At 41.0% G+C, this 69,785-nt stretch overlaps 4 protein-coding genes across 4 annotated transcripts; 2 read left to right on the top strand and 2 right to left on the bottom strand.

Annotated features, from left to right (window-relative positions):
• Nucleotides 1-14,078: 14,078 nt before the first annotated feature.
• Nucleotides 14,079-24,032, top strand: LOC145433428 (growth hormone secretagogue receptor type 1-like). The gene is made up of 7 exons (XM_080310526.1): nucleotides 14,079-16,181; nucleotides 17,617-17,745; nucleotides 17,814-17,943; nucleotides 19,434-19,562; nucleotides 20,470-20,618; nucleotides 22,116-22,351; nucleotides 22,416-24,032. The coding sequence occupies exons 1-7, from the start codon at nucleotides 16,006-16,008 to the stop codon at nucleotides 22,673-22,675; spliced, it is 1,209 nt and encodes a 402-aa protein (XP_080166652.1). The 5' UTR covers nucleotides 14,079-16,005; the 3' UTR covers nucleotides 22,676-24,032.
• An 11,782-nt stretch (nucleotides 24,033-35,814) lies between these two features.
• Nucleotides 35,815-43,344, bottom strand: LOC145433427 (uncharacterized). Its single transcript, XM_080310525.1, has 3 exons — nucleotides 42,567-43,344; nucleotides 41,579-41,805; nucleotides 35,815-37,065 (listed from the first exon to the last, which is right to left on the bottom strand). The coding sequence occupies exons 1-3, from the start codon at nucleotides 42,692-42,694 to the stop codon at nucleotides 36,956-36,958; spliced, it is 465 nt and encodes a 154-aa protein (XP_080166651.1). The 5' UTR covers nucleotides 42,695-43,344; the 3' UTR covers nucleotides 35,815-36,955.
• Nucleotides 43,345-54,066: 10,722 nt separating this feature from the next.
• Nucleotides 54,067-57,874, top strand: LOC145432906 (uncharacterized). The gene is made up of 2 exons (XM_080309740.1): nucleotides 54,067-55,450; nucleotides 55,506-57,874. The coding sequence occupies exons 1-2, from the start codon at nucleotides 54,067-54,069 to the stop codon at nucleotides 57,872-57,874; spliced, it is 3,753 nt and encodes a 1,250-aa protein (XP_080165866.1).
• Nucleotides 57,875-58,704: 830 nt separating this feature from the next.
• Nucleotides 58,705-62,686, bottom strand: LOC145433425 (chemokine XC receptor 1-like). Its single transcript, XM_080310524.1, has 4 exons — nucleotides 62,178-62,686; nucleotides 60,114-60,242; nucleotides 59,918-60,047; nucleotides 58,705-59,848 (listed from the first exon to the last, which is right to left on the bottom strand). Exons 1-4 carry the CDS (start codon nucleotides 62,258-62,260, stop codon nucleotides 59,708-59,710), a joined length of 483 nt encoding a protein of 160 aa, XP_080166650.1. The 5' UTR covers nucleotides 62,261-62,686; the 3' UTR covers nucleotides 58,705-59,707.
• Between the last annotated feature and the right edge of the window lie 7,099 nt (nucleotides 62,687-69,785).

Raw genomic sequence — 69,785 nt, 5'->3', positions numbered from 1 at the left:
GCATAACTTATAATAACCTGGGTGCATTTTGTCAGAGTGGACACATTTGCAGACTAAATGATGGCAGAGATAACGTGATGAGGGAAAAGTTGTTCTGCAATGACGATATTTTTATCGAAGACCAGCCAAAAAACATCAACCTGACCAGCACCGTAACTGCCGCACCCCAAACCCCCCAATTGGGGGGGCGAGCTCGACGGGGGCCTAAAATTATTTCGTGAATTAGCATAAATCATAGAGTATTTTTTAAAAAATTTATGCAATTTTTCAAAATTTTTCGCGCTGCGCGCTAATTCAAGATGCCATTTATCTTTATGATTGGGTATTGGGCCATTATCGCGCCACGACCCACCAAGACATACAATCAAAGTTTTAAGCCATATAACATGAGACTCCATGAAGTGTGCCAGAACGATCGGCAGCGAGAAAACCTTTGCCGAAAAGGACTATGCCGTTATGCTGATCAAAGACCGAAGACAAAATACATACAGATTTAATTGTCCATAGGCGCCTAAATGACTGGTGCCGAATGTTCCCGTCATGGCAATCTGAACCTCACAAGACAAATACCATCCCGCTGAGAAAATTTTTACGCCAGTGAAGAAATACCAATTTGAAATCGTGTGCGTCTTTCAGTTTAGTACGTTCATGCGATTCTATATTTTTTGATTTAGCAGACTGGAAGTAACGAAATAACATCATGTAACGAAGTCATATCAACGGGTTCGCCCGCCCGAAGATGTTTAATTATTATTTACGGCCCCTCCCGTCTTCAAGACACTTCACTCAGCTCTACCGGTAAATCTAATTACGTGAGTAGAGACGACAAGAAAGTGATAGCAATATATATGCAATTGCCGATCTGATTGACCGATTTTATCATAACTTACCGAAAATTTTCGCGCTTCGCGCTGGCTCGCTATACAGTACAGCTGATTGCGTGACAACGCGAACAACGTGATTGGGGGGGGGGTCGTTTTATCATCCTATGGGAGCCCAAGACCCAAGTTTTTGGGTTCCCTGACGAGGTGCTGTTTCGTTCCTGCCAACGGATATCCGCCCGAAGATGTTTAATTATTATTGAGTGGTCCTACCTTTTCGAACACACATCACTCAGCTCTACCGGCCAATCTGATTACGTGAGCAGAGATAAGATAAAAATTGATAACAATATATATGCAATTCCCGATCATACTGACCGATTCAATCAAGAATTCTATAAATGTTTCGCGCTTCGCGCGCTTGGGCGACAAAAGCTGACTCACTAAACAACCCCCTAATGTAGATGATATAAGTAGCCACAAACAGGGTAAAGCCTGAGGGGGGTCTGGGGGGCTTGTTAGGTTTATCACCCTACGGGGGGCCCACGACCAACGTTTTGGGGAAGGGCTGACGAAGTGCTGTTACGGCCCAGAACTTGACAAAACTGACTGCAATTATTGATGGGGCTCCCGCCATGATACGATGATAGAAAACCAAAAATGGTTGATTGGTTTGCTCAAAAGAGATACCGAAACCTCAGACTTCTTTTCCTATCAACGTATTTAGCATGACAAGTGGAGAGAGATCAAAATGGCAATGTTCGGCGATCAATCAACGTATTGTGCCAAACTGAATTCAGCCTTCAAGGCACGCGTTATGTCGGGTAAAGCAAATTCGCGGGGGATATTGATTGCGAGCATAACATCAATTTTGTTTTGTCAAATGTACAAACTTCACAACAAGCTCGATTTAGATTATTGATCGTTGGCTATAGACTAGAATTAGTTTGAGCATAATTTCAAAATTTCGAAGAATTCGCTCGCGGCACACTTGCGAGACGTAAATAGCACACCGGTTGAGAACCACTGGGTTAGGGGTTGAAATTTCTGGTTGCTTCGTAAAGTAATGCTGATGTTATTGCGTACGATACGAGTGCAAATTTTATTAAAAATGGTCCTTAACGAAAGCTACTGTTGCACTGATCCTGAAAATATATAAGATAGTCTGGCCAAGGCGCTTCAACTATCTCCAAAAGCCGTTAAAGTCGGAAATCGGCATTGTTCCGGACAATCAGAACCAGTGATGGGATCAAGTCACTACCTTCGAGTCACGAGTCATCTCGAGTCATTGCACATTTTGACTCGGGTCAAGTCAAGTCAATCGATTTTCGAAGGTGACTCGAGTCAAGTCAAGTCACTCGTATTTTGGAGGTGACTCGAGTCAAGTCGAGTCAAGTCAAGTCAAGTCACGAGTCAAGTCACAATTCAAGTCAAATTGAATTTTCAAAGTATGAGTGATGATTCAAAGTCATTAAATTTTGCTAGATATGTGGAAGACAGATTGATTAGTCGTATATCTTGAATAACATAACGAGTTTAAGTTAAATATACGCACACTTAGAGCCGCTAATAAAATACGTGAGCCAGAATAGAGGATCGAATACGAAGCGCCGAGAAGTTGAACAAATTGATATGGTACAATACACTACCCATCTACAGATCCGTGAGATTATAAACGCATAAACTATATTCGTTCTATTCAAATCATACAAGAGGGTTGGCTAAGGTGAGCACTCGCGATGTAAGCACTGAGCCGTCTAACAAACAAAGAAACGTTGCTAATCTATACTGCTAGTACATAAACGTAAGCTGTGATCCTGTCGTTTACGGTCAATTTATTTGTGATGTAGCAATGGAGGAACAGTGAAAGTTACAATCAGTGAATGACTGGTTGCTCTTACAAGTCACACCGTCATATCACGAATAATCCGGACATCAACAAGAGGCAGAGATTTAATCAACAGCGTTTACTAGATGACTTGAAATTGACTCGTAAATTTTGCTCCGAGTCACGAGTCAATCCACGTTTTTGAAGCGCCGAGTCAAGTCAAGTCAAGTCATTTTTGAAAAGTGACTCGAGGCAAGTCAAGTCATGTGAAAAAGTTGACTCGAGTCATCCCAACACTGATCAGAACGCTGTAATAGGTCAGTGTTATGGTCATCGTTACAGTGGTCGGGAACCTTTTTCGACTGTCAATCAACTGTTACGTCACGATTGAACATCCGAGACGCATTGGTAGCACTAATATATGGGATTCGTAGTGTTCGCCATATTTTTCTGCCCACATGCGTAGGTGGAGCCAAACATAGTCCCAACAGCAGTACATACCCACCGTGTGATACTTCAGTGACGTGGGGTTAGGGGAGGCAAGTGAGGCAGTGCCTCAGATGTCGTCAGGGATTAGTGAAGGAGTATTGTGAACCCGTCAATGGTTATTGTAATCTTCTATCGATGTTTATGAACGACTAGATTCTGTATATCAGGAAGACATTGTGTATATGAAAACTGCATTGTCCTACAAGTATTGCTATGTCTGTTATTCTTTTTGGTCAATCAAGGTATCATGCAATCAAAGATTGCTAGGCGCGCGATGGTTGGTAGATCGAATTCGTGAGTGGTGGTAGTCGCCGGTGCGACAACAACTTAAATTTTGGATTTTTGAAAAGAGGGCGGTGCGAGCCCCAATCCCTGCACACCCCACTGTCATGATATCTCAAAGACAAGTGTGTGCTGCCACGAGAATAATTATTATTCACGCCGCCATGAAAATTTACTAACAAGTTGCTGCAATGTTGATAAATTACGTACATAATTAAAAATTTCTCAAAGACTCATATTAGGCTCGCGAGCTATAGGTTACCGTCCACTATTACATTGCTCCGATTGTTCCGAAGATGTTTATTTTTGACCTTTGAGGGCAATTTTGGTGTAGCTACCATATCTGCTTACGAAGCGACCAGAAATTGCTAGATGTTTCCGGTTGTCCAATCGTGCAGTCGCGTGTTTCCTCTCAATCTCTACGTTGGTTATCTATAGTCGAAGCATGCAGAATGCCATTAAATGTGGATCAGTTATCTAATGCCAGGCTGTCATTGGTGTTCCGACATCATTGACCATTTGGCAGTAGGCCGACATTGTTAATTGTAAATATTCCGGACTTGTCTAAGCAACATACAGCTAGTATGACCCACTATCGCTTTAGGCTATAGTAGAACACGGTCGACGTGGATCAACTGACGATGAGGAAACTATGGATAAACTTAAGACACTTACTAGCGGTTTAGAATGTATAGAATCGCTCATCGTCAGTCTCGAACACACTGGTTTCGCAGCGGTGGAACAAGCCGTATTCGCTACTCTCGCTATTGGTACGTTAGTCTAGGGATGGTGCGAACTCCTAAAAGGTTTAGGTTCGTGTGAACGCGAACGTGAACCTTATGACGTCACATGACGTCATATTGCTAATTCCAACCCATCACTTCAGTGAAGTGATATATTAATGCACACGATACCTAGCAATGACTCAGGTCACATTACGCCACAATGCCGAAGTATATGCTCGATTTTTAAACGTCACCAAATGTATCAACTGAAGCAATCAAATGCTATAATAATCCCATAAAATCAATATCTTCCGTCGCCTTGCCAGCGATTCCGACGTGGACCTTACGCCTTAACGGTTTAGGCCAGACCGGACAATGTATTCGGCGTCTTGGCATCAGACATGGGGTAATCGTGATTAGTAATCGTAATCGATTACGACGATTACAGCATTTCCAAGTAATCGTAATCGCAATCGATTACATTCGAACAAATTCCGAAGTAATAGTAATCGACTACTTTACATATCTAATCGATTTCTTTGTGAAAGAACGATTACTTTTCATTTGTGCAACGCCCATGGCATAAACTGAACATTCGTGAACAATGAAGAGTGCGATAACAGGTTTTGGATAGCACAGGGGTTCTCAAAGGGTGGGCCATGGCCCACTGGTGGGCCACAGAGCATTTTGAGGTGGGCCACAGAGCCATTTAGAAAATTTTAGAATTAATGTAAGTTTAGTTATATTTCTTATGTTATTCGCTTATATTCGTATTATCTAATTATACGTAGGCTACATAAAGCTTTTCATCCGACTCTGATTAGACGTAGTGGCATGCATGAAGTCAGCATGTACAAATCGAAAACGTTAGGGAGAAACGGTGGCTTTTTCTACTGGCTATGACAACCTACGGCTAACAGAAACTAAAATAATTTCAAGTCTATAATAACTGGAAGATAATGCTGAAGTAACCGAGTATTCTGGCAGGGTCATATGTCGTATCCCGTTGGAAGGGGTATGCAATGAACTCGCAATGAAGTGCAATTGATGTATAGATTTACTGTAGTTCGGCAGGCCGTATTATTGCAAGCTAAACATAACCATAATTGCAAATTATTAGCAACTTCTGGCGGAGGTATACTGCACCACCGCAACAACGAATCTTAATGGATTGAGGATTTATCGGAGCGCATTAATATTTGAAGTCGGTTTAAAATGTCCTGCCTGGAAATCATTGTACATACTGAAAGAGTCACGGGAATTGATTGCATCATTGGATTGAATATTCTGACATCGCAACGTCAGTTGTTTTGCTACAAGACATGCAAAGTACATCATGCATATTGAAAAATCTTTCTCCACTTCTCTGTAGTACCCCATTCACCAATGACTTGTTCGATGCTGGCCCAGAATGAATATAATATTCCCCACTATAGTATCACTAAAGTCACAATCACATAGTGCGGGGATCTGATCATTGTGTTTCGCGACGCGAATGGAGCAGCGGACGAAATTAATCTACTTAGGAGTTTTAGCTTATGATCTACCAGGGCCGTAACTGCGGCACCCACATCCCCAATTGAGGGAGCTCGAAGGGGCCCAAGATTATTTCGTTGATCGTTTGTTGAACGATATTTATTCATCTTGATTTTTTTTTTCGCGCTTCGCGCGATTTCATATCCCGAGAGATCGAGATTTAAATATCATCAGTTAGAGCAAAATGCGCATATATTAGAGAAATAGGCATATCGGCGCTGTCCGTGACGACGAATTAAACAGGATTATGACTCCAAGATATCAGGTGGGCCACAGCACATTTTTAAATCGGAAAATGGGCCATGGCCAAGAAAGGGCTGAGAACCCCTGGGATAGCAGAAATGTCGGATTGTCAAATGCCTCGGCTCATTATTGCGTCACAAGCATTAGCTTGGTTCTTCATTGCGTAACGAATTATCCGCACGTAGTAAATGTACAAATGTACATCAGGGTTGTTCAAAATTTGGAAAATGTTTGGAATACTGCATATCCGTGGCTTATTCTGTAGATTATTGGTAAAAAAACAATGACGAGCCTGAAAGAATCTCGCAGGGAAGCCGGTAAGATTTGTCTAAATGCGTTTGAAAGTAGCCGTCCGCGAGTGGGCGGGGAATCGATGAAGTGAGAAGCCAATCGAGAAGCCAATAATCTTGTTTGGTTGAAGCCGGTAATATTAAGCTACTGATTGGCGGAAAGACCGACTTTGTGAACACTGCTGGTACCGATTTCTGTCTGCTGTTTTGCAATCGTTTCTGTTGGTAGCATTGCAGACATGATATATTGCCTTTGCTATGTTGTCATCGAGAGTCCATAGTACAACTATAGAAATTAAAATTTCTATAGTACAACATTGCAGCCCCCAAGTTATTATCTACCTGCAAAACATGTATAATAGTGTTGCTATGTATTGCACAGGTGCTCTCGCCAGTTGAGATACGATTAAACTAGATGCATGCATCTAACTACCTTCGACCTTTCGACCTTTCCAAAACTTACTGACAGTGAGTGAAACTCAAAAATTTCCCATTAGTAGTCAACAACTCAGTAGTAATTGTTATGACTAGTCGACGTCTCACCCGTAAACAAACTCATATTACACTTTTTATTCACGATTGAATGAAGGCAAAAACACTATTTACAAAAGACAATAAAAAAAAGTACGTTGCAGGATAAGTGTTGCACTGTCAGGCACAAGTTGCAGACTACAGGCTTTTGATTAAAGTTGACTTCCTGCTGTCTCTAACTGTCTTAGTTACTATGCTGTTTCACAGCTTGAAGCAGACTGTATCTTTGTTGTTCATTGTCAGTCAAGATGGCAGGATAGTCTGTGCTTAGCTTTACACCTCGTTCTGTGGCATCATTGACGACTTTGACAGAACTGATGTAAGGAGCTCATTCTGGTGTAGGAATCTGATAAGTGATAAACATCAACCAGTTGAGTTATAGCCACGCCCCAAAGCATTTAAAAACATCAAATATGTACCACAACTACGGGACAATAAAATCAGACAAAGCAGTGTTGGGATGACTCGAGTCATGACTTGACTCGAGTCAGACTCGAGTCACCTTTTTCGTATGACTTGACTTGACCCGAGTCACTTTGCTAAATGACTTGACTTGACTTGACTCGGCCTATCAGAAATGTGGATTGACTCGTGACTCGGAGCAAAATTCACGAGTCAATTTCAAGTCATCAAATAATCGGCTTTGATCAAAATCACTGCATCTTGCGTATGTTCGGATTGTTCGCCAAACGCTGGTGTGATCTGTGAGAGTGATCAATCATTTAATGATCGTGCGTTTTACTGAGCCTTCATTGTTCTCTCACAAATGAATTGGCCGCAAACGAATTGATCGAAGCTTACAGCTTACGTTGTCGTAAACTAGTATAGTAAAGTAAATTCTGTTCTCAGTTTTAACCTTAACCAAACCTATTGTTTTATTGAAACTGAATTCGAATATAGTTTATATATTCCTCAACCATTGGCGCTGGCTCGAATTGTATCATGTCGATTTGTAAATGCACAATGCATTGCATCTTATCAATTCGTATCTATTCTCTATCATTGCTGGTAACTATAAACTGAGATTTAGCAGTTCTACTTACATGTGATCGATACAGCGCATTCTTGCGTGTATATTTAACTCTATATGCGTTCATCGGTTCAAAATCAATGACCACTCAGTCTGTATTTCAGACAGCTAGCAAAATGCAATGACGTTATCATGCCTCATACTTCGAAAAGGCAACTTGACTTGAATTGTGACTTGACTCGTGACTTGACTTGACTTGACTCGACTTGACTCGAGTCACCTCCAAAAATCGAGTGACTTGACTTGACTCGAGTCACCTTTGAAAATCGATTGACTTGACTTGACTCGAGTCGAAATGTGCAATGACTCGAAATGACTCGTGACTCGAAGGTAGTGACTTGATCCCAACACTGAGACAAAGTAGTGTTCTTGTTGATCTGTACAGTTGCATCTAACGAGGGCGGGCCCCATCCGAAACTTGAAGTGCGCTCTACCTGCAGGATCGTCTTTGCCAGAGGTCTCAAACACGCGGCCCGCGGGCCGCATGCGGCCCGCGAGAGCATTTTGTGCGGCCCGCCACGGCATTTTGGAATTTCAAGTACTCGACAATATATTGCAGTGCCGCATATCTTTTTTAGATATAAGAACTTGAAGTTCAACATAAAACTGCTATAAAAACACTGAAATCTCAACGAACTACACTATCACATCACTTTTAAAAGCTACCGTGCGGTAGAAGATCAGCTATTACGTCACATTTCTAGCTCATGATGATAAGGCATGACCAGTTGATGAGTCGTGACTGAAAATATTGTGATTTGGTTTTGTGCGATCTTTGCAAAATTACTCGATTTCGGATTGACTGGGTGATTAAATAAAAATGAATCGAGTTGAGTCGAGTCAAAGGTTAAATTCGGTGTAGGAATTGCGACGCGGAACGGTGACTTGGCAATCCTATGAACGTAACAATCTATGAAACTGTCACGGGGAATAGTCATATATCAAAAGGTGGTAGCTTGCGTTGCGTAGGGCATATATAGCTAATCAGCTCAGTATGGCAACCATTGGCATTATGTGACCCCCGTGGCGTATGATTGGTTAAATGCTAGGTGCTGTCTGATCTCTTTATCCATGTTATTATCGTTTCCGAGTAAGGTAGTAGTACGCTCCACAGCTGTAACACCAATGAATTCATGAGCGATTAGACATTTCTATTCTTAACCAGGGTCCGTAGACCCCTCCGGGATACGGAGCACCACATCATGGGGTACAATATGCATTGTGGAATTAGGCCTATATGCTTGGGAATATTTTTGACCAATTTACGCAACTGGAAAATGGTCTTCGCATTACTCGTGATTTTACGTGTATGGGCTTTCCAATTTGAATATAGGTACAATCAGAAATTGTGTTGAAAATGAACAGGGGCTACGAGAAATGTAATTGGAAGCACGATGGGTACGATCGTTAAGGTTAAGAAACAATGCTATTACTATGGGTCAATAATAATTATATTCAAGTTGTTATTGATATGTTCCAATAATAATCGAAGGCAAAATCTGACGCTTATTTAATTTAATTTTGGCAATGACATAGTATCAATAGCCTACTTATCACGACTATATCATAACCCGGATTATGCTACACCGCTCAAATGCTCTGATATCAGATCAATCTTCAGTAGATTTTAAAATATTATACATAAAATTGTGTCACGTCAAAGGTCCACTAGCTGCAATAATATAAGCCGACAGTTTGACGATGTCATGAGCAACGCTCCCTCTAATTTTTGACGCACCTGCCCAGACTCGTCATCTTACTGCGCAGACCCTTGGACAACACTAAAACGACTGAAAAACAGGTCATCACTTCGAATTTGTTTGTGCGCAACTTAGATTTTCTGTGCGCAGAGACCTAGTCAGCACTGCGCATTTGCGCACGTGCGCAGCTTGGAGGAAACATTGGTCATGATGCATCCTCTCGCATGATGTCTATAACTCATTATTTGAACACATATTGCCCGGCATAAAATCAATTTTTATTCAAATATTTGAGAATATGATTTTTTCAGTGTCAAGCATTTGTAGTACAATAGTAAATCACATATTCATGATGGTTCTGAAATACCTGTCTTCAAGCTCCCGTCAAATAAGGCCTACTTGGTAATTCTGCGTTGAATATCCCTATTATTGGTGGTGCGGCCCGCGGCCTCATCCAAACTAAGCAATTGGCCCGCGAGCACATTTGAGTTTGAGACCTCTGGTCTTTGCCATATTTTCTCGGGTTTGATTACTTTCACTCGGTGAAAACAAGGCATATACACCGGTTTCCTCCACGATACACCAGTCATGCTTCAAAAGCTTTTGTGAAGCGGCTTTGGAAACTTGTTCATCATGTTCCTTGTAACTCAACATGTTCTGGATGAATCTCAAATCATTACCAGCTGCATCAAAACCGATACTGGAATCAACCCAGGCAGGAATATTAAAGAGAATTCAAAATAAATTGAAGCGATGCAGTAGTTCCACTTCTTCAGATTTCCAATGTTACTGATAAGCCCACATGAACATCTTCTGAGCATACATAATTGTGCCCATCCATCTTGCTTGGTGTGTCGCACCAGGTTTGTGATGATGTATATCTTCACCTACACCGAGAAGAGCAAGAGCATTAGTCACACATTATCTTTAGTCATCCCGTATGATGAAATCTTTTCAATCAATCAATCAGGTTTATTAATATTTTCTTCGTTTCAAAACACCACAAGACTGCGATAAAATGAAAAGATAGGAAGGTGTCGAAACAACTTGGAGTATGTGGTGTTAGAGACCTCTGGCCTAGGCGAAGTAAAGAAGAGGCATGCACACTGAACGAAAAGTAATGCAGAGAATATAAGACGCAAGAAGTAGCCTGAAGTTATCAACTGTCATTGCTGCTCGTTCTTTAAAACATATAGTAATAGTCAGAGTCTTGAATTGCTGTTTTCTGTCAAGACTGCTCAAGGACTTCTTAAGGTGGGCATACCATGTGATCACGCCATCTTTCGTGCAGGTTTTGAAGTGATCGCACCACATGTGATTTCTGCATTGTCGCAATTCTTGCCATTTTCCACACTGTCATTACATCATCCACGAACACATTACAGAGTTCATGAGTAGGGGTTGACTGTGGACAATGCTCTTTCAGATGCAGAAAGTAACTCATTACTTCTCGTATAGTAGGTAATCTCGAGCCACAGATGTGGTCGCAAGTATATCCGCCCAAGTACTGCTCAGATTTAGATCGTTCTTCGCTGCGGCATGTGTACGTAGTGCTGTGATTGTAAGATCACCCGCTATGCATTGTGTCAGGTTATAAATACACTGCAGACGCCACTACCTCTCAGCAGGATAATAATCACCACTCTGCCTAGTTTCGAATAGTAACGTATGTACTATGGATGGATGGGAACCTCCGAAAGGTTCAGGTTTGTGTGAACGCGAACCTTTTTGAAAGGTTCTGTGTGAACGCGAACGTGAACCTCATGACGTCACGTGACGTCATATTGCTAATTCCAACCCTACATTTCAGTGAAGTGATAGCCTATATTAATGTACAGTTTGTACACGATACCTGGCGACGACTCGGACCACATAATGCCGCAATGCTGAAGCACATTTTGACGTTTTAAACACCGCCACTGTATCAACTGCGACAATCAAATGATATAATAATCCCATTAAATCAATATCTTCCGTTGCTTTGCCAACAAACTCGACGAGGTCTTGCAAGGGAATATATAAGCTTACGCCTTAACAGTCTAGGCCAGACCGGACAATGTATTCGGCGTCTGAGTATGCTACGTTGATATTGAGCATAGTGTCAAACGGGTTTCGGTACTTGCTACGGATATTACCCCTTAAACAAGTTATATGGCCGTAGCCAACACCGCAATCGCCAGGATTTGGTTTTCATGATACAGTAAACATATGAAATGAAAATTGACCCCGCCTGCTAGATTTTTTACATCAGACAACGATGCCAATTTCATTGATTGGTTGGTTGGTTGAATAAGCATCATTCGCTGACTATACCTGCAATACTACGTGTAGTGTATGTCACTCTTGATGTTGTGTAATTGCGGGTCAAGCTCACAGCAGAGAATCAATAAATATTGACAAACGGAAAGCTGGATATTTCGAGCAAACTTTCATAATAAAGCAAGTAAAATTTTTGGGATTGTCAAGGTGCATGCTCGTTTAGTGTTGATTTTTTTATGTTGCCAGCGCCATGCATAGAGTGGCCCGCAGTTGAAATGCAATGAATTTTATCCAAAGATGTTTTAATTAGGCGAAAATTGTAATATCAGAAAAAGGTTCACAGTGCAGAACCTACCAAGGTTCGTTAGTGAACGTGAACCTCTAAATTTCTGAACCTCACGTTCACCCCTAGTATGTACTATGTATTGATGTTTTGTTATGTAAACGCAGTTTGACCGTTGATGATTGGTGAGCGGTAGGCCTATTTACGTATACACCGTACAAAGATTTGAAATATTTTACTCGTCAAATTAAACATGATAATTTCTACATCAAAGCGTTAAAAACCAACGGCTGCTGATTAAAAAAATCATAACCGAGCCGTTATTCTCCGTTACTCGTGTAACGGCTGCTCGGTATATCTGTATCAAGTGGATTGTAGGCAGAAGTGTATGTTTACCTTATATTCTCATCCAGCTCTACTTAAAACGGGCAACAATTGCTATTTCGCAATGTTATACTCAACATTCGGATCTGCCACTATAGCCATCCGCTTACACATCACGTGTTAGAGTGGATTGCAGCTAGAATCAGTACCGAAACAATATTTGGCCACCCCCTTCTCAAAAATGGTGATCTTTGGCCCCCCATAAGGCGATCAATAAAAATTCTGGCGGGCGAAGTCCCCCAGACCCCCCTTTACCGACCGGGATTTTTACAAGAACTGGAAAACACGAATTGATGCAATATGGATTCGCTGTTTATTTGCTGTCAAGTCGCGCCAAACGCGAATATTTAAGCACGTAATTTACAACTATAACTTTATTGCATGCTAATTCATGACCTCATGTCTGCTATATAGTCAAAAGATATTGGATCCGCCAAAACGTTGCAGACGATAAGAAAACTAAACGAAAAACTTTCGTGAGATGCACCCAGAAATTTTTATTTCTACACGGGGTTCATTTTTTTCCTCAGTGGGTGCCCCGGGTGGCATTTGTATTGTGGGGCTGAGATTGAGAAAAATATTCGTCGCGACCATCCAGCGCAGCTATGAACATTGGACAAATACCCAATGTTTTGGCCAAGTTAGCATATCTTGGTGTGTCGCGGCGCGGTATTGGCTGGCACCGAAATGCCTATATTTCTGTAAATCATACAATGGTATATTATGTCATATACAGGAAATGACGCCATGACGTCTCATTTAAAAAGAAAGACCTTCTCTCATGAGGCCTATTCATCGCATTGTTATCTTCCAAAAATCACTTCTAAGAAGCAAAATAAATGTAATCGTGAGTAATCGTCATTACTTTTCCAAAGTAATCGTAATCGTCATCGACTACTTGCGGATTTCGCTGCAATCGTAATCGTAATCGATTACATTCATGAAGTAATCACCCCATGTCTGCTTGGCATTGCTACACATTGGTATTGAGCAGAGTGTAAAACGGGGTTCTATATTTGCTACCGATATTACCCCATAAACAAGTTATACAGTAGACAACAATCCAATCGCGTAGATTTGGGTTTTATTTTACAATTAACATAGCAAATCAAAATGGATCCCGTACCCCTGCTGGAATTTTTACATTAGACAACGACGTATTCTTTATATCAATTTGAATGATTGGTGGAATAAGCATCATTCGCTGACTACCTGTACATATAGTGCATTTCGTTCTTGATGTTGTGTGATTGCCGATCAATCTCACCGCTCACAGCAGTGAGTCACTAAATATTCACAAACAGAAAGCTGAAAAAAATTCAAAAAAAAAAGAATTGTAGCAAAGCAAGTACTATTTTTGAGTGGAGGTGTATGCTCGTTCAGTGTTGATTTTTTATGCTGCCAGCGCCTTGCATAGAGTGGTCCGAAGTTTAAATGCAAATAATTTAAACCAGAGATGTTAAAGTGGCGTGAAAATTGTAATATATGAAAAATGTTCACAGTGCAGAACCTACCAAGGTTCGTTTGTGAACGTGAACCTCTACATTTCTGAGGTTCACACACAGAACGCGAACGTGAACCTCACGTTCACACCATCCCTAGTTAGTACCCGTGGTTAGCCGCGCTTTCCTAAAACGACATGTTATGACTTATAGAAGACTGCAAAGGAACGGATATACACAAGCGCAAAACATTCAAGAATTGCGCGCAGACAGGTGTTCGCGGGTGGATAAAAACAGATGGTTTGACTCACGGGCCGGAGGTTGCCTACCCCAGCTCTATGACGTGCGAAAGTCAAATGAAATACGTCTGTTATACATCATGTCATTCTTATCACGATGGACATAGGAACATGGGCTGCGCACGCATACGAGCTAATCGTAACCAAGAAACAATGTACTTTTGATGGTTGCTAAGATGTGTCATCTGTGATTCATATGGTGATACGCTCCTTGATCTTATGAGCCTCTACCTTCACGGTGTATATCCACTTGTTTGTATAACGCAATACCTATTTCAGATTTAGGGTAGTCGAGGCCACCCGTTGCACTCGCAAAGCGAAAATAAGTCAACAGTATATGTGATTACTTCTGTTAATCGACGTTCGAAGAAATGTTATGTAACAAATGTATGTTTTCGACGAGTAAAATATCTGTAGGTAGCTATAGTCACGACGGATATGAGTAATTTTTGTGGCAAGAACTTACTTGATGCTATGATTATAATTCGTATTACTATTATTGGAAAAAGTGGTGACTAACCACAAGATATTACGAAGGGCCACAGCGGACGTTAACTAAAAGGTTGCGCCACAGTGGATCAGGAACTGCTCGATTGTCTCGATTACGTGACATTCATATAACACGCGCCTTAACCAAGACACCCCGTTTTAAGTAAATGGGCTGTCACATCACATCGTCCAGTCAACAAAATTCATACCGTGACGCGGTTAATTCTAGTACCACCCACAAGATTGCGTGTAGCGAATCCTATTGAAAGGATTCTACAGATAATCATGGTTTGCGTTGCATGAAAATCAATCCAAACATTTCTAGGTTGTAGCTGCGTGCTATATAATTTAGAAGTGGGTAAAATCTGGAACAACGTCCAGATGTAAAGTACGTATACGCGTCACCCGTATTACTATTAAGGTTACCTATAGCCAACAACAAAAGTATTTCCAAGGTGCCATAGTCAAATTATTATCATTCTTCTTGATATTTAGTTCGAGTTGTTTCGTGTTTTGAGCAAGTCCGGATATTCCCGTAATAGCGATCATAATTAATTTCCAGTGCCACTACCGTGTTTGTAAAAATCACTACGTACTACTGTACCCTAGAATGCGTTCAAACCAAAGCTCATTAGGACAAAACACTACATTGTCATAATCCGTTGATCTCGCCTGGAGTGTTGTACACGGGAACAGTAAGTGCCCTACGATCCATCGTAAATATCTGTTGAATTTCATCTTAAATTCAAAACATTGTCTTTACGAATGGCCGTCGGTGAGTTTGGCTTTACACATTATTCTGGATAGGAGATACAGAGGATCATGCGAAAGTTGTCGATCTCATCACTTTCTAGCAAGACGCTGTTTCGCAAGGTACTTCGTGAAGTCAACTACGCCTGATTCCACCAGGCATGACTCACTGAGAAGATATGATACGGAGGTGTTGTTTTGCCTAAAGATTCACACAATTGATTGGTACAATTATTTGAAGTCCAGCGTGATATAACACGTGTAGGCCTACTCGTACAGCGTAGTGCAAATATATCTCGACTGATATCACGCAGGTATGAAGGTAATTTATACTATAGATTAGGCTCATATGCAAACGCTAAAAACGCAGCAAAGTCGTCAAATTACCAGCTTGAGACTCATCAGTACTTGGAATGAAATAGAGATGTTTTAAGTATAAGCCGTGCACAAATTTCCGTGATCTAAAACTGCTTCTATCCTCATTGGGAGATAGGAGAGAACTTACAGGAACTTGATTGGGTTCTGGGTGATGATCCTTGATCGACCAATCAAAGATATTGCACCGTTAAAGTGATACTGTTGCGTGTCGGGCTCACAATGGAGATATAGTTTACTGTTGAAGCAATGGTGGTTGGTCTAACCATTGGTCTAACCATGTTGCGTACTTTTCACACCTTACCTCCCCAGAATCTTGTGGCTAGAAATAAGATTACGACCACTCAAAGTCTCTCCATCGGACAAAGACACGAGATGTTTGATAATACTTCTTCATCGTCATTTCTAAACGATGCAGAATCCAAGTATGACTTATTTTACCCAAATCGCTTCATTTTAGTTCCGAGTATAGGTAGGCTACATTATATATCGGAATGATATGTGTGTGTGTACACTGTACAGCACATACACACACACACACACATACATAGTTAATACATATCGTGACTTGGAACTGGCAGGAGATCTGTAATTAGAAGTTTGCCTTCCAAATCTTTGAGACACCATGCATTCTTTTATGGAACAGAAGCTATACGTCGTGTCATAAACTCGTGGGTAGTTTTGCATTTAAAACAAAAATCAATTTAAAACAAACATTTTTAAAACAAGGCCCTTGTTAAAGACAGGTTATTTATTTTATTTTAAACCATGACGTCACGATTATTCAATTGTGACATCATAGTGGATTGACAGTGACAATTGAAATTATAGGATTCCTTTGACGAAATATCTGTACTATTGTTGTTGAACCGACTATTTTGAGGGTTCCAACCATCCCATATCGATATACGTCGTCTATATCCGGTGGTAATTGTCCGTAGGCTCATACAACATGTTTTTGGAAAGTATTTACGCAATTACGCCATGATTTTACAACTTAAAAAAACACAATTTTTTTAAAAGGCCTCTGCTTAAAACACTGTTTAAAACATGTTTTAAACAAAGTGCTTTGAAACACCGTATGTTATAAATGCGACCCTACTCGTGGGTAAAGCAGAGGCGCGGGCACTCAATATATTTTTCAAACCCAAGCCAAATCCATTTAACTGCCGCATCCTAATCCGAGTTTGGCTTGTCAGACATCGGCAAGTCGAATTCGATCCGAATCCGGCCGTGATTTTTGATTCCTTCTTTTACGATCTCAAATTCAAAACAATACTCACGTGTGTGGTATGGCAGTTGTATTGGCACCACAAATAAAGTCACTACGAAGCCGGTGAGGGTGCTGGAAAAGTAATTTATTTATCTTTTTTACTGATCTTCAGTTTGTATTGCCTGTGTACCTATATCGACGTCTAGCGGAAGTTGCCTAAACTAGTATCTCACTTACCGACGGATTCAATATGGGGACAAAGGTTTCATTTTCGTTGCCATTGCCTAGTCGATCAATTATTGCGATACCTTGCAATGTATATAAGCCTATACTTGTACTTAGTAACTTAGTATAGGAATTACCCAATACTGGCCATACCATGTTGTTTGTAGTATTGATTGTCAAGTCGGTTATTGATATGCCAGCTTGCATCATATTGTAATTTATGATATGTAATTGTCCCAAATTCGCACGAGGCGATCGTCGTACTTTCACAGTCACCATTCAAACGTGAGTCGAAATTAAACTCGATTACGATGCTTAGAAAACAAATCGCAATGGTGTTTTTGTTTATGACATTGGACAGACTACTTTACATATAGATCTATACCACCAGACACCAAATTTGTCGATGTGTATTAATTCAGACCCTACGTCCGCCCATTTAAAGACGACATCATAATAATCTCTGGTGTCGTGATATTCTTCTTTCTTATCGTCGGCGTTGTCTTGAACACCATCACAATCATAGTGATACAGAGTACGGCAGCTCACAGGTTAGTAGAAGTACACCATGATATCTACACAGTACAAAAGATCTAAAAGTATGTATGATTTTTCGCAGAGATGTCTTCATGTTTTTCATCACTTCTCTATGCGTCTCCGACCTGATGTCGGCGCTTATAAGTCCGCTGTTCTGGTATCGTAGAACATTGGGATTTGACGTTTGGGTGCCACCGGAATTCTTTTGCAAGGTATAAGCTGTTGGATTGCAATCAAAAGCAACAAGCTTGTTATAAGCGGAATGACACGCAGGTTGAATGGAAATGAAAATCGTATATGTTCACCGGATTTCCACCATTGCATAGGGTGTCACGCAAACATTCTTTCTTACCTATTGTACCCGGCGAAAACTCTTGTGGACGGCCCCTCCCAACGACACGAAATCTGTCGTCTCGATAATTTTTCGCACAACCGGGATTATCCAACAATTGGAGGGGCCGTTCACACTTTCATTTGTGTGCCTTGGAGTCGACTTTTATCAAAATACACCAGCCAAGGCTGTGTCAACAAAAATAGTTTGTGTACCATCTGAAAATAGTACATTGAACGCTCTCGTATTCGAAATTTCATGCTGGTGACGACATATTATGTGATACGATTGTTGATATTGAATAGTATATTCATATTGAAATAAACCCGAATATTTTCGGCCGACACTCGTCTGTGGTAATCGTCAGCAACTATAGTAGAGAATTTTGTGATACGATTGTTAATATACAATGCTCTTTCCAATTCTCTACTAGTTGCTGACGATTACCCCTGACGAGTGTCAGTCGAAAATTTTCGGGTTCATTTCAATATAAATATACTATTCAATAAACATTTTGTGTATTCCACTCGTTTCCATCCATTGGAATAGGCGTGGAAGCAGAACTTTGAACGAGAAGGTGACGGTGACCTGATTTGCATCCTACAGCAGCGGTTCTCAACCTTTTCAATCTCGCGTCACCTTCTGAAAGGGAGCATAGTTCGCGCCACCCTAGAACTTTGAGTACCCTGAGTGCAACGCTCTGGGAGCGAATGACAAAATAGTTCATCAAACTATACGTCATACCATTGTTCATCCCAAGGTTCTGATGGTGGTGACTAAAAATGTTATCCCTTTCGGCCAAGCCGGGAATGACCTCTTTGTAGCCACCGTAGTAGGATTTGGCGTAGCGGTAAATTCAGTCGTCGACGCAGGTTACTCCGGCTCAATTCGTGGCAGTAGCACGTTCCAGAGTGTCGAAGTGTTGAAGTTTTTTTGGGCCCTCCTTCCCTACCCCTTACAAAAACTCTCAGTCAATGACGAATAACATCGAAGGGAATGACACCGAGGAAGGGAACATACTGTTACATCTGTTATTATACATTTTAAGTGGATTAGGGAGACATCTCTTGGTCGTATATATTCATTATATAGCATTATGTCTTGTGTATCGCATTGTACATTGTATGTGCTGGGCGGATAAATATAATTGAACCACAGACAATACCGATCCTAATATCCTTGCATTCCAAATACTACTCACAATAAGTTGGATGTCCTTATCTTAACAGCAACCCTCTTTATCCCATTTTCGTGTGGTACCCCTGAATTGTCCTATCGGCTCCCCGATTGTTAACCACTTCCCTACGCTATAGTGCAAATCTTGTAAATGCACCCATTTCCACCCATTTATTCACAGTGTATTCTATTCAGCTTTACTGGTCCGTCGATTTGATGACAACGTTTTCAACCGCGATGCACATCTTGAATTTTGCAATTCTGCGTCTTCTGTCGATCCGTCATTCTGTCGTCTTTCGTCGCATATCTGACAGACGCGCCAAGGTCTGTGGTTGGTAGGAGGAATATTACCTTGCCCTCTGCGTTTAGTAACAGCTACAGTAGCGCATGATACTGGAAGGAATTGCTTACATTGCATGATATACCTATATTTTTCGGATACTCCTAGTCGAATCGAAAGATCGGGTATACCTCGTTAACAATGAGCCGCTTTCTCTATGTGAATATATTTATCGGTTGAAATGTTATGACGATTCCTGTATACGCGTGGTTCCGATTTCAAATGTATTAACAGAATTTTCGGATTATTTCTAGCTTGAAAATGACTCGACGGATAGCATCATCGCTTCCAGAACTCGCCTCTAGCACAGGATTATAGATTATACTTACAAATTAGGAATTTCGAACATTTATAGGTTTGAAGCGCCCTCGCGCTGGTTAATGGAATAGTCACGGTCACATAACATTTGTATACAGTATACATTCACGTCAGATACCAAGTTATCGAACGTCATTTGAGGCCACGACGCAAGGTGATAGCCGCGATCAGTTTTAACTATTTCTGTAACGGTGATTAGTTTTTCGTATAATATTTAACATAACTGCGATGGTAATTCAGACAATGACTTTTGGTGAATGAAATAGAGTTACCTGTGTTAGACTTGATATTCTCTTAATCTGACATCATGCTGTATATTAGGGCTATAAATCCCAAATTATTAAGCACCTACCAAGTACAAACGCAACGCAAGTCGAATTCGTTCGAAAGTATACTATATATAGCGAAATAAATTCCTCTTTCCACCACAAATTGAAGTATGAGCCATGTTTAGCAGAAATCCGGTCAGAATTACGACACCAATATGTCTGAAGGGGGCAAATCTTCACACAATCCATTCGGCCTTCGGATGTCTGGAAACCTGTAATTTGTATTGGAGTTTGATGTTCGTAGGCATGGATCAGCATTACATGGTTGGTGGCGTTCCTATGCGGGTTTCTGCCGATGGCGATATTTACAGGAGCTGATCCTGGTGTACCAAGGAATAGAACCAGTGGGGAAACGAAGGCGAAGTGGCCTGCATGCACTGTACTGTTAGATCAGTAAGTGAATGGTAGTTGTATTATTTTTTTTGTTGACGCGATCATATCGAAACATCGTATTGCAACGGGAAGGCATTGCAATGGCTTGGTGAAGTCAACTAGATACTGTCCTCGGCGAGCAACAAATGTATAATGTATATACAGTTTTTACAGAGGCATACATTGCAGACATTCAAGGATACGAAAATATCATCGAATTGCCCATTCTGCACGTGTCATTTATACTGCAGTTAAACTGATACTGGAAATTCAAAATTCATAGTACCCTCGTGCCATTCGTATCCTAATGGGTAAATGTCAAGCTGCAAAATCTCAGATATAGACATACGCAGAGGTGGTCAAAGTAGTCATTTTGGTACTCAAAAACGGTTGCCCGACATTGTGCGTGCGACACAATGCAAAACGACAGAACAGCACGTCTCACTTTGGCATGTGGTTTCGCAACCCCAAAACTTAACCTAAACCTCAACCCTTACCCCGAAATCCACACATATATATATTTTAACCCCAAACATAACCCTGACCCAATCCTCAATCAATATCATACCCGGTTCTAACCTCAAATTTTACTCACATGCTCAAGTGTTGCATGTCCAATTGTCGAATGCTGAAGTGTCACATGCTATTATGTCCACTGACCCTCAAGAGCAAGTAGAAGTAATGCCAGAAATGTAAACTCAATGACAAGAAGAATCATCCAATTTCTATGCATGGAAAGACCACTCAAGTTATTTATTTCGAGAAACATTCAAGTTTAGAGTTTGAACAAATAAATCGCATCGAGGCGTCGATGATCATTTTTAATCAGTAGCGGGCTCCAGTTTTCGAAATGTTCGAAATAACAATCTGTTAAGGCTGGGTCACATTCGCGTAAAATCGTACGCGCATACGGTTCTCACTCTCTCACTAAATTGGCCAAAACGAGAGATCACGTCATCGCTGAACGAAGAGTGAGAATAAATTTGGCGCTGTTCCGTATGTTGTCGCTGCTGAGCGTCAGCCGAGCCTCTTGCGGCCTTCATAGTTCATACAGGCTCTGCAATCTGCATCGCCCAGTTGTCATTGCAATTTCACTCATGAGTGTGATGCAACTCCATTTAACTATTACTATGTAATTGAGATAATCTGGAACGCCTAAGTATGTAGTTCGGCTTCAAAAACGGTTCAAGTAGACACGTAAGTAGTGTGGAAACTCAAGCACTTGAATAAGCAGTGGACTTGGACAAAATTCACTTCAGTACTTAGAAAACTAGAAATATAATAATGACCACTCCTGACAAAAACGACTTTCCTCTTGACTAAGTAAAAAAGCGGACAGTTGTTTTTCTCTAAAAACCTTCAACTAAAAATGGACGTAAAGTCTAACGACTCCAACCTAACGACATAATCACTTGAGTAAGTGGTGTATTTTTAGGAAGTTGAAGTCCTTCGTTACAGACCACCTCTACACATCAAATAATCCGCATCGCTATTGACTTCGGCTCTTTCACGTGACAGAGTCGAGCACTACAAAAAGTATTCGATGTCAAGCTACATTCTCTTCATCCTGCTGCCCATGTTGATGGTCGCTATCGTGTCTCCCTTCATCTGCCGGTCGGTGCACAAACACACCGTGTCGTCACGTGGGATTAACGACACCGCAATGAACAAAAGGGTGCAAAAAGAGAAGCAGGCCGTATTACAGCTGGCCCTTATCGTCGTGTCATTCCTGTTCGGGTATCTTCCTTTCGTCAGTAAGTCCTTCTTTCTAATCTAGTGCGGTTTGTTGCCGATTGTACTTCGTATGTTGTATTTCAGCATACGAGCTATGGTCTTTATCCGCGAGCGATCCCGTGGCGGACTACTGGTTCGGATTGCTTCAATACTTCTGCCTGCGCTTGTCGGAGTGTATGAACCCGATATTTTACAACATCAGTTCGCCGAAAATGCGCAGCCACACGAGTCGTTATCTCCGTCGTCTCTTCAGTTCCTGCAGCCTTGGTGACAATCGCACGAAGCAGGCTACTTCAGAGACGGGGAGCTCAGATGTGCTGCGCGTTACTGTGACTGGACTTTAAGCCACACGCGGAACAAAATCTAATATATATTATTGAATGGTATAGATTCACGTCATGTATCAAGTTGGAGAATTTTTTTGTTGAATGTGTGATCAGAGAAACCAGTCCGCGCGTTGGCTTTACTAGACATTGGATCCGATTTGGGTGGGTCTGGATTTAAGTCCCAAATTCAAAACCTTCGGAACCTAAATCATTCTTATCTTAGTCGAATCAGGAAATTGTTGGCAGGGAGATGCCTTGCCTTGTGCGTTTTTAAAAATGTGAAAATATATTTGATCCGTTGTAAGTAGGCTACCCCGGAATTCAAACAACGTTCAAGACGACACAGAAGCATCACGCGGCATGGTAAAGGATGATTTCATGCCACTCTCGATGATTGAAGTATACACGGTATATGTACGACGTGTACGTAGACCAATCAATAAATTGCTTGCTTTATATTAATTCGTCGATGCTGTAGAAAACATGTCCATCTGCTTTCTCCTTGGCTCCTTTTTTTATTAATTATGCGATACTTTGTTTGATTTTGCTACTTCGTGACTTCCCGTCTGGATTGTCGCTATAGATATCAGAATCGCTCAGATGTATCAGGCCAAACTAAACCGAGAACTTCTTTCGTGAGACGAACACCATTAGAAATTAGCATTTCTTCAGGGGCGCCTCATTTTCTTAAGCGGGTACCATTTGTACTGTGGGTCTCAGATTGCAAGGACAGGACCACTAGGGTCCGGTCATTTAGGTGCTTATGGACAATTCGACAATGGACAATGGAGATATAGGGTGTTCGCAGAGGTGGTCAAAGTAGTCAAGAAATCTACTCAAGTAGAAGCGGAAGTAGCGACGAAAAAAATCTACTCAAGTACGAGTAAAAGTACTTCTTCTATAAGCAACCTAAAACTACTTGAAGTAGAAGTAAAATTGACTGATGTAAAAGTACTCAAGTAAGTAAGTAGTTATGAAAACGATCCTAATTCGTTCACATGGATTGCAAAAAGGTGCAAATTGAGCTATGCCATAGGTGGCGAGTCTGATTCATATTGATGCATACCAACAGGTATCCAATTGTCGATAGCATGAGATATTCGTCCACATCATGGGATGAAAATGATAGTATTGATATGAAAATGTGATGCTAATCCTTAGTCGTCTCGAACAACACGTTTTAGAAAATAGCATGGTATGACGCCATTTCCGATATTATGAGGCCCGTAGTTTAGTCGAAGAATAATACCGAGAAGTTGTATAGGATACGGTGTAAACACTTTGCGCGATTAGTAAACGTTAATGAAAAATAAGGTGGACCGTAAAAATGCCATATTGTGTAGCTTTATTTCCAGAAATTGAAGGCATTACTGCACTTGCTTGTATACTTCAACATGTATGTTATTCAGACACAAGAACTGACATTAATTAGAACTCAAAGTATATGATACTGGGAATTGAAAGTAAAATATAAATACTACTTCTAAAAGCGGCACATGTATTTCATGTTTTTAGTCTAGAAAGTTTCAAAGGTGGCATACTAAAACAGCTCTAAAACTAAAAAAAGTCAGAGTCCACTTTTCCAGATTTGGACACGCCGTGGACATGCTAGATTACAATATGACAAGTGAATGCTAGATTGCGAAACATCAGTTTCAAACGTTATGATGAGCCATATATACTGTGATGAATTATTTGAAATTAACGAAGGGCGACAATGTGGTGTGAACGGAACCACGCCAACCCTCTACCTAAATTGTATTCACCGATCCTTTGTGAAATCATACTGGTCACTCCGTATCCGGCACTGCGCGCGAAGCTCGACGAAAATTCTAGACTTTATTAAACTTTTATGAAAATTAAATGTTGATACTCCGTGAGAACAGCCCCGAAATTCTTCAGGATATCTTCCTGATTGGAAGATTAAACTACTTCTACTTGACAAACTGAAAATAGCGAAAAGTAAGTAAGTAGATCACAAAATATTACGAAGTAGAAGTAGAAGTAGCGAAAATGAGATCTACTTGAGTAAGTACCAGAAGTAGAGGAAAACTACTTGAGTACTCCGAAAAAGTACTTCGTTACTGACCACCTCAGGGTGTTCGACCAACACGCGTTGGCCACTTTGGAAGTACACCTAGCCACACTTTGACCTAAACTTCATACCTCTTAATGTGCCGTGGCGCGGTAATGGTCGGCGCCAATACGAACCCTGAGCCACGCATGGCAAGGGCCTCAAAGATATTAGGAATAAGCCATTCTCTCATAATTGCGAATATATTCGGAGTCATTTCTATAAATTATGGAATTTTTTGTTGGGTATAGGGTAGCCCCATAAAAATCGAGAAATCAAATGACACAAAACGCGAGAGGCGCGACGAAAATCTTCATGTTGAATAAATCTCCCAAATAGTATTTATATGTGTTAATTTACGAATTATGTTTCGGGCTACTTCGAGCTTGAATTTGGGCTGCGACATTTCTGGCCCTGCTGGTGATATACTCATAACATGGGATGCGATGTGATGGGAATTTCTGCGGTATCCTTTGTCTATCTAATTCTGATAAAGGACTCGACTCGATAACTTATAATTTCTTGTACGTCATCATAATTAGTTATTTTTTTCGTCATTCATGGATACCACAAGATCGCGATAAAGAGAATAGATGGAACGCTTCTAAACGACCTGGATTAGTATATTCAATCAAAACCCACCTTGGTCTACAGATATTAATAAAAGAATATGGAAATTACAGGCAGGGCCGTAACAGCACTTCGTCAGCCCCCCAAAAAACTTTGGTCTTGGGCCCCCCATATGGTTATATGCCAAACTTTTGGGGGCCCAACCTCCCCAGACCCCTCTCCAGCGATACACTGTTTACCGCTATTTATCATATTCATTAGGAGTTTCTCTAGTGAATCAGCTCTTGTCGCCTAAGCGCGCGAAGCGCGGGAAATTCATAGAATTCATGATTGAATCGGTCAGCATGATCGGGAATTGCAGATATATCGTTATCAATTTTATATTCTCTCTGCTCACGTAATCAGATTTGCCGGTAGAGCTGAGTGAGGTGTGTTTGTAAAGGTAGGACCACTCAATAATAATTAAACATCTTCGGGCGTATACCCGTTGACAGGAACGAAACAGTACCTCGTCAGGCCCCCAAAAACGTGGGTCTTGGGGTCCCATGGGGTGTAAAACGACTCCCCATCACGTTGTTCGCGTTCGTCACGAAATTATTTGTACTGTATTGTGAGGCAGCGCCAAGCGCGAAAATTTTCGATAATTCATGATAAAATCGGTCAATCAGATCGGCGATTGCATATATATTATGCTATCAATTTATTGTCCTCTCCACTCACGTAATTAGATTTAGCGGTAGATCTGAGTGAAGTGTCTTGAAAACGGGAGGGCCCGTAAGTAATAATAAAACATCTTCGGGCGGGCGGACCCGTTGATATGACTTCGTTACATGATGTTATTTCGTGACTTCCAGTCTACTATATCAAAAAATATAGAATCGCCCAAACGTAGGCTTCTAAACTAAGAGACGCACACGATTTCAAATTGGTATTTCTTCACTGGCATAAAATTTTTCCCAGCGGGATGGTATTTGTCTTGTGAGGTTCAGATTGCAAAGACAGGAACATTCGGCGCCAGTCATTTAGGCGCCTATGGACGATTAAACCTATATGTATTTTGTATATATAACGGAGTCTTCTGTCAGCATAAGGGCATAGACCTTTTCGGCCAAGGTTTTCTCGCTGCCGATCGTTCTGGCACACTTCTTGGAGTCGCATGTTATATGGCCTAAAACTTGATTGTATGTCTTGGCGGGTCGTGGCGCGGTAATGGCCCAATATCCAATAATATAGATAAATGGCTACTTGAATTCGCATAAATTTTCAAAAAATACTCTATGATTTATGCTAATTCACGAAATAATTTTGGGCCCCCTTCGAGCTCGCCCCCCAATTGGGGGGTTTGGGGTGCGGCAGTTACGGTGCTGACCGGAAGTACAATGGTATAGCTAACCTAATGCAACTTGACTTCGCGCCCGCTGTTGTCCCGGAGAGTGAATTCTCAATCCACAGATACAGATACGTCGATATTGTTCAGGTTGCGCGAATGGGTATAAAAGTTAAAACGCTGCAAACGAGTTTATATACCCAGGGTTCATGCAATCCATAGTGAGAGAGTGTCGCAAGCTTGCGAAGTAAGTGACCGAGATATGGCGAGAATTATGCCGATCTCGTGAAAAATTATCACTACGAGAAATATTGTTCTTCCTTCGTATCAGACACCTAGCTTTACCTAGATCCAGCGCGCTCATACAGTGGTTCTTGACCTATACTGGCCTGGGAACACTTACGCCAATCTGTAAGCCTTATCGCAGAACCCAAACTTTCGCTGAGTCATAAAACCCAAAATCTACCATTATACCCATTTAAGTACGCATATCATGCTACAGAATACTAGTGCACAAAATGAACTGTGCATCAACAGAGTGTTAAAAGAAAGAAACAACGTTAGAACATATTTTTCACACAAAGCGAAGACATAGTAATAAATACTGATCGCAACTCATTGCAAATCACTATGACTTTTACTGTTCCCTTTAAGATATCACGGTTAGAAATGCGAGACTTCTTCTTGGAACGTGTCATCGTGGTATTATTCGGCGAGGCGCCACAGAGTGCATGATATACCAATTGCTTAATTTCAAATGAACTTGTAAATATATTTGACATTTCAGAATAAGAGGGTTCGATTTCGAACCCCATATCACCCTCCCCTATGCGTACGGTACCTGCAAACGACTACACTGCCACAAACAGTCACAATTCGACCACTGATCGGGCCTATTTACTTGCCACGGTGATGGCAAAGACTGGCGTATCATCACAAATCATATGGGTCGAGTGTGTGTCTCGACATACACGGATCTCAGATTCTGGCTCAGAGCAACCCTAGTGTTTCGTGGAACACCGGTTAAGAAGTACTGCCTCAAGAGGACCTGCGGCCCCGCCACACCGTCGTCTTCTGATAATGAGCGGAAATAGGTATAGCAGAAGAGTTGTCATGGTTGGTGTCGGCCAAGAAGGAAGGCAATACATAAACAGGATATTTAACGGATTAGGGATGCCTACACATGCATTTATGCCTAATTGGTGGATGCAAAGAGTGGGGTTTGGTTCGTTTTATAAGGTACACAAACTTATCTCTATAACGAAGAGTTACTGGCTTCTAGCACGAGAAATTGTTCGTTTCGCACATGAGCCATATTGTAGCGGCATTGCCCTCGCGGTTTCAAGGTTGCTTATTTGCGTGATTCATTCAGGTATTTGTGAGCTAGGAATTAGGGAGAATAGATTGTAATGTGATATTGTTTTGTCGATTGTATTGTTATTGTATTTAGATAGACGTTTAGCTCAGGGAGTTGACTATTGTTAACCTGTTGCGACTGCTAACTTTAAATTGGCGGGAACTTTAGCAAGCCATTAAATTGCTTTCCTACCTATAAACCAGTGGTTTGTATTGACAGCGTCTCAAGCGTAGGCCTTGGGAGGTACGAAGTGATTACAAGCAAGGTAGAATTGCAACCGAGTTGGCAAGCTTCTCGACTAGCCAAACTTCATATAGTCGAATTTCTAATCAAAATATAACGTACGGTCGTTTGACTGAACGTACGTTACAGCTCCATATAACCTTTTACTACTATTGTCGCGATCTCGCCAGTCCTTTGCATCCCGTGTATCATTTGTTAACTCTCAACTGAAAACTGTGACCCTGATAAATCACTCACCAACACAACGTAAAATATGGAGTCTGTACACTTGCAATGTTAACGGTAAACTAAAATTCGCAGGGCAGAGAGAAATGTATACAATCTTTGATCACTGCTGATGAAGGTCGATTTCATCTATTAATTGCGATGCCTGGTGATATAGTCTGAAAATGCCAAGTTTCCCATCTCTGGACTAATTAATTGATCATTTCACGCGTAATCCGTAGCAGTCATCAAGCTACGGCAACGATATATGCCACCCCTACAATACCAAATCAACTATAAAGCACCAGATTGATTATATCACTGTGTTGCAATGTCGCGTCTGTCTCATTAAAGGGTCCGACAGGGATATTTCGGAAAAAACACGTGGCCGCCAAAATGCCCTGAAAATCCAGATCCTGTATTTCACTCAAAATTCTATGAGACAACTGGAAAATGCCAGTTAATAACTACAGTCAAATTGACGTAGAAGTAACTTTGAACCCTTGATATTGAATTTCCTATAGTTCATTCTTTTAGCCACGCTCAAACGTAACAATGCTGGGTGTCATGGTTAAGAGATTTTCCCCGGTTTATACTGTGATATTTATTTCCTTCGGTGTCATGTTCCTAAAACGACGTGTGTAGTGAAGTAATTTGTCAGGCTTAAATTGGTTGCATCTAGACCAGTGGTTCCCAACGTGGGGGATATCGCCCCCCAGGGGGCGATTTGTCGGTCCAGACTCCAGGGGGGAGAAAATAGCCAAGGGGGCGATAGGGGGGCGAAAACGGACGAAGGGGGCGATAGGGGGCGATGGCGAGTTGAAATGGCTATATTGGCGGTCATTACCATAACTGCCACACCCAAACCTTCAATTGGGATGGGGGCCCGAGCTCGAAGGGGGCCCACAATTTTTTCGTGAATTAACATTAATTATAGAGTATTATTTTGGAAATTTTGGCAACTTTTTCGAAAAACTTTCGCGCTGCACGCCATTTCGTGGTCACGTATTTCTTGCTTATTGGATACCCTTCCTCCAAGAAATAATACGCGTGAGTTATAGAAATGGCCATCTCAGCGTCAGCCATTATCACACCATGACGCACAAAGACATATGAAGTTTCAGGCCATGTAACATGCGACTCCGAGAAGTGTGCCAGAACGAGAAAACCTTGGCGGAAATGGACTGCCTCTATACTGGCCGACTTCGATATGTATACGATATACAATATACATATATATATTTAATTGTCCACAGGCGCCTAAATGGCTGGCGCCAAATGTTCCTGTCCTGGCGATCAGAACCCCACAAAAATGCCATCTCGCAGAGAAAAATTAATTATTGCCAGTGCAGAAATACCAATTTCAAATCGTGTGCGTCTTTTAGTTTAGTACATATGGGCGATTTGAATATCTTTTGACATAGCAGACAGGCCACGAAATATCACCACGTAACGAAGTCATTATACCCACGGGTCCGCCCGAATATGTTCAATTATTATTTACGGGCCTTACATTTTCCAAAACACCTCACGCAGCTTTACCGGTAAATCTGAATACATGAGCAGAGAGAGGATAAAAAACCGCGAATTAAGCCGACTAACTAAAGAGTCCAGCAATTTGTGCTGAGAAGTAGCGGTAAAGAGGTATCGCGGAAGTTTGGTCTGAGGGGTGCAGAAGTTTGCTTTATCGCCCTATGGAGGGGGGTCAAGACCAACGTATTGAGAGGGGGGACTGACGAAGTGCTGTTACGGTCCTTTTGTTATCAAGTCGGACAAATCACCTTTTTCATTAGTCAACTCATCAAAGTTTAACTGGAAAAGTGTAATTTCGATCTCAGCCGAAAAGTTGATCCTTATTCTTAGTCAACTCGCCGGTGATTTCAGACTATATACCCATTTTTCGGTTACCAATATTTGGGGGGCGATGATCGGTGTGGAGTTTGAAAAGGGGGCGATGAGTCGAAATAGGTTGGGAACTACTGATCTATAGACCTTTATATAGTTTGTTAGTAAATGATTGATTGTTCATTTGTTTCTGCATGATGTTGCAGTGTAGCGACGTTTGGTGTAGCCTACCACTTGATCTTGGAGCTTTCTAATGTAAGGCTACGGCCATCAATAAACGTTAAAAAATTCAAGGAACAGTATCCCAGGGGATCGAAAAACCTAGATTTGGGTGGAAAAATCGAAACGTGGGATTTCTGGTCTCATATGAGCTTTATCGCGCACATGCGTTCTATGCTGCAGATTGTAGGAGAAGGACTCACAAAAAGCGCTTCGCCGACATTTATGAAGGACAAGTCTAACATGGACAATACTGAAGCATGCAATTATTAAAATGAAATGCGCATGATATATATTAGGCTGAACCATTTTTAGCAAATCCATCACTTCGGTATATATTGAAGAACTTAATAACATAAACAGAGCTCAAAAAAGGTATTTCAATTAAATCTGCATGGTAATGAACTCGCGTCAGCATTCAGAATAAATACGCCTGTGCGGATCGAACAGGTTTTTCTCAGTGGCCGCAATTAGCCCGAATATCGCCGGATACACAACTCTGCATTGAGATATTTTACACACCAAAATATAGTCCAGATATTTTAAAAATTGGCAAGTTGAAATCGCATTTTTGCGGGCCGCATTAGGGTGTTCTGTAACACCCTGCACAATAGTAGGAAAGAAAGATATGCGGTATAAACATTATAGATTGATATCGCCTGATGTTTCATGATAAGGGCTGGCTTCAGCTGATCGCTTCTATTTTGGCTTTAGCTTGAGTAGTTCCCTAATGAAAAGAACGCTGTGCTTCCTCATGTTTGTGGAGCCGAGATTGTAGAAGATAGCTATCCTAGGATTCATGCACTCGGATAAACTTGGGAGAATATACTCGGTTGCTCCGAAGTAGTAGTCAACTGCTAAGTAATATTGAGAACTTCCATGATCTTGCACCGACCAGAATTCATATGCAGGAAAAGGGAAATATTTACTTTGTGCGCGAAGCCTACTGAATATAGGGAAGCGGCTCTCCACGTTTAATAATAAATTCGGCGACACCCAATGCATTGCTATAGACTGTTTGTGCATACAATAAGCTGTACGTCAACAGCTTGTTAAATGAACTAATACATGGAAATATGATTTCATGGTCGCTATGATTTCGCGAACAGTAATAAACATGTATTGTGACTCCTGCTATTCCCTTTCAGAGACCAATTTGCAATGCGAGGCTTCTTCTTAGTATGTGCTTTCGTATTGCTCCAACGAAACGAAACAGTTGTTGTTGCTGCATGTGGCTTAATTTCAAATGAGCTAAAATATTGGAGATAGAATCGCCCTTTTAGCATGACGGGATTTGAATTTCTAACTCCAAAAATCAAATTAAAACAAGAAGGTTTAAACGTGTTTTTTATTGTTTTTTTTAGCTATGCCGTCACGAATCTTTAATTGCGACGACACCGCGGATTGACATTGACAATTTAAAATATAGGGTAAATATGGTTCCATGGACTAAAATATCTTTGACCAGAATCAAATCGTTATGCAGCATTTTTACGGTCGACGGTCATCATCATCATCATAACATTCATTCCGTACAAATGATCTATATTATATATATGTGCCGCTGGGAAGCGAGTGGCGCACTTGGTTAAGCACCGGCGTCACGACACCAATGGCATCAGTGGTTCCAATCTCGGTTCTGACCAACTTCTATGTGTCGGTGGTTCATCTGGGCTCCTCATCACCAACATCACTGCCAATGTCGGCAACAAAGGACTAGTTATACGGACACATTATTATTATGGTCTTTATTCATAGTAAAACTGGTAAATACACACGTAATTCGGGGAGCAACCTGCCCCAAAAGGAAAATGGCGAGATTGGAGTAAATTTTTAAAATTTCAGTAATGCAGTCAAATTGTTATTCCTCTGCAATACATGGAGAAGTCAGATTACAGAACTGCAGTACATGAAGCATTGGCAAGGATTATAGAGCAGAGGTAGAAATGATTGAAAATGAAGAATCGAAATGACATAAATTATGCAGTGATTCATAAGTGTAATTTTAGTCCAGTGGTGCATTCAAGGCCTTCCGAAGAATATGCGCATTGCCCAAAAACGTGATCTTTTGAATCGTGTTGAATCGAACGTTACCCGGAATCTGTTAGATATGTGTCATGAGTTTTTTGGTTACGGTCCCTGTAGCGCCAATGACTATCGGTACAATGTTTATTTTGCATCGCCACATTTTCTCACATTCCATTTTCAGATCTGCGCAATTGGATTTTTTCTGATTCTTATTGTTGTATGTTATGGTGCGACACGTAACTGGAATTGGAACCCACTTCCATCGGTGTCTTGACTGCAGTGCGTAACCAGCTGCGCCATTCGCTTCCCTTATACGGAAACATGAAAGCGATGGTAACTGCTGGTGAATAGATGCGTGGCTACTGGTTGGAAGTCGTCCGTATGGAAGAGCACCAAAGGCAAAGACACTGACGAACATTACTGCCTTCAATATCATGGCGCAAATTATCTGGTTACGCGATAAGCGCCAAAATTGTTCCATAAAAATAAAACAAACAGCAGTATCATGTGCTATAACTGCCTGTTAAACCGACGACGGTTTCGAGGGTTCCGGCCGTTCCGTATCGTATTCGTCGACTGCATCGGGTGAAAATCATCCGTAGGCTCATACAGCATGTTTTTCCGAAAATATTTACACAATAATCGTTTAATTATACAACTTATCAAAAGGCATTTTTGAATGGCACTTTTAAAAAAATATTGCTTACACCATGTTTTAAACAGATTGTTTTAAAACATCATTAGTTTTAAATGCAACCCCACCACTGGGTACGCTACTGCTCACGACGTATGTCACCAGGACCGAAACTGCCGCACCACAAAACCTCCAATTGGGAGGGGGCGAGCTCGAAGGGGGCCCAAAATTATTTCGTAAATTAGCATAAATTAGCCTATAGAGTTTTTTTATATTACATTTTTTTGGAATTTTATTCAACTTTTTCAAAGATTTTTCGCGCTGCGCACGATATCATGTCAAATATCTTGACTATTGGGTACCCTTTCCCCCAACATTACCGCGTCACAACCACAACGCACAATGTAACAAGCAATTTCACGAGGTGTGCCAGAACGATCAGCAGCGAGAAGACCTGGTCCGAAAAGGACTGCCCTTGTGCTGACCGAAAACTTCGATATTGCATACATGCTTCATTGTCCATAGCCGCCTGAATGGCTGGCGCCGAGAATGTTCCTGTTTTGGCGTTCTGAGCCCCAAAAGACAAATGCCATATTGAAGGAACATTATATTTACCAGTGAAGAAATACCAATTTGAAATCGTGTACGCCTTTTAGTTTATTACGTTTAGTACATAAGTTCAGTTTATCATCCTGTGGGGGCCCAACACCAATGTTTGGGGCGGGGGCTGACGAAGTGCTGTTACGGTCCTGCGTACCACTACCGCAGTCAGGACTCGAGAATGATTGCGCCCAATTGCCTGCATTCAAACAATGGCTCAAGGATCCCAGAAACCTCGGTTAAGAACCATTGCTATAATGTCCTATTTAGATTTAGATTTATCAGCACTCAATGCTTGCAGTCAGTTGCAGTGAACCTGCACGTATGAATGTCGTGGACAACATTATCGCAGGAATTATTGAAAAGTTATGTATAAATATTTAAAAGTAGGTATCGTTTTACGAAACGGCCGTTCCTTTGAAACTTGCTGTTGCCAGAAATAAATGGATGGGTTTTGGTTGTCGCATTCCAAATCTATTTCACGATGAGTGCACAAGCAAAGTAGCCTATATTGTCATTTGCATGTTAATGGCTCTGTGGACCTCACCTCTCTGTTTTGACCAGGGCTGTGGAGTCGGAGTCGGTGGATTCGAAGTAGGAATTTCGCTAATTTTTCCGTAATGGATTCGGAGTCCCGATTTTTTTTAACACTCCTTGGAGTTGAAGTCGTTGAAAAAATACTGGCTGGAGTCGCGGTCCAAGTTTGTAAAAATGCTCCTGACTCCGACTCCCACTTTTTTAATACGAAAGCAAGTCCTTTCAAAGATCTCCTAAAATTACTTATAATATATATTATTCACAAATTAGTGCAATTTTTTGAATTATGCCATGATACTGTGAAAGAGTGAATAAATCGTTTGGTTATGTAAGTGAAACATCACTTGTAAAATTTATGCAAGTAGGCCTATAGCCAATATGCTTCCCAGTTTACAAAATGTAAATATTTCTAGTAATAAATGGCTCAGCCGCTTGGTTCGAACAACTATTTATTACAGAAGGCAAGTATAGTCCCTAGTCCATTAATACTTGACTATATGTGCATGTAGACATATGCTATTTGACTGCTATCTAAATTTCGTTTCTGGCCACCGTTTATTAGTAGTGAAAGAGTGTGTGCTTGTGATCAGCATAGTGTATAGTGAGACAGGTTGTACATCTCTGTAATCGTCGCTGACTCACACACAAGAGCTACACTTTTGTTTTTATCCAAATTTTAAATATACAGGATTGAATATATAGCATGCTTGAATAATTCATACATATTATAGAATACATTAGTCTATGATATAAAATTGAAAGATATGAAAAAAGGAGGGATATTTCGAAATAAATACTTCCATGTTAATTGTGCAGTATTTCGAGATGTGTCACGAAGAAACAATTTTGCATGCCATCGGAAATAATATGTTTGCATATGCTTGATGGTTATTAGTCATTAAACCATCACTATGACTTATAATTTTCGAAGTAAATTTGAGGTAGGCTACTGTTGTTGACGGAGTTGGAGTCGGAGTCGGAGTTCTGTGACGAAAATCTTCGGTGCGCTCAAAGACTCGGTAGAGAGGAATTGACTGGAACTGAATATCAATTGTAATGATTCGAGTCGGGTAATGAGGGGATGTTATATACGCACCATATCCAATTATACATACATACATACCATGACTTGAACTCAGACTCGAGTCATTATACCATGACTCGGACTCGACCCTCTGCTCGTTGACTTGGACACGGACTTGACTCGAGTCAAAACTATAAAAGTGAGATTGACTTGTGACTCGGCGCCTTGCGACTTGGTTACAACCGTGGATTTATGTATCAATTTAGGAATCCGACCCGCCAAATACTTGATTTTCCCATACCCGGCCCGCCAATTGGAGAAGTTGGCCTCCCCTGAATAAAGCCAAGCCTGGTCATTTCTATCCAGCAGCTTATCTTAAAGTTATCAAAAGGTCATATATATCACAAGATAAAATGAATTTTTGTAAACATTTCGAAGTCACCGTGCTTTACCTTACTCATCCATTCTTTCCGCAATCTCCAACAAAACATCTCCAAACATGAAAATGTTTTTATCCGTTGGCTACTGGCTATTAAGCGATTAAAACGAGTCTGCACTGTAGAATATTTCATCTCTAACTGCCATTCTGTTGATGTGAGCTCTGGAGTTTTACTAGTAATGAAGCGAAACTGCCTGGTGATTTTCCAAATTTGAAAAAATAAAAATTAGCCCATCAACTATTTTGCGGCTTCGCGGACCCCATGAAAATGCTTCGGGGACACCCGATTGAAAACCACTGTCTTAGAGGATCAGAGCACTGGGCAGGGTTTCTTCCCCTTACCAAAAACAGATTACTCTCACTTACCGGGACTCACACCGGCGTCTCCGGGCTCAGTTTATTTGTTTTTGCAATGCGTTATAGTGTAGCGACATTTGGTTTACCACTTAAACTTGGTGCTTTTTTAGGCAAGGCTATGGCCATCAACAAACGTTGAAAAGAGATTTCAAGGAACAGTATCCCAGGGGATGCTAGAAGAACCCAGATTTGGGTGGAACAACCCAAACGTGAGATTTCTGGTCTCAACTGAGCTTTATCGCGCATATGCCCTCTATCCTGCAGATTGTAAGAAAACGACTCTATCCAGGCTACGTCTAACTTGGACAATAACGAAACAAGCGATAATTTAAATGGAAGATGCATCATATATATTAGGCTATACCAGTTTAACAAACTCATCACTTCACTGTTTATTGAAGAAGTAACATAAGCAGAGCTCATCTAAGCTATTTCATATATATATGAATGGTAACGAACTCGCGTCATCATTCAGAATAAATACGCCTCTTCGGGTCGAACAGGATTTTCGCAGTGGGCAGATTTAGCCCGAATATCGCATGATACACAACTCTGCATTGAGATAATTTTACACACCAAAATATCGAGCGGATATTGTGAAAATTTGCGAGTTGAAATCGCATTTTTATCGGCCACATATGGGTATTCTGTAACACCCAGTACAATAATGGTAAAGAAAAAAACTGCGGTATAAACATTATACATTGATATTGCCTGTTTCATGATAAGGACTGGCTTCAGCTGATCGCTTCGATTTTGGCTTTAGCTTGAATAGTTCCCGAATGAAAAGAACACTGTGCTTCCTCATCTTTGTAGAGCCGAGATTGTAGAAGATAGGATTCATGCACTCGGATAACGCAGAAGAATATACTCGGTTGCTCCGAAGTAGTAGTCAACTGCTAGGTAATATTGAGAACTTCCATGATCTTGCACCGACCAGAACTCATATGCTGGAAAACGGAAATATTTACGTTGTGCACGAATCCTACTGAATATAGGGACGTGGTTCTTCACGTTTAATAATAAATTCGACGACATTTATACATATAAGTACACACCCAATACATCGCTATGGATTGCTGGTGCATAAAATGAGCAGAGCGTCAACAGCTTGTTAAAGGAACAAAAGCATTGAAATATGATTTCATATTCGCTATGATTTCGCGAACAGTAATAAACATTTGTGACTTTTGCTATTCCCTTTCAGAGACCAATTTGCAATGCGAGGCTTCTTCTTAGAACGTGCTTTCGTATTGCTCCAACGAAACGAAACAGTTGTTGTTGCTGTGGCTTAATTGCAAATGAGCTAAAATATTGGAGATAGGTTCTTTCTGCATGACGGGATTTTGATTTCGAACCCCAACCCCTTGGGTTAACAAAAATCAAATTAAAACTAGCATGCTTAAAACATGTTTTCAATTGGTTTTTAGCTATGACGTCACGAATCATTATTTGTGACGACACCGCGGATTGACATTGACAATTGAAAATATAGGGTAAATATGGTCCCATGGACTAAAATATCTTTGACCAGAACTAAATCGTTTTGCAGCATTTATACGGTCGACGGTCATCTATAGGCTATATATGTGTCGCTGGAAGCGAGTGGCGCAGTTGGCTAAGCACTAGCGTCACGACACCAATGGCGGTGGTTCCAATCTCGGTTCAGTCCAACTTCTATGTGTCGGAGGTTTAGCTGGGCTCCTCATCGTTAATCTCGCTGCCATAGCAGTGTTTGAAAAAAGCCCAGAGTGATGGTGAGCCGTGCCAAAAAGTCGGCAACAAAGAACTAGTCATACGGACACTTTCAGTCAGGGCTTTTTCAATGCACTACCGAAGTAGTGAGATCGTCGATGGGGAGCTCAACTATCAATATCGCATTCGTCGACTGCATCTGGTGCAAATCGCCCGTAGGCTCATAGTACATGATTTGCCGAAAATATTTACACAATAATCGTATGATTATACAACTTACCAATGAATGGTACTTTAAAAAAAATGTTGCTTAAAACATGCAAAACATGTTTTGAACAGATTGTTTTAAAACACCAGTTGTTTTAAACGCACCCCTACCCATGGGTACGCTACTGCTCACGACGTATACCACCAGGACCGTAACTGCCGCACCACAAACCCTCCCAATTGGGAGGGGCGAGCTCGAAGGGGGCCCAAAATTATTTCGTAAATTAGCAAAAATTATAGAGTTTTTATTTTATTTATTTTTTGGAATTTGATGAAACTTTTTCAAAAGATTTTTCGCGCCGCGCGCGATTTTATGTCAAATATATTGACTATTGGGTACCATTTCCCCAACATTACCGCGCCACGACGCACCAAGACATATGAAGTTATAGGCCATGTAACAAGCAAAGCCACGAAGCGTGCCAGAACGATGAGCAGGTAGAAGACCTGGTCCGAAAAGGATTGCCCTTGTGCTGACCGAAAACTTCGATATGTATAGGCCTGCATACAGGTTTGATTGTCCATAGCCACCAAAATGGCTGGCGCCGAACGTTCCTGTCCTGGCGACCTGAGCCCCACAAGACAAATGCCATATTGTGTGAACATTATTTACCAGTAAAGAAATAATATTAATTTGAAATCCTGTACGTCTTTTAGTTTGTACGTTTAGTACGTAATTTCAGTTTATCACCCTGTGGGGGCTGACGAAGTGCTGTTTCGGTCCTTCGTACCACTGCATCAGTCAGGACTCGAGACTGATTTCGCCTAATTGCCTGCATCCAAAGATGGCTCAATGATCCAAGGAACCCCGATCAAGAACCATTGCTATGATGTCCTATTTAGATTTATCAACACTCAATGCTTGCACGCCAGTTGCAGTGAACCTGCACGTATGAATGTCGTGGACAACACTATCGCAGGAATTTTTGAAAAGTTATGTATAAATATTTAAAATTACGAATCGTTTTACGAAACGGCCCTTTTGAAATGCTGTTTCCAGAAATAAATGGATAGGTTTTAGTTGTTTGCTTTCAAATTTATTTCATGATCGGTGCAAAAGCAAACTATATTCTCATTTGCGTCTTAATGGCTCCGTTGACCTCACCTCTCTGTTTTGAACAGGGCTGTGGAGTCGGAGTCGGAGTCGGTGGATTCGAAGTCGGAATTTCGCTAATTTTTCCGTAATGGAGTCGGAGTCTCAAAATTATTTTAGCACTCCTTGGAGTCGGAGTCGTTAAAAATACTGGCTGGAGTTGCGGTCGGAGTTTATGAAAATGCTCCTGACACCGACTCCGACTCCAACTTCTTTCATATGAAAGCAAGTGCTTTCAAAGATCTCCTAAAATTACTCATAATAAATATAATAGGAGTCGTATGTACCAACAATCCCTGTTATTAATAACGATATTGATAACATTGGACATTATTCGCAGATTGCAATTCTGTTGCACAGGAAGAACATTGCAAGATGCATGCATCTTCGTGACCAACGCAAAAGTGCTGATGCAATCACAAATTAGTGCATTTTTTTAGGAATTATGCCATGATACTGTGAAAGAGTAAATAAATCGTTTGGTTTTGTAAGTGAAACATCACTTGTAAAATTTATGCAAATATAGCCAAACGCTGCTTCCCACTTGACAAAATGAAAATAATAAATGGCTCAGCCGCTTGGTTCGAACAAATATTTAATAAAGAACGCAAGTATAGTCCTAGTCCATGAATACTTGACTAAATGTGCATGTATAGATATATGCTATTTGTCTACTCCGTAAATTTTGTTTCCGGCCACCGTTTATTAGTAGTGAAAGAGTGTGTGCTTGTCATCAGCATAATGTATAGTGAGACAAGTTGTACATCTCTGTAATCGTCACTGACTCATACACAAGAGCTACACTTTTATCGTTTTTATCCAAATCCTAATTATACAGGATTGAATATATGTCATGATTGAATGATTCATACATATTATAGAATATATTAGAGTCTATGATATATAAAATTGAAAGATATGAAAACAGGAAGGATATTTCGAAATAAATACTTCCATGCTAATTGTGCAGTGAGTATTTGGAGATGTGTCACAATGAAACAATTATGCATGCCATCGGGAATAATATGTTTGCATATGCTTAATGGTTATATGAAAGTCATTAAACCATCACTGTGACTTATGATTTTCGGAGTAAATTTGTAGTGCTGTTGGAGTCGGAGTTGGAGTCGGAGTTCTGTGACGAAAATATTCGGTGCGTTTAAAGACTCGAGAGTCGGGGGAAAAAATTCACAGACTCCACAGCCCTGGTTTTGACACTATCAAAAGTTGTAAGCGAGAGTGATTGTCTGGAACTGAGTGTCAATTGTAATGATTCGAGTCGAATAGTGAGGCGAAATTTCTTCCGTTAATGAAAATATACACCTTTACACCAAGAGTAATGTAATATGGAAGAGAAATATAGTCCCAATGACGTAGCCCCGCCTTTGGAGCCGTGAAACCCCAGTTGACCGTAGCTCAGCATTAAAAACTGGATAGGCTACATTTGGAACTTTTCAAGTGGCGATTACTATTATGACGTCATAGTATTCTAGCCTCGTAATCTAATCACTCAGGTATACTCAGCCGTAATTAAACGTGAAAATGTATTTTTGAAGCAATGATTATTCTCTTGTCAGTGTGCCGTCACCGCTTTCAATTTTACTAGCGTGCCGCAATCCGAAAAAGTTTGGGAACCACTGCAGTATAGTCTCCAGTTGAGATATCACATAGTAGGGTTACCATATTTTGGAAATCTGAAAAGAGGACACTTTTTCAATTTTCAAACTTGCGATACCGGATGAGAGTCCTGAAGAAATGGTAAATTTTTCCTACTTCGTGGTCGGTTTAACTGAAAAAGGTCAACTTTCAGGCTCAGCTCCGGAAATAGTCGCCGCAGCGTCACTTCAATGCTGATTTACTCTATGTCAGTCGGATTTTGCCCTATATTTAACCAAAATTATCAAAAAAGCGGACAAAATCTCAAAAAAGAGGACATTTGGGCGTTTTCCGAGGACTCTTTCACAAAAGTCAAAAAAGAGGACAAATCCTGTTAAAAGAGGACGTATGGTAACCCTATCATATAGCGTAGTAAATCTTGCAGGATTATAGTCTCAGGACAGCCGTTATCACAGATGTCTGGTGATTTATATACGTAATCTAGGTGGTCTGTTCAAGGCCGGCAGTGTTACAATGAGGTGTGAGAAATTATAGGGCTTAGTCGTGGTTCATGAACCAGATGGCTGGGTCTCGGCATATGAACAGGTTTGCCATACAGTCCTTATTTCTCAAATTTGTCCTTTGTTGGAAGGAAGATGTCCAAAAAAGCTAGATATAGTTCTTCTCTCAGACTTCTCAGATTTTCCCTTCTTTTTGACTTGTGATCAGATTTTGTAGTTAACTTGCGGCAGGGTTGTACTTTCAGCGCATGGCATATATTTTGGCACAAAGTCAGTAAATTCGACATATACCTGTAAACGGGAGATATCCCACCATAAACGATACTACGATGAGTGTCAATTGAAGTACGGCTTGCTTTTCTTTTTGCAGCTTTTTCTCTGTTATTGGCGTGATCGAGGAGTGGTTAGTAGCATACAATCGACGGCAAGTGAGAACAGATATAAATAGGACGAGGATCAAAGGTATATAGAGGAACAGAGAATACCCGAGCTTCTGGAACACCGTAAACTGTCCGTACCTGTTATTTGACAGAAGAATTCATGAGGTATATCCGTATATGCCTATATACATTATTAAGTTCAGGACGGGTTATGATTTAAACGTCACAACTGCGTGTGCCTTCGCTCAGAGAATGCTTGAACCCAGAACCAGGCAAGACAGGAGTCAGTAAACCTTCCAGAACTAGGATTATATGCGGAACGAAGATTTCAATTTTCAATTGGAAATAGCGATGGTTCTCTGCTTACTTTGAAGCCATCTCATTGCTTTTTCTTGATCAATCGCACCACGTGATCATGTATTCGATAATAGACAAGGTCACTGATTATTTTATTATTTTACGTCACGCGACATATTTTTGGATCCAGACCTCCAAATTGGGAAACAGTATCAGCCTTCAGCATCGACCGGGATATCAGTACTATCGAACCGCGTCCAATCATTGATTCCAATGCATATTCTAACCTTGGCGAGACAGCGTATGGTATTACCCGCAGCTGCGACACCGATGGGTTGCGGGTTCGAGACCGACCGAGGTCGACTCCAGAATTCCTACTTAATTGTTGGAGGGTTATCTACAAGGCTCCTCCTCGCCATCTGATCCGCGCGTGGGGGTGTCTTAAAAAAGCCTAGACTTGAGCCGTGCTCAGATACGGAATTAAAAAATAATAAAAGACAATCAGCCTGGTGTAAATGACCATTGTAGTCGACAAACACAATGAATAACACACACACACACACGCACACAGTAAAACAACTTGTAAAAGTAATACCAATTACCATTCCATGTTTAAGGTGCACGCAGTCCACCGTGCGTCTGGTAAGCCGCTGTAGCGATCCCTTATCCGAGGTCCAAACCAAATCGAAATAGGCACAAATGCACATCCGAAACTCACGATCCATATCATTACAGCGATAAGCTGAAATTGGGAATTGAATAATGTGTAAGAGCCTTGTCAATGCAAGGATCGTGAAAAGAAGGACACAGTATCCTAGGAATGATTATGCATACAGTTGTCGCAAAAATATATTTGACGCACCCTTCGAGTTGGGTAAGCGATCGGAGTAGGTGTTCAGAACCAACCTGTGATGACTTTAAGTTAAATCAATGTCAGAGAAGAGCCCTTTATGGGATGAAATGAACGTAGGGATTGTAGGTCCAGAGACTCCATATTCTATATTTTAGTATTTTATGTTGATGTAGCAGCTACATAACGATAAATTCTGCAGATAATTTTGGTGATTCAACTATAATTATAAACGATACACTGTCAGGTGTTTTCATTATAAATGTTATTGAATACTATAGTTAAGGGGCATTTAAAGGTAAATATTTATTTAATATACATATTTGAAATATGTTGTATTATCAGCAGGGCGATATTTTTTGATATATTAATATAAGTCAAAATTTTGTCAAAATTGTTTACAAAGTTAAAATGTTTTTGCAACCTTCATTTCGTTTGTATTGTATAGATCAGGGGCGGGTAACTTCTCCATCCGGTGGGCCGAATAGGGGAACATGAAGATGAGGTGGATAGTATTCCTGAAATTTTTATGAGTTTAGGGAAACTCTCCCGCGGGAATGAATTTGATCAATGATATTGCTGCGTGTTCGAGCAAGTAGCTTCTTCGAAAATTTACGACACTTATTATAATTTTTAACATCGTACATGTCATAAGAATATATGTTCATGAGCTTGTCGCAGATTATTAACTTCGGGCGGGTTCATTCTTATTAATTACTTCGTCGAAAACTCCAGCAACCCAACGGCCTCGGTCTATTCTAGTGTATCTATGATACTTTATTCTCACAATCAAGGCACGTACTTGTAAGAGACATCGCGCTAAGCGACTTCTAAGTGGTAAGATAGCTAAGGCAGCGAGTGGTATAGCAGTTTCGGCTGTGCCAAGCTCTCGCAGTGGACGTCATTTTAGCAGTTAACAGCAGTACCGGGTTTCTGCTGTTTGGTCTACAACTGAATAAGCTGTGCGTGAGGCATCATTTATCGCGTATAGTGAAAAAGGGCGCAGTACAGTCGACACGTGGGTTAAAAAGTAGTAAGGCTATAATGATTGATAAATTTATCTAAATATATTGCGCATACAGCACTGATCAAAACATATAAAAGTGGTTTTGGGGAATCTGAAGGGCACTAATTCCGAATATGACCTTAGTTTTTTTTTCAAATTGGCTCTATTTTTGGAGATAATCCATGGGGCTATTTTGACTAAAATCTCATATTTTCGATGTCTGCGCTAGATAAAAAAAATTGGCTCAGTCGTCCTATAAAGTTAAGAAATTGAACCTACTTCTTATTTTGACACGCTGAAGATTGTTTTAAATCAAAATACATCAACAGAATTATATTTCGGGGTATTAGATTTATCATAATTGGAGACTTTCACAGATGATATCATGTACATAAATCATTCGAGTGTTGAGCGCCGTCGAGATAGGACGTTTTATCGTGATCTCGTATAGTGACTCGCCTAATTAACGACTAGCCGCGTAGTCGACAGTCGCGTAGCAGTAGCCTTATATCAGTTTTAGGCGTTCTGTAGCTCTGTAAACAATAGTTGTATCGCATATCTGCGTGATATAAAACAGCCAAGTTATGTCAAGTAGTGGCGGGGCGCAGAAGCGCTCCGCAGATTCAGATCTTCCTGGGCCTTCCTCGAAGGAGGTAGCGACAGGGAACTCAGCAAGATTTGGGATTGATGAGTCGGTGATTATAAAAGGTGTAAATAAGCGCATTCGGCAATACAATCCGTTGACTATAAATAAGTCGTTGTACGCAGTTCTAGGCGGTAATTACAAGGATGTCAAAGTCCTTCCTTCTGGGGATATCTGTGTAAAATGTGCGAATAGTGATCAAGTTTCTAAGTTACTGTCGTGCACCGATCTCGGATCGAGCACAAATCCAATAGAGGTGCGAACGGAATTATACAACACCAGACCAGTAGAAGTGAAAGGAGTTATTACAAACGTTCCACTAGAAATGTCGGATGAGGAGATATTGCATTCGTTGGCAAACCAACATGTTACGTTCGCGCGTAGATTCTCCTATCGCGCTGACGGCGAAACTATACGGGGTAAATCAGTGCTTTTGTGCTTCGCGTCGACAATCTTGCCAGCCGTGGTTAAGATAGGATTCTTACGATTCAGGCCACGCGTATACAATCAACCACCCACTAGATGCTATAATTGCAATCGCTTCGGTCATAAATCGAAGCATTGTCGAAGCGCGCAGCGTTGCTCTAAATGCGGAAACCGCCACACGCATGACAAGTGTGATAGTACTGTTCTCCACTGCGTTAACTGCGGCAATTCTCACTCTGCTCGATACACTGGTTGCCCAAGGTATCAACAGGAAGTTAGGATTCAGAAAATAATGGCGAACGCCAACATAGACTATTGGACTGCAAGGAATACGTTGCAAAACGAAATTAGTGATCAGGTAGTGCCACCTCTCAGTGAATTCCCACCATTGCCGAAACCGAGCGCTACTTCGTATAGAATTGCGGATATTACTCCCGACGTGTCGAATAAAAACGCCGTACCAGGCCTACCAGGCCAAAACCAGTATCGCCGAAACGTATCTCAGCAACAGAGCTCAGTAGTGCAGGAGAGAGCGGATCATATCACGATCCCAATTTCTGGTATCTTTAATTTCATTGCCGAAGTCATGAAAAACACGCTAACAAGCTTTATAGAAAAACGAAGCATCGACATTGAAGCAATCATAGAAAAATCAGCGGGCGAAAATCTTGGTATCCCGGTGACAAAAAATCACGCATTCAGTCAGAGTAACGGGAACCAAGTTGACCAACTCAATGCCATGATGGCGACTCCTGAAGTCGATATTGGAGGTGCGATCGATCTAACATTTAGTGGAGGAAATGAGGTGGATAAGTTAGAGTGCCTAGAGTCACATAACAGTCAACAAACGAGCCAGCCAACAATCGAAAATATGCCCAACTACAGCATCACGAATATGACTGAGGGTGGGGGTCCACCCCTCGCGAAAGACGTACAAGAGGTCCAGAAAAAGTCGGGGAAGAACAAAGGACGTTCTTCACAATAATGCAATGGAATTGCCGCGGCATATATAGAAAGATCAATGAGCTGAAACATTTTTTAGAAGGCTTAGCGGAAGAGCCGCAGATTATAGCACTTCAAGAGTCACACTTGGTGTCCCGTTACAAGCCGAAAATCCGTGGATATAAGCTTATTCGAAAAGACCGAGATATCCATGGGGGTGGGGTCTGCTTATTTATCAAGGAAATGTTACAGTACGAAGAAAGCGAACTGACCGGATCGGACCCGATAGAAGCACAGTTATCAAGGTTGAAGGGATCAACATCACGAACCTGTACGCTCCACCAAATCGATTACTTTCTAAGACCACTCTAGAAGCATGCTTCAACTCCCTGTATTCGAAATCAATTATTGTAGGCGATTTTAATGCGCACCATCCATTATGGGGTAGCAGCAGTACAAACAGATATGGGCGGAACCTGTACGAAGTGATAGACGGCAATGATTTTGTGATTACCAACGTCACGGCAGGCACTCGCATCAACATCGCGTCGGATTCTGGTGTCACATCTCTATTAGACCTATGCATTGCATCAAAAGATATCGCACTCAAAATAGAAACCACGGTCACAGATCACTTACTTGGTAGCGATCACTTCGTCATATTTAACGCGATCAATATCCCAATCGCTATACCAGAAAATCACTTTCGGTCTTGGTCATTCCACAAAGCAGATTGGGACAGGTATAGGCGAATTGCTGAACACGAATTATTGTCTGGACTTCAAAAGGGTGATAATACCATTGAACATGCTTCCCAAGCAATCATACAAGCGGCAAGAACATGCATTCCTGTATCAAAACCTCACAGAAAGAGCTGTGTTCCTTGGTGGAACGAATCCTGCTCCAGAGCAGTTCGTCGTAAACGAGCGGCGTTTTCGAAAATGAAGCTATCCTTTCATATCGATTCAGTGGTTGCGTTCAAGAAGCAACGCGCAGAAACAAGGAAAACAATTCAAGCTGCCAAAAAATCACACTGGGAAAATTTCTGCCTATCACTGAATAGCAATTCTAAATTAACGAAGGTTTGGCGAACAGTACGATCGATGATGGGAACCCGTACATGGAACGTCATAAATAGTCTCAAGTCCCAAGGCATTAAATTAACAGACAACACTGATAAAGCAAACGCGCTTGCTGGACAATTTGCGTCGGTTAGTAGCGACCAAAATCTCGATCCGCAGTTTAAGGTCAGACGACAAGAGTTCATAAAGGAATACATCATACCAATTATGCAAACAGAAAATCCAGCAGACGACGGTATTAATGAGCCTTTCACCATGAATGAGTGGGAAAGGGCATTAAGTCGAGGGAAAAGTACATCTCCAGGACCCGATGAAATTTGCTATCAGATGATAAGAAATCTTAACCGATGTAGCCGAAATTATCTGCTGTCAATCTTCAATAGATATTGGGAAGATGGGCAGTGCCCGGATCACTGGCGGCACGCGATAATCATTCCATTGCTAAAAGAGGGCAAAGTCACGTCCGACCCAGCGTCATATCGACCCATATCGTTAACGAACACCACGTGCAAAGTAATGGAGAGAATGATAGCGAATCGTCTGAATTGGTTTCTGGAGAGCAAAGGTCTGATAACTCCCGTGCAAAGTGGTTTCCGGGCTCGAAGATCGACAACAGACTGCATAATGGCTCTCCATGATGAAATATACAAAGGAATTTGGAACAAACGCTCAACAATAGCAGTATTTCTTGATTTTCAGAAAGCGTATGACTTGGTATGGCGAGAAGGTGTGATCTACAAGCTTCACAAGCTTGGAATATCCGGCAACATCTTGAAATGGATATATTCATTTATCAGCAATCGCACTTTCCAAGTACGCGTAGGACAGAGTCTATCTAATACCTACATTCTAGAAAATGGCACTCCCCAGGGTAGTGTGTTAAGTCCGACTTTGTTTAGCGCAATGATTAATGATCTCCCCACAGCAGTCAACAGCACAATGAATCTATTTGCGGACGATGCATGTATATGGGAAACAGGACTCAACATTACAGCATTGGCGAAAAATATCCAAAAATCCTTGGATGAAGTGCTAAAGTGGACAACGAAATGGGGACTTCGTGTCAATGTGAAAAAATCAGCTGCAGTCATATTCTCCAAGCGCAGGAAACTACCGCAAGTGAACCTTCAGATAGGAGGTACACCACTCTCAATAAATAAGCAACATAAATATCTTGGAATCAAATTTGATTCGCGCCTATCGTACCGACTCCACAAGGATGCGGTCGTGGACAAATGTACTAAAAGATTGAACATTTTGAGGGTATTAAGCGGGACATCATGGGGTGCGAGCAAGCCTTGCCTTCTAGCTGTATATAGAGCACTAATTAGATCCGTCATTGAGTATGGCTGTGAAGCGTATTTATTTTCGCCACTCTACATCATACAAGCAATACAGAAAATTCAGAACACAGCTCTGAGAATATGTTGTGGAGCTATGATGAGCACGCCAGTCTACGCCCTGCAGCATTCCTGCGGGGAACCACCAATTCACATAAGACAACTTCAAGCGTGTTATAAGTATCGCAGTATGATTCTGGCAACTCCAAACCACCCCTGCATATCATTAACTCGAGAATCTTGGCACGAATTTTTTCCCGACTCGCCTCAGTTTATGACGTTTCATATGAAAACCAGATCCGCTTCTATTCAAAATATTATTTTACAGTCTAGGATACCGAGTGCATGGCCGCCCTGGGTGAATCAACAGCTTGTTGTCGATTTTAAATTGACGCTGATCACCTCCGGGGCACACCATCCTGAATACATACGTCAGGAATGCGAACGTTACATAGCGACGCGTTATCGCACTTATACGAAAGTATACACCGACGGTTCGAAAACAAATACGCGCGGTGGTGCAGCATTTTGGGTCGACGAAGTTCAATATTCTCATTGGGCCTCACGTGACGCCAATCAATCAATATTTTCCTCGGAATTATACGCAATTATGTTAAGTCTAAATTGGGCGAGCAGCGCATGTATGCCGTCCAAACGGTTGGCGATATTCTCCGACAGTAAAAGCGCATTGACGTCGATCAAAAACAATGGCAATTCGAATAGTTTAATTGAAACTATTATCTTACTTTGCAGAGACTTGGCAACAAATGGAGTACAAGTCACGTTTACTTGGATTCCCGCTCACACAGGAATACGTGGCAATGAAAGGGCGGATAAACTCGCAAAACTGGCCGCTAGCACACCTGGACCCAACGACGAAAACGGAACGATTCTGTCACTTCCCGAAATGAAGTCATACACTAATGGATTATGTACTGAGAAGTGGATGTCGGAATTAAATGGCATCGATCGAGACTCTGCGTACCTTCGTATGCACGCACCGTTCTCATGCATTACCCGTCCACGAAATTTGTCGCGGAGGGAATCAGCAATTATATTGCGACTGCAAACTGGACACTGTAAATTAAACTCACACCTCCAACGCATGGGTTGTCACGACAGTGGTCTCTGCGAAACGTGCAGCGTACCTGAAACTGTCGAACATTTTCTACTGACGTGTCGTCGATACGATCACCAGAGACAATATTTAAAAAACGTAGCCGAACGTAGCAGTGTGAGATTTACCTTGAAATGTCTGTTGACTGATCCGCACATGGTTATTGCGGTCGTAGAATTTGTAGTTTTGAGTAGACATATCTGATTCAACTATGGCTCCCTCTCAGGCCTGGTGCACAAGACCCTAGTAGTCGAGCACCATAAAACCCCTTATACATACATGTACATCTTCAATCATGTATAATCAAGTATTTACCTAAATCAGGGGTCGGCAACCTTTTGCTAGTCGCGGGCCAAATCTCGGGTGCACAACTTTTTGGCGGGCCGGAATTCTTCTTGGTACTACGCTGTAGCTACGCTGTAAATTGCTATGCTATATTTTACGCTCACTTCGGTATATTATCGGAAAAGCGGGTGAATATTCAGTAGTTAAATTTCGTATCAGAGTTACAAATGTAGTGTTAGTACTAGGTTTTCTCTCCTCCAGTATAGGAAAGTGAGCATAATTTTCTTTGTGCTATTGACATTTCCAGAGTCACAGATTTGTTTTGAATGTGCCTCAACATCTCATGTATTTAGTTGTTTTCCCCCTGGAGTTGCAAATTCAATTTGTTCTGATGTGACGTTAAATGTACCAGGAAAGCAAGATAAGATACCCATTTTCGATTACAAGATTATGAGTCGGCGATGCTTGTGTTTTCGAGGAAAGTTGCTATTTCATTTCTCAGTTCATACACTCGTGTCAGCATAGCTGCTCGACTCAATGAGCGAACATGACAGATATAGGCTCGCATGACATCGCCATATTGATTCTCTGCTTCTAGTAATATCTGGCGTAACTGATTCAGTTATTGAGACAAAAATCATGTTAACAGTTTTCACCATTGTGGCCAAAACACTATTCAGGTTTTTTGTCTTGACACACAATGCCTTCTGGAAAATCAAACTATAGATAGGCTAACTAACATACGGAGGCTAGTTATCTATGATTGAACAGTTTGAGATTCGTCATTGCGTCTGAGATGTTCCAAGCGTTTTCAAAGCAAAGGAAGAACACCATTATTGTCACACCCCGTTAGAGTGGTAAACCCTTTAAAAAAAGTATGGAACACCTTCGGTTGCGAGATACACCCGATTGATAAGCACTGATCCAGTCCACTCTATCTCCATCTCCTACTTCAACCACCTTCGTTTTATGGCGTAGCAATAGACTAATACGATGTAGGCTACTATTATATCGTACAAATGCCGCATTTTTTTTTTCTTGCAGTGCTGCACTGCAGATGAAACTCATTATGAAACGGCGGGCCGTATTCTTGTGATAACTAATTATTATGTCGCGGGCCGGACGATTTCGCTTGGCGGGCCGGACCGGCCCGCGGGCCGTAGGTTGCCGACCCTTGACCTAAATAACTTATTTTAAAGAAAAATTGGTTCTTGTACTATTTTCGGTTGTAAGCAATTTAGTGCACTGATAGCTTTCTTTTGTTGTTTTGAAGTATTGGTGTAACCTTTCCCCTTTCTATTCCCTCTAATCAACAATATTATCAGAAAATATATCAAGATGACTGAGCAGGAAGTAAGATTTAATGCTCATGTTTGCTCCAAGGTTTCCATATGCAGATACCAATTCTCGGACCAACTGTTTGTAGTTGGGTGCTTTGTGATCTTCCAAAAAGTTTGATTTACTACAGCCTAGAAGGGATTCCATGCAATGAGCACCTTTCTTAATATGAAATTGTTATCCTTAGTCCGTATTCGAATCTGAGATCCATCAAAGATTGTAGATTTAGGATTCTAGATCAGAGGTCTCAAACTCAAATGTGCTCGTGGGCCAATTTTTCAGTTTTTCCCGACGCCGCGGGCCGCAGCATCAATAGGGGTATTCCATGTCTTTCCAAGTAGGCCTTATTTAACGGGATGAAATTGTCCTATTGAAAGTGAGCCAATCCAGCAGATTGACATTCAACACTCATCATAAAAATGTGATTTACTCTTGTATCAATTTAGGCCTGGCATGAAAAAAGTTATCACATTTATAACTATTTGAAGAGAAGTGTTGTTGTATTTGATATATAATAATTATAAGATATAGACGCCATGTGAGCGGACAAATATATAAAGTTATCATAAAAGGTATCACGTTATAATTTTGTAGCTACTATGAATATTTTGAATTTAACAGATTGATAATAGAGATTGATCTGATATCATAGCATTTGGGGTTTAGCAGTGTAGCCCAATCCAGGATTCGGGTATACTCCTGATAAGTGGGTTATTAAGCTCATGGTCAAATACCTTCGAATATTGGAGTAGAAAAATAACAATATAAATGTATTAATGAATGTGCCATAGTTATAGAAATGTCGGAACGCCGAAGAACCCATTGTTGTTACATCGTTGGAGCGTACCACTACGGTACTCGGTACCTTAAGTGGCATTAATAACATGGTTTAGCGACCCAAGATGAACCTAACAGATTGCCAATGGTTGCCATAACTACTTGCTTAGTTAGCGAAATGCCAAACTGCGACCTTCTGATCTATTACTATTCTCATGACGCGCGAATAGTTTGATGCGTCCATGGTTCTAACCAATTCACGGCTTTCCGAGTCACTCCGAGTCCACTCTAGTCATTTTCATTTGGCCATCAAGTCAGCCCGAGTCTGAGTAATTCTAATAAAGGTCGCGTCCAAGTCTAACTCACAAATTTCAGTCACGAATCGTCTAAGCATAGTTCTGTAAACGACAATCGTCTAGGGGTCAGGGTTTATCATCATGAATTGTAAAGGTGGTGGAATCTCTACTGCATGGTCGTGGATAGTGAAGTTTGATGAAAAGTTTCAGGCTTTCGGAGCAATTTAAAAAGGAATTTTCACATCAAAACTTGAAAGATATATGTGTCACTTATATATTGTAAAATTATTGAAAATCTGACATGTCGTCGCGGGCCGCACAAAATGCTCTGGCGGGCCGCGTGTTTGAGACCTCTGTTCTATATCGATATGAATTGGATACTAGGTATGTCCACTTTGTTGGCTTCACGGAAAATTATCCATTTACAAGTGAAAAGAGATGATACGCATATGAGTTTTTAAGCAAGCTTTCCGAGGACAAAATTGATAGCTTTATACTCCCCTTCCATCTTGGTAGAACGATTAATTGATGCAGGAGGAAATATATTTCCCTTATGTAGTATGGGGAAATGCATGCATAACATTTTTGTGCAGAATTCGAACCCTGCAAAACCGTGAGATGCGGCTGATCTCATCTGTACCTTTACGTACCAATTTATCGCCTTACTACCGTAAGCATCGAATTTTGCGGGTTGATGAACTATATCGCTTCGGAGTATCAAAAGTTGTTCACAAATATTTTTCCAATAGTCTGCCTCCTGTGTTTGATGACTTTTTCATACCTGCTAAAAATGTCCATTCCAATTACACGAGATCCTCGTCACAGGGAAATATCTACTTACCCCCACCCAATGGCAACATAACTAAGAGATCTATCGACTACTCGGGACCTATCATCTGGAATGTATTACCACCACATATCCGTGAATTGCCTTATAATAGATTCAAAAAACACCTATTTGATCACCTCCTGTCGTTATACTACTAACACTGTTGCCCTACCTCGCCCAGACATTGCTTCATTAATCATTTGCTACCATCGTTTAATATTTCTTCTATTTTCCTTTTTTAACTAAACATTTTTTACAGCCAGACTGTTCAGAGTCAATGTACCTGTTTGATGCTGGTGTGATCAGACTAGATGACCTTCACGGTCTTATCGATCATTCCTGTCTATTACCGAATACTGTGCATGCATATTTTCTGTACCACCGTCACTGCCGTTTGTTATGTATTTTGGTTGGATGAAAATAAATACTCTCTCTCTCTCTGTGCAAAAGTAGGAGGCTTGACAAACTGATTTTTAACGAACAAAGTTCTCGCATCAGGTCATGTTAATATTCATAGTATAACTGAGAACGACATGAGTGTTCATCATTGTCAATTATCTATTTAAGCGCTGTATAAAAGTAGAAAAATCCAAGATTTCCTTCCTACCTAGTCATCAGTTGGAGTGGGAGTGCGTCTTCCTGACCTGCGATCGATGCCAGGCGAGACCTCGGCACAGATCACGAACTTCATTCTCTCCTCTGTTCAAGAGAATGGCCAAGACATGAAGCAGCTGTCATCCTGCCGATAATGCACCAGTGAATTTTTGCAGGATCACAGCATTGTGGAAAAAAACAACGTCTTCTCTCGCCTCAATGAGCAAATATTGCATCTGATCCCAGTCGGCTGCCCTGCTCATATTTTGCATAACGCAACAGCGAAGGGATCAGAGCGCCTCACACTTGACATATAAACAATCGAATTGAAAATTGCTAGCCATTTCAAAAGTAAAACTGATAGGGCGATGTGGTGATTATTGTTTCTTCGTGATCACACCAATTGTGTTGATTACCCGCATCTTACCCTGCCTATATATTGAGTGTTTTGTTTACCGCGTTTAGTTGCTTGAGTCTTCATTTAGTTAATAAAAACCAAACTTGCGTTGAGGTCGTAGTACGTTTTCAGTACAATTTTATTAACTAAACGAACGTTGTCGTCTTTTCCGTAAAAGACATGGCTGCTTACAACGAGAAGCTCATCCGCGTACCAGTGTTGGAAGTGTTACCACGTGCGGTGGATTCGCAGAAGGTTTTCAACCATTGGAAGCGTATGCTGGAGAGCTATATTGAAGCCGTTGAGCAATCAAGAAATGCCGGCTCCGCATCGTCTGGGAGTGGGTCGGATTCACCCGCACTTTCCGCCATCAATAAGATCGCTATTATGGGTGGATACATGTCTGCTGAGATATTTTCGTATATCGAAGATAAGGAGAACTACCTTGAAGCAATGGAGAAATTGAAGAAGATGTATGTCAAGAAGAACAATACTATTTACGCTCGTCATAACCTCTCGGCCAGAAAACAAATGACGAGTGAGAGCGTATCTGAATTTGCACAAGAATTGTTAACATTGGGCAAGAAATGCGAGTTCAAGCAGGTTACCGCAGAAACGCATTTGGAAGAATCTGTACGCGATGCGTTCATTTCTGGATTGCGATCAGCAAATATACGTCTTCGTCTTCTGGAACACGAGGAACTATCTTTGGATAAAGCGCTTCAAGTTGCAGACACTATGGAGAAAGCAGAGTGCTTCTCTCGTTCATATGAGACCACCGCTACTGTGAATAGCATGGCTCACATAGATTGCGCATCCGCACACATTGCTGCGAATAATGGTGCGAGCGAGATCGCTAATGTGAATAGCGTGGCTCGCACGGATTGTACCACATCTTCGAATAATGACGTAAGTGAAGTCGCGGTAGTCCGTCGTCAATCGTCGAAGTGTATATTTTGTGGTAACAGTCACGTTTTAGACCGTGCCCTATGCCCTGCTCGGTACGTGAGGTGTTTCAAGTGCCAAAAGCAAGGACATTTCAGTAAAATGTGTCGATCCCAAGTAGTGAAAACAGCTGCGTCTGTCACTGAACCTCGAATCTCGTCCATTCTTGCATCTAATGGCTGTTCCTCGCTGTCCAACACTACTGTGCCCGCTTACATTCGTAAAGCAAAGTTGCGTGCCTTACTGGATTCCGGAGCTTGGGAAAATTACATGGATTCTAAAGTAGCCGCTTCGCTTGGGTTGAAAGGCAGAGGACTGCAAACCATGATCAAACTCGCTTCAGGACAATTCGCCGCCGAAGTCAACGGTTTCGTTTGTGTTCCTGTGGATTTGGGTGATCGAATATATAAGTCTGTTCGGTTCGGCGTTCTCGACGATCTTTGTTGCGATTTGGTTCTAGGCTATAATTTCTTCGAAAAGCATAAAAGAGTTGTTTTTGAATTCAGTGGCGATGGAGATCTAACCATCAACAGCGGCAGAGCAAGTGGCGGTGGCGATGGGATGGTCACTAGTGAAAGCGTTGACGGGAGCGCTGATACAGCAGCAGCAACTGATGCCTGTAATGTGATAGCTGCTAAAGTGGATGAGACGCCCGTGTATTTTTCGGTTTGTAGATGGAAACGTGCAGCCCTTGGCTACCAAGTCCAGAAACTACAGTAATGATGACAAGGTGTTTATACGTGACGAAGTCTCAAAACTTTTGGAATCTGGAGTGATTGAACCTTCCTCGTCTCCGTGGAGAGCTCAGGTATTGGTGGTAAAGGACTCCAGACACAAGAAGAGATTGGTCGTTGATTACTCTCAAACAATCAACCGCTATACTCCGCTAGATGCGTATCCGCTTCCTAAGATTGAAAACGTCGTAAATGAAGTAGCTCGAGGTGAATGGTACAGTGCGATAGATTTGAAGTCCGCTTACCATCAGGTACCTCTTGGAAGTAATGATAAGCCTTTTACTGCATTCGAAGCTTGTGGTCGTCTATATCAATTTTGCAGGCTTCCCTTCGGAGTCACTAATGGAGTTGCTGCGTTTCAACGCTTTATTGACAGATTTATAGAAGGCAACGGACTGAAAGGCACTGTCGCTTATCTAGACGACATAACCATTTATGGCGATACAAAGCAACAGCATGATGAACGTTTGGAAGCTTTTATAACCGCCGCGAAGGTTTGTGATCTAACTCTGAATGTTAACAAGTGCAAGTTCTGTGTTAAGGAATTGTCCATTTTGGGACACCTCGTCGCTCACGACTCCATAAAGCCCGATCCTGCTCATCTGAAGCCTCTAGTTGACTTACCTGCGCCTTCTGATGGAAAAAGTTTGAAACGTTGTCTGGGAATGTTTTCTTACTACTCGAAGTGGATATCGAATTTTTCCGGTAAAATTGGTCCGCTATGTAACAACGATTTGACATTTCCCTTAAGCAGCGAAGCCTTGATGGCTTTTCGGCAATTGAAGAACGATCTCCTACGGTCAAGTCTCGGCTGTATTCTGGAGGATGAAGAATTTACTATCGAGTGTGATGCTTCTGAATTCGCCATTGCTGCAATACTCAGCCAAAGAGGGAGGCCGGTAGCGTTTGCGCACAGAACGCTGAACAAGCATGAGAAGAGGTACGCTGCCGTAGAAAAAGAAGCAGCTGCCATTATTGAGGCAGTACGTAAGTGGGGATATTTACTTCATATAAAACCGTTTACCTTGATCACGGATCAAAAGGCACTTTCCTTCATATTCGCGAAATCTCATCGCAGTAAGATAAAGAATACAAAATTGTCCTTGTGGAAACTCGAATTAAGTGCATTCAAATCCCGCATCAAACATCGACCAGGTAAAGACAACGTAGCCGCCGATTCGATGTCGAGAGTTTGTGCCTTTACAGGATCGAGCTTACGGAATATTCACGTAACACTGTCGCACCCAGGAGTGCGACGGATGATGCACTTCGTTCGAGCTAAATGTTTACCTTTTTCCACAGAAGAAATAAAGAAGGAGTGCCGAGATTGCCCAGAATGTGCTGAAATTAAACCTCGATTTTTCAGACCAGCAGCTTATACTCTCGTAAAAGCTATTAGGGCATGGGATCGCGTGAGTATAGATTTCAAGGGACCAGTCGCTGGAAAGCGACCTTACTTGCTTGTTGTAATCGACGAATTCAGTCGTTTCCCTTTCGTCTTCCCATGCGCCGATATGACGTCGCAGACTGTTATTAGCTGTTTATCGTCGTTGTTCGCCTTGTTTGGATTACCTGGCTATGTACATAGTGACAGGGGAAAGTCTTTTCTCTCTAAAGATGTCCACGAGTTTTTGATCCGAAAAGGTGTTGCGACCAGTCGTACCACACCTTATCACCCTACGGGTAACAGTCAATGTGAGCGGGCTAATCAGACGATATGGAGGTCAATTAAACTTTTACTCGCATCTCACAAATTACCAGAGAGCGCTTGGGAAGTGGTGTTAGCAGACGCCTTGCACTCTGTAAGGTCATTATTATGTACTGCCACCGGAGTCACTCCGCATGAACGTTTCTTTTCATTTTGTCGTCGATCGATGCACGGTCAATCTATTCCAGATTGGATGATATCCAGCAAAGATGCGCTCCTGAGGAAATTCGTCCGAAATAAAAGCGATCCTCTCTGCGAATATGTCGAACTCATTGAAGTAAATCCAAAGTATGCTCTTGTAAAGCGCCGAGACGGTCGTGAAAGTACGGTATCTGTGAAAGACCTTGCTCCGTGTCCTCCTCGTGAACGAACAGAATCCTTGCGTTCAAAGTCCGAAACTGAGGAAGATATGGAGATTCCGGAGCGCGAGCCTGAACAAGTGGTTGAAGAATCGATTCGATCAGTTGAGAAAGAACGCACGAACACCGATTCTCACGTAGATCGCTCAGACGACGTCGATGGCAGTCCGATGCCTGCAGTATCTCTCCGTCGATCTACTCGCATCCGTCGGCCTCCTGATAGATACGGAGATTGGGCCTAAATTGTTTTTGTTTGTAGCTCAAAAATTTGTCACGATTATTTATAGTGTAGTCTTATTTTTAAGGAGGGGTGATTGTGGTGATTATTGTTTCTTCGTGATCACACCAATTGTGTTGATTACCCGCATCTTACCCTGCCTATATATTGAGTGTTTTGTTTACCGCGTTTAGTTGCTTGAGTCTTCATTTAGTTAATAAAAACCAAACTTGCGTTGAGGTCGTAGTACGTTTTCAGTACAGGCGATGACGCTCAAGCATTTTTGTGAGGAACTTGATAGCAACTATTCGACTCTGCCAACTCACACGCCGACTCGATGAGCCGCACTTGATGCTGTACTTGGGCGAATGATCGATCTCTGGAGACCACTGAAAGCGCATATTCTACGCTGAAACATCCACCAAGAATATAGAAGGATTTCTTTAAATCAGCAGAGTCACTGATCATCGTATGATTCCTCCACATCGCTCTCTTGCTCTTTAATAAACCACTGTTATTCCTGCAAAAGTCATATGCATTGTTTCCAGAACTGGCAGAGATAATTGGATTCGTCAAGATTAACATATTGGTAAGGTTCTCAAAGCGAGCTTCCAGGAGTTCTACACCATTACCTTGGAATACAACTGGACCCAGCTGAAAGATCAAGGAATCGAGTACGAGGAAGTGAAGGGGTTGGCGAAGCAAATTGATACTCTAATGACAATGAAAGATGAGCTGTTCGATGAGGCATATCGGCTGTTAGCACTCTGCTCAAGAAGATTCCAGCTGATGTGTTCTGCAAAAATGAACCGGAGACCAAACGGATGAACATCTTTACCGGAAATGACTCGAGTTAGCATCATTATCTTCCTTCCTGTCAGCAACGCGTGTGTGCGAAGAGTGTTTCGGCGCAGTCGACCAAGAAAATGAACAAACTTAGTGCACTCCCAGCTACAACCTACAATTAAAGGTAAACCTGGATCTGATCTGTCGTGAGATCCATGAAGCACTTTCTATTAACAAGGAGTTGCTGCAGCAGATTGTTTCTTGCAAAAAGTATGAAACGTGATATGCCACGGCTGGTACAAATACAAAGTGTGTACAAAATCGCTTTTTAATGCTAATCTAATCTTTCGACTGTCCTTATTTCTGGGTCCATGTTGATGACAACCATGAAAGCCTGCCGTTGTAGACGGCACATTGTCTGCTCACTGTGGATAATAAACGGTCAAATGAAACAAAAAGGATGACATGTGGTGTTATGCTCAATGTACCGCAATATCCTAACTGAAGCAAGACTGCGTGGGCATTGGTTCTTATATTAAGAAGCGCATGACGAAAAATTGCGAAGTAGACAAAATTGTCATAATGAAGCAACGCGTTGTGTCACCAGCAGTGTACGCACAACTTCAGTGTTGCCAGTCAAGAACTGCTGGTGTTGAACGTTCTTTCCCAGTTCCTGGCAAGCTACTTAGTAAGAACAGGCACTTATTTCTACTCGAGTACGCAGGAAAGTATCTTTCGTTGTGCTACAACAAATTTTAATTATTTCTACCATAATGAGTGATGTAACTACTGGAATTCTTCATAAGTCCAGATTTCGGTAAAATAAAGTTTTTTCACGTAAAAATTTGTCAGTTTTTAATTCAGTTCCAACCAGAAATAAAGATGAGTAGTAGGCTACAATTATAACATTGCGAAAACACCCAATTTACATACGTCAGGGCAAAATTTTGTCAAAATTAAGTTTTTTAAGGTAAAAAATATCAAAATATTCATTTGTTAGGTCAAAATCTTCCGTTTTGGGTCACCAAAATCTCCCCAATTATGAGTTATGAATTATTGAATGAATGACTATTCAGTAACTTACAACAGCAACCTTGTTTTGGAGTTTTGCCGTAACGTGTGGACACGACACGGAGATCAAACGGAATACTCCGAATGCCACGATATGCATTGCCGTTGCAAAAGACGTCGTGATGTCTGCTGCCCAGTAAAACTGTGATGATGTGTATCATATAGAACGAAATAAGTGTCAGTAAAAAGACGTCATGTGTGAATTATTTACCTTGCATAAGAAACCTGGTAGTTTCCACTCGTCGAATCCAAGAGTTCTCATATACCAGTAGAGAGGACTTATCAATGCTGACAACATGTCCGACAGACACAAGGAAAATATAAAAATGGAAAATATGTTTCTGGAATGCAAAATATATGGCCCGACAACTGTAGAAACCAACGTGCAGGATATAGGAATCGTATACCTCAATTTTTCGTATTTTATGATTACAGCAACAGTTATTGCGTTAAGGACTATTCCGAAGAACATGAAGGTAAATAATATAAATCCAATCACGAATGTTACTCTCTCGTCGAACGGCTTTTCGTAGGGCCTGAAAACAGATCGCATAATTAGATGGTATTAATATGTAAGCATATACAAAACTTATCGATATAAGACAGGTAACATACTATCGTACATGTTTATGTTTGGCATGGCCATTATTCATTTACTACGCAGTGCTCTTCAACCGGGTGTATCGTACAGCCTAGGGTGTACCAAAATTTTAAAAGGGTGTACCACTTAGATGGGGTGTACAGGGATGTACCAGTTCCGAATTAATATAGACCGATGACTACAGCCATCAAAATAAACAGGCAAGTTTATGCTTCAAAACATGTTGACCGGGTGTGCAATATCGTACAATCGTGCGGGTAAGCTTCTTAGTTTCATTCCTCTTGTGATATCATATGCAAATGTTTATTCTCATTTAAAATTTGGTAATGGATTTATTATTGGTTTCTTTTGGAGTAAAACAGGATGGAGTTCACATGTGTTCCGCTTGCGAGATCTGTCGATAATGATTCTCGAGGAAACTATCGCGATAGCTCAATAATATTGAATTGGTACTTTCTGCGAGAAGCCTATAAATAGAGCAGTTTACATCGTGGCAGGGGCGAAGCCAGGGTGTCTCGGGGGGAAGGGGGGGGGGCGAGGGGTCGCGTTTGGAAACCTCTCTGCTAGATGGTGGTCCGGTAACCTCGAGCCCTGATTAGTAGTTAGCATTTCAAATACGTTGCAGCCTTGTTCATCAATATTGCAACATGCCAGAAGAGGACAACCTGCAGTTGTACGACGTTAAACATAATTATGCGACCCTCAACGCATAATCAAATTAGTGTGTGTTGGCGCACGTCAATATGCAATTATAATTGACGGATTGGTTTCCAAATCTTTGAGAGAATTTAAACTTGAAAATTTTATTCACGCTCGACGCGATTCAGGGTGACTAGGATTATACGTTTTTAATATAATAATGTATTATGAGTCCACCGTACAAATGCGAACCGAAGAGGAAAATGATGAACCCCATAAAGAAAACGTGTGAAATCGTGTGCATCTCACGAATGAAGGTTTTGTCTTGTACGTTTGCCCGATTGCAATATAACATATTTTGATTACGCCTACAATCCTGATGGGAGGTCAAAAATGACAATATGCAACAACGTGATTAATAAAAACCTGAGTTTGCATCATCATTCATTTTGTGCCCAAAATTTCCGAAGACATCAGTCAGCTCTATCGTTTAATCTGATCACCTGGGCTAAAAATGAACAAATATTTGGCAGTAATATATGGAACCACCAATATTATCGACGAAATACATTTTCCAGATGTAAAATATTTTCGCGCTTTGCGCGACTCGAAAGGGAGTCAAAAAACTTTCCTAACATTTATACTCGCAATTTTAGTAAGCCTGCGGAGTTGTTATTCTGCTACAAATATATACTTTTATACGTAAAGTATATCTTAAAAAATCAGTGATGGCACAGTACACCACAAGTCCCTCCGCAGTGTGAAGTTCCCAGTAGCCAATTTAACATGAGTAAATGACCTAGAGATTAGCCATGACGAGTCTCCGCCGGAATGCTGCCGTATGCTATATTTGGAATCGAAGCGTGGCCGTGAATAACAAGGAGGTTGAACAGTGAACACCCCTCGATTAGGCGTACCATACGCAATCAGTGAGTTATCTGGTTAGGGGTGTGCGAGTTTCGAGTAAACGTTAAAAGGGTGTACTACGACGAAAAAGGTTGAAGAGCACTGATTTAGTACACTCATATCCAATACCATTAGATTCCAGGTCGCTGATTCACATGCACTTACACCTACGTTCTATAGAATTTACGGAGCTTCTATAAAAGAAAGAGACTACTGTATCATTGGGTTTGAGGCAGTAAAATTCAGGCTATCTCGTTATGTGAAGTTGTTCTATATTCAATAATTCATTGCAAAACACAATATAAAGATTATATACATTTCTTACGTGATGGTAGTCACATCTCCTGTTACATTGGCGATTGTTGATGATACTGATGAATCAGTGAATAGAGTCATGGTTCTGTTCATGGTTGCAAAGAAAGTATAAGGTAATGGTTCAACTGTTTTCTTTTAGAAATTAGCTAGGACGGAAACGATGCATTACGAAACTGCAACTGAACAGCCAGACATCAATCACTGCGATGAGACTGAAACGAAATGTCCCATGATGATCCTACAACAACCTGGTGGTTGGTCGAATTCTATTATAACTCAGGCCAGTCTTCCGTCGGCAAATCCCTTTTATTCATCCCCATCTGTATATTTCGTGGCTGATCGAAGAACCTTGGGAGACCAGCAACAATTTTGCATCACCATCATATGGTTTACGGTTGCAACAGGCTTACTTAACTTCACTGCTGCGCGAGAAGATACGCTCATGATATCTCTCTAAACCATGGATTCTCATCCTTACTGACCTCGCGCCACCTTCTGAAAGGGAGCTTGGTGACTAAACAAAAGGTCATTAAAACGGAACTACATGATGATGATCTATAAAAAGATCATCACTTTCGGCCCAGCCAAATATGGCCTTTTATGGTCATCAGCTTCCCACATGCTGCTCAGAATTTGGATGTGCCTAATTGCTGATAAATCGGCGGCAACCATCAGAACATCATTTTCTCGCGGCAGCCCCGTTTAGAACCACTGCGCCAAGCAGTATCCGTCTGATAACCGTGACGGAAGCTAGTCATATTGCAACTGAGAAAGTAGAAAGGGGCGTCTGTGAGGTGAAACCCCTCAAAACTCGATTGATCAAGCTATGGGGGCCAGGACCAATGCTTTTTGAAGGAGAGGCTTACGAAGTGCTGCTTCGACCCTCCTAAGACTGAATTGCGCAATGGACAGTCCGTGCACCATCCTCTTGAATGAGAACTATATGGTTCAAAGCAGGCTTTCTAGTCAAAATCATCGAGGTCCTGCTCGCCGCAATGAATCGGTATAATCGGAAGTTCGCCTTTATATCTACTTTAAAAAATGCATATGAGCGGTTGGACTTGCTCGCTTACGTGTTTTGTTTTTAATTTTCCCTTCCCATTCGATCTTGTATGAATCGGATTCTGTATTCTTTATTTTGAATATGTTTAATGTCTCAGTATTTCCTACCCTCATAGCGTGATGGGCTACTGTTACTGCTATATTCCCTTTTTCTCTTCCTACCAAACGCATACGACTATCCCTCATAGTTTTCTCACTCACCAGTAAAAGACGAGACAAAAGTTACGTCTTATATGCATAGGCAATTTGCATATATATAAATATATGTTTAACTTAGCAATCTAGGAATAAAATACTCTCTGAATGTCGAACCAATATTTCGTTGGTCGTAAATCACGAATTTAGTTGCAAAACTATTTACAGCGATATTTCAGTCCTACTATACTCGTGAAAACAATAAAGCATGTACGTTATGCACACTTGCACAGCCTATAGTATAGTTTTGTTGTTGTAGTAGTAGTAATAGTAGTACAGTACTATAGCTGTGGTTCTCCAACTCTTTAGAGCGCGACCCAAATCTGAGTTTATTAACATCGCTCGACTCAACCATCACACATCTAATGAAATGCAATTCTAATGCTAGTCTTCTACGTCTACGTCTATGTATTCGTTCTACGTCTATGGCATATATGAAATGAGAGAAGCCACAGGCAACCAGTTAGACGCTATGGAGTTCTACGAAACATGATTCATTACCAAAAAGCCATTTATAGTGAGGTCGATTTCTCTGAAATTTATCCTTCCTTGTATTTTAGTGCATGACTCTTTTGTATTGTGCGCTATGCTTTCATCAATCTACCCGTCTTCAAGTGACGAACTACTTGTAAGCTCACGGACCCTCGAAATTGGCGATTGAATTAAAAATCAACAAGCACTAAACATTCAGTGGAGTCCATATATACACATACCAACTCAGTCAAATTGACATTTACCTGTAGACGGGAGGTATCCCTGCATAAACGATACCACGATTAGGGTTAATTGAAGGATGGCTTGTTTTTCTTTTTTCAGCTTTTTATTTGTACTGGTGTGATGGAGGCGAGAGTAGTAGCCTACACCTGACGGCAAGTAAGAACAGATATAAATAAGACAAGAATCAAGGGTATAGAGAGGAACAGAGAAAACCGGATCTTCTTGAACATCGTGTACTGTCCGTACCTGTTAATCAACATAATAATCCAATAAGGTATACTGACTTTATTGTGCTAGTAAACGAATGATTTATTTCGAATAAATAATACCAGTACCAGTGTAATTTGTGATTGGGATTCGTACTTCCATAATATGATCAGACCACTTATTTTATTTATCAGTTTTCCCGATATGGCATATTTTCGGATCCGTCTTCAGATTGGAAAAATAAACAACATCATAATTTGATCGTATGAGCCACACCCTAAGCTCACAATCCATATCATTAGGGCGATAAGCTGCAATTCAGATTATGCGCGAAAACACCTAATTTACATATGTCAGGGCTACATATTGTCAAAATTAAGTTTTTTAAGGTAAAAAATGTCGAAATTTTCATTTTTAGGTCAAAATTTTCCGTCTTTAAGTAAAAAAAATCGCCCCAATTATGAGTTATTAATTATTGAATGAATGAATATTCAGTAACTTACAACAGCAAACTTGTTTTGGAGCTTTATCGTAACGTGTGAACACGACACAGAGATCAAACGGAATACTCCGAATGCCATGATATGCATAGCCGTTGCAAAAGGCGTCGTAATGTCTGCTGCCCAGTAGAACTGTGATGATGTGTATCACAAAGAACGAAATGAGTGTCAGTAAAAAGACGTCATGCGTGAAATAATTACCTTGCATAAGAAACCTGGCAATTTCCACTCGTCGAATCCAAGAGTTCTCGTATACCAGTAGAGTGCACTTATCAATGCTGACAACATGTCCGACAGACACAAGGAAAATATAAAAATGGAAAATATGTTTCTGGAAAGCAAAATATATAGTCGGAAAACTGTAGAAACCAACTTGCATGATAGGAATCGTATACCTCAATTTTTCGTATTTTATGATCACAGCAACAGTTATTGCGTTAAAGACTATTCCGAGTAACATGAAAGTAAATAAAATAAACCCAATCACGAATGCTACTGTCTCGTCGAACGGCTTTTCGAAGGGCCTGAAAACAGATCGAATCACAGATTGTATTAGTATGTAGGCGTATACAAAACTTATCGATATAAGACTGGTTAAATACTATCATACATGTTTATGTGGCCATAGCTATTATTGATTTAGTACGCTCATATTCAATACCATCAGGTTCCAGGTCGCTGATTCACATGCACTTAAACCAGGGGTGAGCAATTATTTTCCTCCGCGGGCCAATGAGAAGTAGAAAATACGTTGGCGGGCCGAGTGAAATTTTTTTAGCTATATTCTCCAGCGTATTTCAATTTCATTTCTAAATTACATTGTTAATATATGCTGCTCAGTGAATGTGTTCAGGTCAGGTAACGAAAAGGGGACGGTTAATTAAAAAATATATATATTTGCCGTCATGATTCGAAATAATGTTAAACATGATACCTTTTAACTCTCTTTAAACCCCTATCCACGCTCTTCTATTAAGATTCTAAAACAGAGGTTCTCAAACTTTTTTAGGCAAGCCTCCCTTTATGATAGTGAAAATTTCGTGCCCCTTATCATGATGTCACAAAATTTTTAAAAGTGCAATCAGAATGCTAGCAATCCCAACGGATAGTTTGATGACATGGAAGTTTATGGCTGTTGATGAGTTAATTCTGAAATATCAAAGTCGGACAATTACACAGAGCAATATAACTGTAAGCTGGGGGTAAATCGCGCGTAACGCGAAAAAAAAATCATTAAACCTCGGCTTCGCGCCCACTACTGATGATTTCACGCCCCCCCCCCCAGTTCGAGAACCCCTACACTGAATTGTATATGCAATAGAGTACGAAGCTTATTTTCTTGGTCGCTGCCTTCCTAGCAGTGTTCACTGTGCAGATAGCCTTGATGTTGAGCGAAGCTTGCAGTTTTTCTGAACTCTGCCCTCCATTGACCCAGTGTTTCGTGTTTTTTGTCATAAGACCGACATTAATTAAAATCCTTAATCTTGGCGACGTGCTCTGCAAACACTAGAAGGAAGGTCTTACCTCTGACTCCAACAAAAAAATATTTAGTGCTTTGAAGTTTACACCTTCTTTGAATTTCAGTTTGCGGGTTTCTTTTTTGGCATGCTCGTTAATCCATTATGGGCGATAGATATAATGAGTCATATAGTAATCGCGAGCACTGATTGACTTGTTTTACGAATTAGGGATTCGGAAACGTATCACGTAACAATTTGAGACACATGCCGTATGATGCGTAATGTGACAATGGCAAAAAAAGAAGGTTTGGATCAAACTACAGGGAAAGAGTGATTTCTTGTAACTCCAATTGCTACTCGTATTTTGCCATATTGCCTTTATTTGGAATTTGGATTACGCATGCGAGGTACGTAGGCAGCGTCATCGTGCCATATTAATGAACAGGCTTCAAAGTAAACGAATTTCCTTATACAGCCTACGGTTTTAGTCATTCAAAAAGCATGTTTTATCTCTTGAATTCCAAGCAACGTTTCGCTGGCCGCACAGAATGGCTTCGCGGGCCGCACTTTGCCCAGGTCTGACTTAAATCTATGTTCTATAAAATTTTACGGAGCTTCTATAAAAGAAAGTGACTGCTGTATCGGCTGTAAAATTCAGGCTATCTCGTTATGTGACGTTCTATATTCAATAATTCATTGCAAAACACAATATATAGATTATATACATTTCTTACGGGATGGTATAGTCACATCTCCTGTTGCATTGGCGATTGTTGATGATACTGTTGAATCAGTGAATGAAGTCATGGTTCGGTTCATGGTTGCAAAGAAAGTATAAGGCAATGTTTCAACTGTTTTCTAAAAATCGGCAAGGACGAAAACGATGAATTACGAAACTGCAACTGAGCAGTAAGACATCAATCACCACGATGAGACTGAAACGAAATGTCCTATGATGATCCTAGAACAACCTGGTGATTAGTCTAATTCTATTATAACTCAGGTCAGTCTCTGGCAGGCAAATCCCTTTTATTCATCCCCATCTGTATATTGCGTATGGCTGAAGAAGACCCTTTGGAGACCAGCAACAATTTTGCATCATCAGACACATGATTTACGGTTGCAGTAGACTTACTCTATTTCGCTACTGCGCGAGAAGATGGGCTCATGATATCTCTCTAATCCAGTGGTTCTCATGCTTTGTGACCTCGCGTCACCCTCTGAACTTGATAATTAGTTTGTGGCATCCTAGCACCCTGAGTGCGGGATCTGGGAAGTTGATGACTAAACAAGAGGTCAATAAAACGGACCTACATGATGCTCATGACTAAAAAGGCTATCATCTTCGGCCCAGCCAATGATGACCTTTTATGGTCATCAGCTTCCCACATGCTTCTCAGAATTTGGATCAGACATGGGGTGATTACTTCATGAATGTAATCGATTGCGATTACGATTACTTCCGAATGACGCGATTACGATTACGATTACAGCAAAATCAGGTAGTAGTCGATTACGATTACGATTACATTGGAAAAGTAATCACGATTACTCACGATTACATTTATTTTGCATTTTGGAAGTTATATTGGAAAGCTGAAAAGGCCTAATGAGATAACAAACCCCATTTAAAAAAGATGCGTCATTTGCTTGTTACGTCATAATGTACCCATTGCCCATTTTTATAGAGGACGATTTATCGCACCCAACCAATTGCATTCTCACCGGGTCCATGACTGCCGCACCCCAAATTTCCCAATAGGGTGGGGAGGGAGCTCGGGGGGACTCAATAGTATTTCGTAAACCAACAAAAATTATAGAGTATTCTCGAAAGATTTAATTTACTTGAAAATTCTCTCTAGATAAGCTTGATTTTGGAATGCATACGTCCCCCCCTCAACAAAAAAGCATATATAATTTATAGTAGGCATGCAGTTGAAACAAATGGTTGTTTAAAACACATTGTTTAAAACTTGTTTTAAACAGTGTTTTAAACAAAGGCTTTAAAAAAACTAAATTGTCTTTTTTTAAGTTGTAAAGTTATGCCATAATTGTGTAAAAGCTTTCCACAATTACCACCCGATTTGGCCGACGTACATCGATATGAGATGGTTGGAACCCCTCAAAATATTCGGTTAAACAGTTATAGTACAGATATTTCGTCAAAGGAGCTATATTTACCCTATATTTTCAATTGTCAATGTCAATCCACATTGGTGACGTCAAGGCTTGAAAAAAAATTAAATAACATGAAAAAAATCATGTTTTCAACAAGGGTATGTTGTAAACATGCTCGCTTTATATTTATTTTTGTTTTAAATGCAACTCTAATTTATAGCAATAGGCATTTAGGTTCCAGTCAATACCGTGCCACGACACACCAAAAGACATATGCAATTTCGACCAACACGTGACGTCACGAAGTGTGCTACTAAAGAAAGACCGTAGCCGAAACTGAGGGTATGTGGCCATTGTCAATAGCCGCGCTGGGTGGGCGTGACTACTATAGTCCAGTCCTTCCAATCGGAGCCAACAATGCAAATGCCACCCGGACACCCACAGAGCATTAAAGACATGACAATTTGTGTGTGCGTCTCACGAAAGTTTTTCTTTTAGTCTGCTACGTTAGGGTTACAACAAAATCTTTTGATTAGATAACATACCGGAAATCACGAATTAACTACATTCACTAAAGTAATTATGACAAGATAACAGACGTTATAATTATGTATTACGTGCCCCCAGCTCTACAGGTAAACCTGACCATCGGGGGCAGACAGAGTGAGAAAGAGAGAGAGGGAGAAATAAAAATTAATAATAATGTAATGCGATTACCAATGGTATTGACGAAATTCAGTCTTCAACTTGAAATGATCACCCTATGGGGGCCAAAGACTAACGTTTGGACTGGGGGACGAATAGCTGTTTTTGCCCTGATATATAAGCCCATGGCTATGGCGGCAGGTCCCAATGTTGAGTAAAGAATTATGAAATAACGATTAGCGCATGTTTCAAGTAGAGTAATATGAGAATAAGATGAAGAGAACATAATATTCTGCCTTCATCTTAATACAGATAATGTACGGCAAGCTGCCGCTACGAGAAACGGCAAAAACGGCTCGGTTGTGATATATATCAGCAACCGTTGATTTTTATTGCGTCGTTGTGGAAACCGTAATGTTATATTTGACGAGTACAAAATTTCAAATCTCTGTCCGGTGTACGTGCGTACTACATAGGCCTACTGCTCGCCAAGCAGCAACGGTCAAACTGCGTTTGCATAACCAAACATCAATACACAAGTTACTTGATAGAGTGGTGATTAATTATCCTGCTCCGGGGTGGGTGGGTGGGTATGGGTTATTATGGCGCTCAGCAACTAGGGCTTTGTGCGCCAGGCCTGAGTGGGAGGGTTGATTGGGAGTTATATTCCCCTTCCGGTCAATATCACATAATCTATTATTGGATGTACCATTA

Source organism: Botryllus schlosseri, chromosome 2 (genome assembly GCF_051294905.1).
Source record: "Botryllus schlosseri isolate E-star chromosome 2, Bs_hap1, whole genome shotgun sequence".
NCBI lineage: Eukaryota > Metazoa > Chordata > Ascidiacea > Stolidobranchia > Styelidae > Botryllus > Botryllus schlosseri.
Note: the sequence above shows the minus strand (reverse complement) of the source record. Positions and strands in the feature narration are given on the sequence as shown.

Bases quoted from the DNA above. Each gene is read 5' to 3' on its own strand.
- LOC145433425 (XM_080310524.1), bottom strand. From the start codon at position 62,260: ATGAACAGAACCATGACTCTATTCACTGATTCATCAGTATCATCAACA. The intron at 60,243-62,177 runs GTAAGAAATGTA...ATCTGTTTTCAG, and splicing joins GGAGATGTGACTACCATCAC to GCCCTACGAAAAGCCGTTCG. The intron at 59,849-59,917 runs GTAAATAATTCA...ACATCATCACAG, and splicing joins TACCAGGTTTCTTATGCAAG to TTTTACTGGGCAGCAGACAT.
- LOC145432906 (XM_080309740.1), top strand. From the start codon at position 54,067: ATGGCTGCTTACAACGAGAAGCTCATCCGCGTACCAGTGTTGGAAGTG. The intron at 55,451-55,505 runs GTAATGTGATAG...TTCGGTTTGTAG, and splicing joins AGCAGCAGCAACTGATGCCT to ATGGAAACGTGCAGCCCTTG.
- LOC145433428 (XM_080310526.1), top strand. From the start codon at position 16,006: ATGGTGGTTGGTCTAACCATTGGTCTAACCATGTTGCGTACTTTTCAC. The intron at 17,746-17,813 runs GTTAGTAGAAGT...GATTTTTCGCAG, and splicing joins CAGAGTACGGCAGCTCACAG to AGATGTCTTCATGTTTTTCA. The intron at 20,619-22,115 runs GTAAGTGAATGG...TTCACGTGACAG, and splicing joins TGCACTGTACTGTTAGATCA to AGTCGAGCACTACAAAAAGT.
- LOC145433427 (XM_080310525.1), bottom strand. From the start codon at position 42,694: ATGATATGGATCGTGAGTTTCGGATGTGCATTTGTGCCTATTTCGATT. The intron at 41,806-42,566 runs GTAATTGGTATT...GTCAAATAACAG, and splicing joins TGCACCTTAAACATGGAATG to GTACGGACAGTTTACGGTGT. The intron at 37,066-41,578 runs GTATATGTCGAA...TCCGTTTTCCAG, and splicing joins GGGATATCTCCCGTTTACAG to CATATGAGTTCTGGTCGGTG.